This window comes from Mytilus galloprovincialis, chromosome 11 (genome assembly GCF_965363235.1).
Source record: "Mytilus galloprovincialis chromosome 11, xbMytGall1.hap1.1, whole genome shotgun sequence".
NCBI classification, from domain to species: Eukaryota; Metazoa; Mollusca; class Bivalvia; order Mytilida; family Mytilidae; genus Mytilus; species Mytilus galloprovincialis.
In genome coordinates, this window is record NC_134848.1 from 47,551,440 (window position 1) to 47,623,528 (window position 72,089).

General features: G+C 32.1%; 2 protein-coding genes across 2 annotated transcripts in view; both read right to left on the reverse strand.

Annotated features, from left to right (window-relative positions):
• Positions 1-3,333: 3,333 nt before the first annotated feature.
• Positions 3,334-34,143, reverse strand: LOC143052283 (coadhesin-like). Its single transcript, XM_076225288.1, has 14 exons — positions 33,930-34,143; positions 32,390-32,528; positions 30,515-30,690; positions 28,869-29,039; positions 28,331-28,501; positions 27,735-27,905; positions 27,010-27,180; positions 26,305-26,475; positions 25,390-25,560; positions 23,403-23,573; positions 22,870-23,040; positions 9,757-9,858; positions 7,982-9,112; positions 3,334-3,558 (listed from the first exon to the last, which is right to left on the reverse strand). The coding sequence occupies exons 1-13, from the start codon at positions 34,063-34,065 to the stop codon at positions 8,982-8,984; spliced, it is 2,052 nt and encodes a 683-aa protein (XP_076081403.1). The 5' UTR covers positions 34,066-34,143; the 3' UTR covers positions 3,334-3,558; positions 7,982-8,981.
• A 29,838-nt stretch (positions 34,144-63,981) lies between these two features.
• LOC143052285 (coadhesin-like) overlaps positions 63,982-72,089 on the reverse strand; it is a 9,800-nt gene continuing 1,692 nt past the window's right edge. Inside the window, exons 3-9 of the mRNA XM_076225291.1 lie at positions 71,219-71,389; positions 70,072-70,242; positions 68,195-68,365; positions 67,552-67,722; positions 66,703-66,849; positions 65,099-65,120; positions 63,982-64,688 (exon numbers count right to left, since the gene is read on the reverse strand). Of these exons, the coding sequence (XP_076081406.1) occupies positions 64,319-64,688; positions 65,099-65,120; positions 66,703-66,849; positions 67,552-67,722; positions 68,195-68,365; positions 70,072-70,242; positions 71,219-71,363 (1,197 nt within the window). The 5' untranslated portion in view covers positions 71,364-71,389 and the 3' untranslated portion in view covers positions 63,982-64,318. The remainder of the gene's footprint in view (positions 64,689-65,098; positions 65,121-66,702; positions 66,850-67,551; positions 67,723-68,194; positions 68,366-70,071; positions 70,243-71,218; positions 71,390-72,089) is intronic.

A 72,089-nucleotide genomic window follows, 5' to 3' on the forward strand; every position in this document is an offset into this window, starting at 1 on the left:
GGGGGATCTGAGCACGGAAACACTTGAAATCAAGTGCGGATCGATTCATATATAAGTAATGCATAAAATTTTAAGCCAAATGTTTTGGAGAGTTGGTTAAACTGCTAGAAGTGGGGGGTTAGTAAAACTGCTAGAGACGTTTTACCAAATCTGGGTCAGAATATTTTTTTGTAAAAAAGCCGTTTCAGTTTTCACTCTGTATGCCACCAATTAAAAGAGGGACGAAAGATATCAAAGGGACAGTCATTTTGTGTAAATATAAATATATGAGTGGGCTGAAAGTTTTATAAATTAATATGAAAAGGGGGAGGGGCACTTTCAAGTGAGAGGTCACGCTAGATGTAAAGGTATTCATTTTTTTGATCAGTGCAATGCATCCACGGTATAACACTGACATATCCTACGATTAGAACACAAACGCCAATAGTTTCTGTCGGGAAGACCATTCATTTGGGTACAATATTGAGTGATTTTATTTCGTCTGTGATACGCTAAATAAATTAAGATCTTAATATTGCCTTAATTAAAACTATATATCTATATTATGAACCAAAGATTGTTTTGCGGGTAATTTTTAGTTCAAATATATTTAAAAAGATATTAAATATAATTATGTATTTTGTTGCAAAACATAAAAACTATTTGCACATGACTTCAAGCGATATTTTTTCCGTAGTGAGTTTCATAATTCTGTTCAGTCTTTTTTATTTCATGTTACTGTTTAGTCAATTTTCGGTGATTTCTGTTTGACATGGCTCTGTACTTGTACATTCCATCATTGTGTAATTGTGCTTTTGTTAGTTTTTGGATATAACACTACAATGTTGACTGTTGTATCCCTATTTTGACATTTGTATCCAACTTGCATGTATGTTTGTTTTGGTGGCACGTTGTTGTAAATATAATAAGATTGTATGCGACTATTATACAAGTGAGAGGTTAAACTAGCTGTAAAACCCGGTTAAATCAAACATTTTCTACATAAAAAAATCAGTTTTTTTTTCAATTCAGGGATTGGCAGATGCAATCCACTCGTTGGGTATGTTTGAGTTTTTTTTTCCCATTTGATGAGGGACTTTCCAATGAATTTTGCTTCGGAGTTCTGTATTATTTGTTTTTGTATTACTTCTTACACTGTGCATAGGGTGTTGTTATCATGTAATTTACATGTCCCTTCTTACTGAAGTTGTTTAAATCCAAATAATTGTCTTCTTAAATTTGCATAAATAAACAAAAAAAATCAAATGAACTGTTATCCCAAACATATATATTGGTATATATGCAAGCAATTGAAACGAATAATTATTTGTACAAGAAAAAAGAAAAAACATTATTTGTCTCCATCTTATTTGTATACTAGGTTGATGATCGTAGGATAAAATTGTACACATCAGACAATGGAAAACAAAACCACTAGTAAACGTGCAGACTAGCGGTCAACATAATAATGTGTCTTACACTTACAAATAACGATGTCGTTCTAACATTTAGAATTGTGTTATACTTGTCAAACTTCTAAATAAGGCTATACAAACATAACTTTTACATATTGCATGTCGCTCAGTAAATGCAAATATTGTTCTCAATTTTAAAGATATATAGTTAAATTACATGAAATACTTTGAGTCAATTGAAGTCATTTGTTGATAATTCTTTATAGACATTGTATATGCGTATAGAACATTTATTGTCTCAGTGTCCGAAATATGCATAACACTTGTAACTTTATTGACCAAAGGACAATCATTTAAACCGTATCAAGGTTTCTGCAGCATAATTAGTCACTTGAAACATGTCAAACTGCGCTTTTTGTACATATGTATACTTTACGTGTTATCACCGAACATTTCCCTTCTTGCAGTATCATAGGTGTATGCTACATCGTCTACAACAAAACAGAAAGGCCTGGGTGACATTGTTTCGTCAATTGGTATACATCATTTCTTCCTTGTATAGGTTTTATTTTCAATACGGAATTCATTCATCTGAGAAGTTTATCAATAAACTGTAATTGGAATAATCCATGAATGATTATACCTGAAGTGTAAACCTTTATTCTGAACAGGACTGATGTATAATTTTTTATAATAAAATTAATCATAATAATGGACATTAAAAGAGGGACGAAAGATACCAGAGGGACAGTCAAACTCATAAATCGAAAATAAACTGACAACGCCATGACTATAAATGACAAGGACAAATAGATAAACAATAGTTCACATGACACAACTTAGAAAACTAAAGAATAAACAACAAGTATACTTATCCAGATATAAAGAAAACATAAAGAAATAAAAAAGGGGAAAACGTTTTATTCTAACAAAAACATCTGTTATTAACAGAATTCCAATCTGAAGACAGAGTTATATATATGTGTATAACAAGTGTATGACAAGTGTTGTTTTTTTTTTGAAGAAATATAACTTTACAACCTCATCCTCTTTATTCTAATGGGGGAAAAAAATTTGAAGTAACTTTTCCAGGTATTATAAGAAAAATTGCACAATTCATGGTCAAAGCACTGATAAACTTAAAAGCCATAACACTTGCATGTCAGTATGGATCCCATTTGGATATCGTTTGTCAGACACAGCAAAATAAAAATAAAAAAGTATTTTGATAAAGTACATACTAATAATTATGATCACTTTACACATGAAATATAAAAATATTATATGGCAAGTTTCTCTAAAACTAGAGAAGGACACTAAGATTCAATTGTAAAATTTCTATTTCTATTTAGCTGGCCTACATGTGGTTATTTTGTCTCCCAGATTACACTCACCCTGCTTAATCATTGGTAGACTATCGTTTGGTCGATTTTTTCTTACCATGGTATTGCCAGTTTGTCTTTGACTTATGAGTGTGAACGTCGTTTTCTATTGTCCACCTCTCTTCTGACCCAGTTTGTGAAACACTTACTTTGTGTTAAATTAAATGGATGACGATGTTTTATTTACACGCCATCAACATGGTCCTGACTTCGAACAGGCACATTATAATGTAGCCGGTTCAATAAGTTCTTTCGCGCCATCCATACCATTACCTTGAACAGGTAAGTAACAATACAGCACGAGCAAAGCAGACATAACTACTCAATTTAAAAAACCTACCTTATTCAATCGATACAAAGCAGAAATACATCTTACAAAAGGACAGACCAGACAGGGTATTAATATATTCATCATAACACAAAACACACAAAGTAAACATTTGAGGATACTCGTAGCCACTTACAAGTTGTTAAGAGCCAATAACAACCGATGTATAAAAATCATTGATATTAAGAAATTTCAAAATGTCTAATGTGTTATTAGAATGTTATTATATTTTATCATAAACAAACTATAATTAAAGTAATAATGAAATAAAAAAAAAGAAATATCTAAATGTTCTCGTATAATTCCTCGTTATTGCAATTCATCTGTGTATTAGTATGACCACCAATCTCAATATTGTCATAAACACCACTCTGTGTTCCACTAGAATGTCTACTGCGTCCATACTCGTTTTGATTGGCTGGTAACTCGTAATTCACCAAGATATTGGTTGTTGCTGAAATATGATCAATGATAAACAACTGTTTTACTTTCTTTAAAAAGGGATACATTTTGTTTATGATTAATACCACTTCAAAAATATTGATCAATGTTAAACCTTCACATACTACATATGGTTTGAAAATATGGCTGTATAATGTGAAATGAAAATAACATTCTTTTAATTGTATGAGTCCGACGCTCTTTCCTGGATTTACAATCATCATCAGCATGAAAGCTAAAACCCAAAAATTTGAAAGCCAACAATTCAATAAACTAGTAGCATAATGTATATACAAATTATAAACGAAAAGGAAACATGTAACAAATCAACAAACGACTACCACTGAGGTACAGGCCATTTTGGACATGCACATGCAAAATGTAACGGGGTTAAACTAGTTTGAAGACGCCAACCCTTCCCAACCTGGGACTGTGCTGTAACAGTACGACATAAGAACAAACTATAAAATCCAGTTGAAAAATGCTTAACTCGTGGATATATAAAGAGATACATCTAACAAGACACAGATTGAACGTAGACGGGTACTCTTACATCCCAAAAGCAAAACAGATACTTAGTACAGATCTGAGATGACTTTTAGATGTTATTCTAGATAAGTTTATTTAAGCAGAATCTAAAAGTTTATTTTGATTTAGGGAAATACATATTAAGCATGTTGTGTCATTCTAAAGTGTATTATACATCACAATTTGATAAATCAAATATAAATATAAGTTCCAATTTTACTTGTCATTTCTAAGAAATCGTTCAGGAACATATTCGGACTTTTTGAACTGAAAGTTATTTGCCTCCTGCTTATACATTATATATTCTGTTATTCTAAAGTACGATTGCAAGAAGAAAGACTCTGTTATACATTTTTTTATAAAACATACTTCAAATGCTAATGGTGCCGAAGATGACAACAACAATCCGTGAAATTTGTATTTTATGTGATTGTACACTACACCAATGATTGAAATAAGCAACAGAACGGAGATAATTGAGTTGTATTTCAATCTTATTCAATGTGAAACTTGGCTTTTCAAAATTTCTGAGTTGAAAAATGTTTTTCAAAAGTTACTCAAACTATTGATGTGTATTCATTTTATTTACCGCACTCAACAATTCTTAATTGCAGTTTCAGATTGTTCCACTATGGAAGTATCAACATGTGTATTATCGGCCATTTTCTAAATTTGATACTCGACTTATAAGTGTCCTGTAAACTGCCATTGCTTTCTTACAATAAGAACACATGAATTTAATGTCTTGTTCTAGGGATTAATGTATGTGACGTTAGCAGACGGTTCGTTATTCAATATTCGATATTCAATATCCAAACGGCTGCTAGTAGTCAGTTGGATATTAAATATTAAGTTGAAAATCATAAAAACAACTTCATGACATTAAAAGCATGATTTTCATAGTTAAGATACGTATCAAATTGTTTCATGACCTCTTTAATATGTCGTAAATTCTCGTTGTTCTCGAATATAAACAATTTTCTAACTTGCAAATTTGTCTTTATGTAATATAGATTGTTGTTAATAAAAAAACTTCAAAGATGTACTGTTATACTTGATATTTCTTAAAACAAAAAGAAAGAACTCCAGAAAATATTTAGGAATATAAATGGAAATATTTATGGAAAGCCCCCCCCCAAAAAAAATATATAATGAAAACCTACCTGACAGCGCTTAAATAATGGTGGGACCCCCGAGTCGTTCAAAGTCCATTAAATTCAACTAAATCATAGACTGTATATATAGGCAGATTTAGAGATCAGGGGCTATCACCATTGCCTTGTGCCCTTTGACCTGAAATTTTGCTAATTTTTAGCTGAAAAGCCCTCCGTAGATATCGAGGATGACATTATTCTCGGAAATCCTTTTGATACAATCTATATATATATATATATATATATATATAGAGTCTATGAATTCATCCAGTTTTATGTACATTGAAAGATCGTCATTTAGGCGGTTTAGGTAGGTTTTTGCTATATATTTTAAATATCCAACTGGCACCTTTGGCCCTCCGTAAAGATAAAAGACAGGAAGTGTACCCAAATTCCTTTTAGTCTCGTTTGTATCCACCTATTAACCAACTGTCTGCTTAATATTAGGCATATTGAGAAATCAGGGGCCTATCACCATTGTCCTGTGTTCTTTGTCCTAAAATTTTGACAATTTCTTTTAGTCCCGTTTGTATCCACCTATTAACTAACTGTCTGCTTAATTTGGGGCAGATTCAGAGATAATGGGGGCTCTCACCATTGTCCTGTGCCCTTTGTCCTGACATTTTGAGAATTTTTACTGAAAAGTGACAATTTAAGCCCTCCATTTCGATATCCTTATTCTTGCAAATCATTTTTATACAATCTTTATAAATACAGAGTCTATGAAGTTAGCCAGTTTTGTGTTCATTGAAAAAACAGGGGGGTCTGACCGTAATTTCAGCGGTCTCAGGTAGCTTTTCGTTATACATTTTGAATATCCAACTGGCTATTTTAGCCCTCCGTAAACATAGAAGACAGGAAGTGTACCCAAATTCCTTTTAGTCTCGTTTGTATCCACCTATTAACCAACTGTCTGCTTAATATTAGGCATATTGAGAAATCAGGGGCCTATCACCATTGTCCTGTGTCCTTTGTCCTAAAATTTTGACAATTTAAACTGAAGAGTGACCATCTAAGCCCTCCATAGATATCGAAGATATCCTTATTCTCGAAAATCCTTTTGATTCAGTCTTTATTATATATACAAAGTCTATGGATTCGTTCAGTGTTATGTACATTAAAAGAACAGGGGGGTCTGACCGTCATTTACGCGGTCTCAGGTAGGTTTTCGCTATATATTCTGAATATCCAACTGGCACTTTTGGCCCTCCGTAAACATGAAAGATAAAAACTGTATCCAAATTACTTTCAGTCTCGTTTGTATCTTCCTATTAACTAAGTGTCTGCTTAATTGTAGGCAGATTGAGAGACGAGGGGGCTGTCGCCATAGCCCTGTGCCCTTTGTCTTGAAATTTTGATGATTTTAACTGAAGAGTGACAATCTAAGCCCTCCATAGATATCGAAGATATCATTATTCTCAAATATCATTTTGATACATTCTTTATATATACAGAGTCTATGAATTCATCCAGTTTTATGTGCATTGAAAGAACAGGGGGGTCTGACCGTCAGTTAAGTGGTCTCAGGTAGGTTTACACTTTAGATTTCGGTTTCGTGGGCTTTCCTTATTTATTTCTATTTATATTTCTTAATGTTTCAAGAGTCATCGGGTTTGTTTTTGTTTTAAGAAATATAAAATATAAAATAACATTGTTTGAAGTCGTTTTATTGATAAAAACCTATATATTAATAATAAAAGTGGACGTGGCCGGGTACTTATACATCCCGACAACAAAAAGACACTAGAAACAGATCTGAGAGTACTGGCAACATTTCTCCTTATGCTTACTTTATTCTAACAACGAAAATCAACATGATTTTGCAGGGGAATGTAATTAAGGGGGAAGGAAACTAATGTTTATATATTTGGATCGCTATTATCTTTTTAATGTTTACAACAACAAAAACAGCGCGGGAATACTCTTTTCCTGATACGGGAAGCGGGAATATTAAAAAATATAATCCGTCAGAAAAAAAAATTTCCGGGTGGCTCCGTCAAACTAGGAATTAAATTGCTGTGGTTTTAGACAAAAACAAATATCGAGAGTGCGTCCCAAGAAATTGGATATTTATCAAGTTAAATTACGTTTCGAATCTTTGCGTTAAATTGTCATTTGTATTTTTCCAAGCAGAGGTAAGCTTTGAAAATGAGTACCTTTCCAAGTCCTACGTAATAGTGTTGAATGTTTTACGTCCATGACACAATGACCCACACTACATTAAATGGGAATAATTTTGTTTTTTTCCATTTTAAAAATGTTTTTTCGAGCGAGTACCCGAGAATCGCTCGTTAAATCCAACCTGTACTCGGTTAGTAATTCTTTACCGAGTTTACATCCCTAAATTAAAGTGAGATTTGTTGTTTGAAAGTTCTCTCATAAACTGAGACTAAACACCGGCATATATTAAGTAAGTACACCATTAAGCATTGACCTTATTGCCTTTTATGTTTATGGAAAATCACAAATTAAATTTCGCTACTAGCTTTTTGTTTTAAAAATCATGATATAAATGTTTTATTGGCTTCCATAAAAATAAATTATACCTATAATAGTGTTACAAAGAAGGCCAAAATACCATTTTGTACGGCTAACTTTCAGACAAAGAGGTCTATTGAACATTGTTTCTGACATTAAGATGGTTATTTTTTCTTGGAAATGGTACAACTTCTCAAAAGTTGATTTATAAGGTTTCCTGTAAAGCAATTATCTCACTTTTCAGAATAGACAACTATTTATTTTTGAAATAATTACCTTTATTTAAGTTATCCGATCACCATTGTCCATGCATATCGTGATTCAGTTGAACTAATAATTTCTATACCATTTTCTCAAATTGTAGATACGTGATTTGAAAAGAGAATAAATAATACATGGTATTTACATGTACTTACGAAATAAAATATAAAAACAAATGTTTTGAAAACAAAATAGAAATAAACGAATATGTGTTGAAAACAGTTAAATATTTTTCTATGACGAAAAGTTTATCTGTTCAATTATAAACATTATTGATAAAAATTTATCCAGAAAATCTGTCTAATATCACGAAACTGAAAATGAAATAACAAATAAATGAATGAATGTATGCACTAAATTACAAACGAAAAGAATTTTTTTTTATTACCTGCTTCTAATATTTCATTTTTTATAAACAGTAAATAATTGTTACACACTCATTTCACCTTTTAAAAAATGTATGTAATCAGATTTTTACTTATGTTGTGATAATTGTACATAGCGACGAGAGTATAAACATAATATTCCTACAGACATGCAATTTGATAATGAAATAACAAAAAACCTGTTAATGTTAGTATGTATCAGGTAAATAAGAATATTGCATTACATATTGTATCATAACATATAAACGTTTAATGATTAATGTAAGCACATATATTAGTTCAAATGAAAATTGAGAATAACACCCTATTATCTTGTACATATGACATTATAACATTCATTATTTCTAAATGAAACAGTATTCAAACTATTATTAAAATGGGTTACGTAAATTATCAGAACACATTTAAATGTAAATATAACTTGGAACTATTGTGAGCCTAGTTTCTCATATGCCGTTTTTTTTCCATATTTAGTTTAATGTTCTACATAAAACAGAACAATAAAAGACCGCTCCTCAAGTTAAATATGTTTATATATATTTCTATTATTCATAAATTGTGCATCTTTGACGGATAAATGAAAAAAGTGTTTTAAAAACTTTCCAGTTCATAATGTATTGTTATATTTGTCATTTAAATCTAATCCGCTTACCAGTACAATAGGTTGGTTGTTTGTTGCCACAAACACACTGAGCTGTTCCATTCATTGGTTCAACTAAGCAGTTTCCAAATCCACAGTCGTATGTCATACACTGGCTTTCTGTTGAAGGACATATTAAAAGTAATGCCAATTTGACAACATTGTCTGTGCCAATGAGATTTGCTACTTGCTCATGATGTGAAATATATAAAATCAAAAGAATGCTACGCATGAAGTTCAATAACAGTAATTAACATCAGTTCTTTAGTGATTCGAGAAGCACTGATTTTGATGTTTTACTAGTATTATTGAATTTCGATTTGAAATTTAAAAATTTGCAACGTAGAATGAAGAATGAAAAAAAGTATATTGTTTATATTTGGCATTTTCCAACTGGTGTACTCACAAAAATAGTTTTCCACAAATCATTTACTAAAACAAGATTATGAATTTGAAAACATAATTCACCAATAGAGTCCATGATGCTAATTTGAATTCCCAATTATAACATACATTGTTATTACGAACATAACTTGCTAAAATAATACATCATTACTCTGTTCCATTTCAACTGCGAATTTTTTTTAATGTTTAATAAGATTTACAGTGTATTGTTATTATTATTGTGACAAGTTATCAAAAGTACTTATTTCTTGCCATAGTTTAAAAAAAAATTCTTGATTTATCGTGATCAGGAATGTTTTGATTAAAATATTGCTTATTTCGAAGTAGATATATATCAGTATAAAAATAATTTTGTTCACCTAGACAAAATTCGCCTGTCCATTGTCCGATGCAATCACAAACAACTTTTCCATCATTGCTAGTTACACATTTTCCACCATTGAAGCATAGGCAATTATCAGCTTAAATGAAATCATATCAACATTACCAAAATGAATAATTATGAAAATTGTATTTAATATCATAAAATTGATAAATAAATTAAATGCCGCGAGAATAATTTTGCATTCTAGAACTATTTTTTTAGGAACAGCATTTTCGTTCCTATCGTTTTTATAACCTTTCAAAAAACCTTGTCTTGAAATGAAAAATGATAATTGCACACCATTATTACTTTGATAGAGGTCTGTTTTAGAAAGTACTTTTCTTCGTGGGGTACCAATGTTCGTGGTTTTCGTGGATAACTTTATCCACACATTTTAGTGTCCAACGAAATAAAAAAATATTTAGATTCTAAATCAACTTCTGAGGAAATTTAAGTGTTTAAGAATTACAATACATGTTATTTTTATTGTTTACAGTCCTTAGCAACCAAAATTAGACATTTTGACACAAGTCTTATATTTGTACTCTATCGGCTAACTCTTGCTTCTCATTGATTGGGGTGCATGTAGTAGCCTAAGTATTGAACGCGTTGGTTTTTTTCTTGCGAATATATCAAATTATTGTTTTAATCAAGATTTCATGTTACATTTTGGCATATTTTAAATGTATAGTTAAATCAGAAGTAAGAAATTGATTCCCTATCACCAAGTTTTTTAATCAAGTCTTTGGTATGCAATAAGCATAAAGATTAACATTTTTATGCTTGAAATTGCTTAATTTTGTACTATTTTGCATCATCAGAGATCTTATTAAGATTTTCAACATTAAAAAACTGACAAAAGAGGTATAGTTTTTAAGATTTTGCTAAAAATTGAGGTAGAGACAAGATTTTACACTTTGACTTGGCAATTTCTTTAAAATCAGTTTTTGTCGCGTTTCAGTGTCAACTGCTAACCTTCATAAAATGTTCATTACTCAACCAATTTTCAAAAATAAAAGGCCATTTTGCTCGATTTAGCTAGCAGAACACAGAAAAAAGTTAAAAGGGAGAATTTGAAAAAAATATTTACTATTAAGGTAGCAATACACAGTTAGGAGTTTAGTTTCGCATTTTGGCCCCTGTGGATTTTTCAAATAGGAAAGTTATTGTGTAATAAAATTCATTTTTAGACAGCTGAGTGCTAATTTAGCCTTCAAAGATGGTTTATAAGAGCATCAAGATTATTTTTTACATGTTTTATGGGCTGTTTTCTGTTTGACAATCCGTATTTTCATAGCTAGACCGGCCATCGGTCCAGAAATTAATGTAATGTTTACAAACACTTTTTTTCTACACGAAGTTTTTGACGCAATTTTACAAAAAAATGAGATGAAAGACATATGATTTTCATTGGATTTGCTGAATGATATATGTACACAGTTTCAGAAAAGGTATTACTTCAAGCGATTGAAATTCTACTTTTAGCCAAATTTTGGGGAAATATGTGACATCTTTCCCCCCTTTTTGCAATATTTTATAACAAATAAATGCAGATTGTTGCCATGGATACACCCAAAATAAATTATATTTTACCATTTTATATACTGGATATAAAATCTATGGAAGATTCTGATTACATACATATGCCCATACATGACACAAACAGTAAGCTTGATATTGCAAGAAAGCAATGAAAAGGGGATGGTAAAATTTATAAGGGCAAATTTTAATATTTTTTCCTAACTGTTTATTGCTACCTTATGTGATTACAAATCCGGTAAATAGTCTAATTCGGTAGGTCACATTCATGAAAGGGAAGGGGATTGTAGTTACGACGTAAGGAACATATCCGATATCATTTGTGAAACGGTTATTCCATAACGGTCAACCAACTCGTGATGGCGTCCGTAAAATTTACGAAGGGATGATTTCAACTTCACCATTTGGAACTCTTGGTTTAATAGCTTCCTTGTGAGCAGTAACCCTCTATCAAGAAAATCATGATAGGAAATGCAAGCACGGGAGTATCGTTTTAATTGGGAGATATATTCCCCGTATGCAAATGCTGCTGGAATATTGCTACTTAGAAATGGAAAGTTCACAATTGGTAAGCTGAAATCATCTCTTTTGTCGTAAAGTTTTGTTTTCAACCGACCCTCATTGTCAATTTCTAGATGTAAGTCAAGATATGAAACCGACTTAACTGTATCTGTAGTATCCTTTATCTCCAATTCGATGGGATAAATGCGTTCCACACAGTACGTCCTTCAAAACTTTAAGCGTTGTTTATTTCAAGGTTATACCATAAAAATTAAAAAAATAAATTAAAGAAAACACAATCACAAACAAAAGATGCGAAACTTGCACAAACTTTAATCAGCGCGTGATGCTAAAATTAGTCAACTGAACTAATTGATTTAAATTGGTTACTGATTGTTACTACATAGACTTAGTGACGAAAACAGTGTAATTTTATAGAAAAGGATCGCTCACCTGGACAATGACTCTCTGCGCATATTAATATTTGGTCGGCCATCCCTGAACATGCAGATCCGCCAGCTGATGGATATGGGTTGTTGCAAATACGTGTACGTTTCTGTACACCACCATCACAAGTTGCATTACAATCTGACCACCTACTCCACTCTCCCCAACTTCCATCAACTTAAAAGATGAAACAAAAAAGTGAGATAGCTGTGGCAGTGGCGTAACTGTTTCCAGCACATGCAGTATAGTTAGTAAAACGCGCTTGAGTTGTTACATGTCATGTGATAATTAATAACAAATCTATAGCTATATAAATAGAAAGATGTGGTATGAGTCTCCATCCAAGTCAAAATTAGTAAAAAAAGTTTACAACTGCAGGTCACTGTACGGCCGTCAATACGGAGCCTTTACTTACACCAAGCAGATAAATATTTTAGGTAGAGTAGCCAACAGTGTAATTTATATATATATAAAAAAACTTGAAATACCAATTAACCACGACAACAAACAAAATCTCTGAACAACTGGCTCTTAACTTAGAACAGGTGCATACTCGTGCAGCGGGTTTAATCTAGTTTGATTGCGTTAAACCATCCCACTAAAATTGGATAGTGGTACAATGGCACAAATAATCAATAAACAACAACCACTCAATTACATAATCCTGACTTAAGACAGGCACATAAAGAGTACATCACGATTGATCCTTTTTAATCAAAATGTCCCATTCCTTCTGAAGTACATGTACTAACAATATGGAGTCAATACTAGACAGTTCAAATTATTATTTTTTTATCTAACTTTAATTTTCTTCTTTTTAAATTTTTGCTATGTTTGGATTAAGTTGTTACTTAATATCATTACTAAATACAAGAAAAAAGCAAAGCAGGTTATTTATTTTTAAAAGTTTTTTTTAATTGAGACGGTAGCTTCATGTAGTACAGATGCTATTGATGTAGCCTAGCGAACGGTGTCACCAGGCACGATCTGACCTCTTTCAGTATGAACCATTGTTTTGAACGGTTAAAGTGAATTTAATCACTATTAAACAATATTTTCATTTGATCATAAGTAACAATATGATAGAATTTATAAAGATTTCTTGGACGTGAATTACTATAGGTGTAATTTTTCAATTCATCTAAGCCTATCACTGTTACCTCTTAACAGTAGAAGTCAGCATCGTCAATTTTAAACTTGATCCCGATGTCATCATTAGTTACAGCAAATTAAAATTTTGAAAATGCGAATTATTTAGCAGTTTGAGGAAAATGTTTAGTGAACATCAGATGTTTACTGCAGTAGTTCTCGGAATTAAAATTGTATGGTAAATTTTGTATAAAAATATTTGATCTTTTAATACCTTTGTTGAAATTTGCTTATTGGGGAGGGATTTTGTTTGCTGTATTGAAGACCTAATGGTGGCCTTCTGGTATTTCCTGCTCTTTTGAAGGGTTGTTCTTTGAAACCATTATCCGTTACAGTTCTCCTTTTTTTGTTTAACTTTTATGCTATGATACAATGTACTATTAAAAATTTATCATCTTTAGTCTCTTTTTTGAATAAATAAGTGTCTTGAAGAAAATTCCTAAATACATTTTATGAAACTAAACAGTCCCATCTATGTTTCATACTTGCATTTTATCAGATACATTTGTCGGCGAGAGGATACATGTAACAAACACCACATCAAAACAAATTAAAAAAAATCACAGTAGCTAGTATTGCGTCTTATATGTTTAATTATTTCACCTTTCATAACAATTTGAATAATTTGAGAAATTAATATAATTAGGTGATCGTCAGCATTATCTTATGGCAATTTACACACACAAATGACACTGGCTGATTACAGAGGCGGAATCTCGTATGATGGCCTAAATCACAACTGGAAATATATACTGTCCAGTCTGACCATGACCCCAGTTTCCATTCGCGTACATTAAAGAAAAAACAATTATAAATTGCATTCTGAATTTTGAAAAGATATATTAGTTAAATGAACGTTTATTAATTGAATGTAATACATTGTAAAAAAAATATTGTTATTGTATATAAATGAATTGATATTTTAGTTGTACCTTTTAGGACTTGGAACCGCGATGGTACTCCAAACCGAAATGGTCATGCTGAAGTGCGATGGTCAACGCTGAAGTGCGTTGGTTAACACGCTGAAGTGCGATGGTGTCATTGTGACGCTAACTTGTAAGATACACTGAAATGCGTTGAAGGGTACGCTTAAATGCGATGGTCTAACTGTGACGTTGTCGTTACCGGTTTAATTTTTGGGAGATCAGATTTACTCCTGGTCAGGTTAAACTGAAGACTTAAATCCTAATTTGTTAACTATTAGCTTAGCACACAACGATATGGAGTCAGCAAATAGACATGATGGAGTAGATTAATACAATGGACTCGAGATGGAAGACATGTTTTAATATTTTGTGTTAAAGTGCGATAAAGTACGGGTTCAGCGCTGCCGTCTATACTTACTACGCAGAATACATCTAATTTTGTCAAACATACAAGTAACTTGTATCCAACATTTTCTACATCTGAAAATGGTTGTACCAAGTCTGGAATATGACAGTTCTTGTCCATTCGTTTTTTATGCGTTTTGTTATTTGATTTTGCCATGTGATTATGGACTTTCCGAATTGAGTTTTCTTTTGAGTTCAGTATTTTTGTGATTTTACTTTTTGTTCTTGTCATGTCATAGCTCAGAAATTGCTCATAACACTCATTTATCTATCCATCCGATAACATAACAGATTTTAATAATAAAAAAGGCACAAAGTGAGGCCTACATTTATCAAGATTGACTCATAGTGAGAGTGGCGTTTTTTTCTTCCAAAAAGCTTGATAATTAGCTGTTTCTCTGCTGTGCATTTATTCAGAAGGACACAAAGCTAGGACGATTAAGTTTTATTTTGGCGCAACCCATTGCAGATGATGAATTCTGGTAACACAATTAAATTATTAACGTTGCGGGGTTTTTTTTAACACCACAGATTTCATGTAGAATAAAACAAAATAATATCTACTTGATATCACGAAAACATAGCTAACAATATTATAGTTGTCTACACAAAAGTTTGTGAAATATACTTGGAGGGAAGTCAAAAATTAAATATTAAGATCAATACATCTATTTGGCTTACGAAACGTTTGCGGCATGCATTATACATGCTTTCGAACACTGGTTAGCCCATATGCAGGCCTAAATAATCTTTTAGCCACCTTGTTTCCCATGGTTTGATGTCTGACTTAGTTTTACCTATTTCTGTAACCTCCACCTATAATGCTCAAAATTGTTCGGGAATATTTAGTTTCATTCTGTTATCTTTCCTTTGTACGATCGAAAGCTTCATCTACAAATTATTCTCCTGCTTATAAATCATCTAGATTATAAATAACGTTGTATTTGAAAACGTCACAATGTCTCAACGTCACGAAAAACCTTCGCACTTCAGCGAAGGGACCATCGTACTTCCGCGTTCCTATCGCATCATCGAGTCATACATATTGACAGCAAAAGGATACATTAGGGTTCGTCAGAATAAAATCTTAAAGGCACAAAAGACACACATACCTGTACACCTTGCAATGCTGCAGTTTAGTACTTCAAATGACTTTCCATAACAGTATGCGCCGTTTAATGATGGCACCGGATTATTACAGCTGCGGGATCTTGTTTGATGGCCAGAATCACAACTAGAACTACAGATTGTCCAGTCTGACCATGATCCCCAGTTTCCATTAACTTACATAAAAACATGTTTCTTTATAAATTGCATTCTGAATTTCGATAACTGATTAGTTAAACCGGACATTCATTCTTGAAAAAAGGTGTTTTAGGCCGTGTTCTTATTGACCTAATGTCGGTGTTGTGTTCGTGTAATTCAAACGTAAACTTAACACAATTACATTCCAATTGATAAAGCTGTATGTTTACATGTAGTTTAACTCATGTTTTGTCTACATGCAGTCGATTGTCAATGTAGACTAAACATGGAACCCCCTTTTTCGGACGATCAATGTTTGAAACCCCGTGCATTTTAAAAAATGCCTTTATCCGCCTCTTGTAATCGAGACATCTTTAAAATTGTTGCGAATCATCAAAACGGCTTTCATCACTGCTATTAAAGTTGTCCATGAAATCTTATTCGATTCTATGTCATGAACATTTAAATGACATATAGTTTCTAGGTGTGAACAAAACTTATGCACAGGTAATTAAATCAGGTGTATGGATGTGAACAAATTTAATGTGAAACCAGGGTACAATACATTAAACTAATTTTAAAACATGTTTACTGTACACGGCGTTTGATGTGAACACGGCCTTAGTTAAATGAACGTTAATTAATTGAATGTAATACATTGTAATATCAATTGATCATTTATTTGCCCAGGTAAGGTGACATGTCAATAACATACATAACGTCTTACTGCTTTCTTCATAAACTATAATTGTAATTTGCAATGTTTTAATAATATATAAGAGAGATTGGCGACCTCGATAATAAGTTAAACAAAAGTAAAATACAACAACAAACAACAAAGAACCCCCCTCCCTTTTCCCAAAGAAAATAACGGAAAGCAGCACTTTTTTATAAAAAAATATCCATGTATTGAGATTTTATTAGGAACTTGGAATTATTGACAATGATTATTAAGAATAAATTAGTGCACCTTACAAAAATCTTATACAAACAAGAAACCGACATACCTGTACACATAGCAGTGCTGCAGTTAAGTACTTCCAACGACTTCCCATTACAGTAAGCGCCATTTGACGATGGCATCGGACTATTACATAGGCGGGATCTCGTTTGATAGCCAGAATCGCAACTAGAACTACATACTGTCCAGTCCAACCAAGAACCCCAGTTTCCATTAACTAAAAATAATGTAAAATATGAAACGCAGTAAAATATTATTACAAAATTTAGTACTATTAAACCGACCCTTAAAGGTGACATAACATGAAATTTGAAGTGTATTTGATATTAAATGTTGTAATAACATGTTGTCTTTATCACATAAACATGTACTAAATTCGAGTACTATTATTTCGTTCGTGGCTTCGTGCAAAACTATTTAAACATGCTCCTTACTAACTGCTGGTTCTCCTCTAGTGTGGAGTCTCTGCAACAAGGAATAAGCTTATATGTATTTGTTAAAATGTGGTTATTTTCTGCTGCATAGTTGAAATAAAACATAAAATAAAGACCCCAAGACAAAAACAATACATTAAGATATATTCCTTACTGTAAACTATAACCCTGGTCGCTAGTATTTTAAAATTAGATTTTAGTGTTAATCTTTAAAAAATATTTTCAAAAAGACAGGCTAATGTAATCGTCTTAAAACCAGATATTAATCTGATTAAATTCTTGTCATTCACTAATTCGCAATATTCATCAATGTTACGAACGCCATCACGATTAGGTTGACCGTTATGTAATATCCTTTTCACAGCTGATAGCGGATGTGTTCATAATGTCTCCGTTCCTTTTTTACTAATGTGACCTTCTAAATTATTCTTATTACCGTTCTTGTACTAACAGGAGCAACACGACGGGTTCCGCATATGGAACAGGATCTGCTTACCCTTCCGACGTATGTAAGATCACACCCAATTATTGGTGGGGTTCGTGTTGTTCATTGCTTATTTTTCTAAATTGAGTTTTGTCTACCATTGTTTGTCTGTTTGTCTTCTTCTCTTCTAGCCACGGCGTTTTCAGTTTATTTTCGATTTATGAGTTTGAATGTGTCTGTGGTAGCTTTTACAAAAATGCATCAATGAAATTATTTAGAAATAAATAGTATATATTAAGTCAATATTAAACCATCATACATGTCTGATATATTTTCATCGAAGACATAATTCTAGGTTTATCAAGAATATATCTTGACAAAAAGTACCAGCACGATTTCCTTGAGCTACCAGTACACGACGATCCACCAAATGATGGGTAAGGATTGTCACATAGTCGTGTTAGTCGCAATATCGTCCATGTCGACGATGCATACAAGAGTACGAAACAATATCGACAGTGTTGTACAATATCGTCTCAACATTGTCTACCTTGCGATATCATCAATGTCAACGATATAGACATGAGTATGAAACGATATCGACAACATTGTACAACATCGTGTCGACAATTGTCTACTTCGCGATATCGTCAATTTCAACGATGTAGACAAGAGAATGAAACGATATCGACAACGTTGTACAATATTGTCGACATTGTCTACTTCGCGATACCGACAATACCGGTACTACTTTGTACACTGGACATGAATGTGAATTGTTTAGGGAAAAAATATATAGTTTTATTGAAAAAAATATATAGTTTTATAGAAAAAAAAATATAGAATTATTGACAATGATTATTAAGAATAAATTAGTGCACCTTACAAAAATCTTATACAAACAAGAAACCGACATACCTGTACACATAGCAGTGCTGCAGTTAAGTACTTCCAACGACTTCCCATTACAGTAAGCGCCATTTGACGATGGCATCGGACTATTACATAGGCGGGATCTCGTTTGATAGCCAGAATCGCAACTAGAACTACATACTGTCCAGTCCAACCAAGAACCCCAGTTTCCATTAACTAAAAATAATGTAAAATATGAAACGCAGTAAAATATTATTACAAAATTTAGTACTATTAAACCGACCCTTAAAGGTGACATAACATGAAATTTGAAGTGTATTTGATATTAAATGTTGTAATAACATGTTGTCTTTATCACATAAACATGTACTAAATTCGAGTACTATTATTTCGTTCGTGGCTTCGTGCAAAACTATTTAAACATGCTCCTTACTAACTGCTGGTTCTCCTCTAGTGTGGAGTCTCTGCAACAAGGAATAAGCTTATATGTATTTGTTAAAATGTGGTTATTTTCTGCTGCATAGTTGAAATAAAACATAAAATAAAGACCCCAAGACAAAAACAATACATTAAGATATATTCCTTACTGTAAACTATAACCCTGGTCGCTAGTATTTTAAAATTAGATTTTAGTGTTAATCTTTAAAAAATATTTTCAAAAAGACAGGCTAATGTAATCGTCTTAAAACCAGATATTAATCTGATTAAATTCTTGTCATTCACTAATTCGCAATATTCATCAATGTTACGAACGCCATCACGATTAGGTTGACCGTTATGTAATATCCTTTTCACAGCTGATAGCGGATGTGTTCATAATGTCTCCGTTCCTTTTTTACTAATGTGACCTTCTAAATTATTCTTATTACCGTTCTTGTACTAACAGGAGCAACACGACGGGTTCCGCATATGGAACAGGATCTGCTTACCCTTCCGACGTATGTAAGATCACACCCAATTATTGGTGGGGTTCGTGTTGTTCATTGCTTATTTTTCTAAATTGAGTTTTGTCTACCATTGTTTGTCTGTTTGTCTTCTTCTCTTCTAGCCACGGCGTTTTCAGTTTATTTTCGATTTATGAGTTTGAATGTGTCTGTGGTAGCTTTTACAAAAATGCATCAATGAAATTATTTAGAAATAAATAGTATATATTAAGTCAATATTAAACCATCATACATGTCTGATATATTTTCATCGAAGACATAATTCTAGGTTTATCAAGAATATATCTTGACAAAAAGTACCAGCACGATTTCCTTGAGCTACCAGTACACGACGATCCACCAAATGATGGGTAAGGATTGTCACATAGTCGTGTTAGTCGCAATATCGTCCATGTCGACGATGCATACAAGAGTACGAAACAATATCGACAGTGTTGTACAATATCGTCTCAACATTGTCTACCTTGCGATATCATCAATGTCAACGATATAGACATGAGTATGAAACGATATCGACAACATTGTACAACATCGTGTCGACAATTGTCTACTTCGCGATATCGTCAATTTCAACGATGTAGACAAGAGAATGAAACGATATCGACAACGTTGTACAATATTGTCGACATTGTCTACTTCGCGATACCGACAATACCGGTACTACTTTGTACACTGGACATGAATGTGAATTGTTTAGGGAAAAAATATATAGTTTTATTGAAAAAAATATATAGTTTTATAGAAAAAAAAATATAGAATTATTGACAATGATTATTAAGAATAAATTAGTGCACCTTACAAAAATCTTATACAAACAAGAAACCGACATACCTGTACACATAGCAGTGCTGCAGTTAAGTACTTCCAACGACTTCCCATTACAGTAAGCGCCATTTGACGATGGCATCGGACTATTACATAGGCGGGATCTCGTTTGATAGCCAGAATCGCAACTAGAACTACATACTGTCCAGTCCAACCAAGAACCCCAGTTTCCATTAACTAAAAATAATGTAAAATATGAAACGCAGTAAAATATTATTACAAAATTTAGTACTATTAAACCGACCCTTAAAGGTGACATAACATGAAATTTGAAGTGTATTTGATATTAAATGTTGTAATAACATGTTGTCTTTATCACATAAACATGTACTAAATTCGAGTACTATTATTTCGTTCGTGGCTTCGTGCAAAACTATTTAAACATGCTCCTTACTAACTGCTGGTTCTCCTCTAGTGTGGAGTCTCTGCAACAAGGAATAAGCTTATATGTATTTGTTAAAATGTGGTTATTTTCTGCTGCATAGTTGAAATAAAACATAAAATAAAGACCCTAAGACAAAAACAATACATTAAGATATATTCCTTACTGTAAACTATAACCCTGGTCGCTAGTATTTTAAAATTAGATTTTAGTGTTAATCTTTAAAAAATATTTTCAAAAAAACAGGCTAATGTAATCGTCTTAAAACCAGATATTAATCTGATTAAATTCTTGTCATTCACTAATTCGCAATATTCATCAATGTTACGAACGCCATCACGATTAGGTTGACCGTTATGTAATATCCTTTTCACAGCTGATAGCGGATGTGTTCATAATGTCCCCGTTCCCTTTTTACTAATGTGACCTTCTAAATTATTCTTATTACCGTTCTTGTACTAACAGGAGCAACACGACGGGTTCCGCATATGGAACAGGATCTGCTTACCCTTCCGACGTATGTAAGATCACACCCAATTATTGGTGGGGTTCGTGTTGTTCATTGCTTATTTTTCTAAATTGAGTTTTGTCTACCATTGTTTGTCTGTTTGTCTTCTTCTCTTCTAGCCACGGCGTTTTCAGTTTATTTTCGATTTATGAGTTTGAATGTGTCTGTGGTAGCTTTTACAAAAATGCATCAATGAAATTATTTAGAAATAAATAGTATATATTAAGTCAATATTAAACCATCATACATGTCTGATATATTTTCATCGAAGACATAATTCTAGGTTTATCAAGAATATATCTTGACAAAAAGTACCAGCACGATTTCCTTGAGCTACCAGTACACGACGATCCACCAAATGATGGGTAAGGATTGTCACATAGTCGTGTTAGTCGCAATATCGTCCATGTCGACGATGCATACAAGAGTACGAAACAATATCGACAGTGTTGTACAATATCGTCTCAACATTGTCTACCTTGCGATATCATCAATGTCAACGATATAGACATGAGTATGAAACGATATCGACAACATTGTACAACATCGTGTCGACAATTGTCTACTTCGCGATATCGTCAATTTCAACGATGTAGACAAGAGAATGAAACGATATCGACAACGTTGTACAATATTGTCGACATTGTCTACTTCGCGATACCGACAATACCGGTACTACTTTGTACACTGGACATGAATGTGAATTGTTTAGGGAAAAAATATATAGTGTACTGTTTCTTATGATTTCCTTATTAATCAAAATGCCGATTCTTTGAATAAAGTTAAACATGTCTTATTGTAACGACGGAATGAGTAAATTAAATAATTGTATTTTCTAATACTGTTAATTGATAAATATCTTTACTGAATTTAGCAATGTTCTATACAAATGACGCCGTACAAATGTAGTTAAGCATAATATTGATATCAAACGTAATGCTGACTTGTTTTTTGTGGTTAATTTCATGCTGCATTTGTTATTTCTTTATCAGATGATAGCTTAAACAATAATTTTGAAACTAAGGTTGTAAATATTGTATGTTTACCTGAATGAATATTTTGGTCATGAAGATCTTAACATTCTTAAATGTTTATAAATCCCTTGTTATTTAACGTTTTGTTTATTTTTTATCTTTCCTTATGAGGTGAATCCATATAAGCGGTTCGGACGCACACTCTTTATAAAGCATTGTTTGCCTTAAACAGAGAAATAAAAATGTCTCACCATTATTACTTTGCTAGAAGCCTGCCTTAAACATAGCCGTCAAAAGCGTTGTTTCAAGTAGAAATAACACATGAATATTGAAAATAGATTGTTCATTAACATCACACGTTTGTAAATTCAATATTTTGAAGATGTCAATTTCGGAGAACTGTTAGCTTGAAGATTAAGTTGCTTTTTAATTCTTTCTGTCAGGCCTTTGGACAGTTTCAATTTTTAGGTTGAAATCATATAGATTTTTTCTCCTTTTAACATGTTTATTTGAATAATTATATGTATGATAACTTAAATAACAAATAGCATAAGTTTTTCGATATACATACTAGGACATTCATGGGTATTACAAGTATCCGTATCTAACGTTTTGCCATTACAATATTCTCCGCCATGAGAAGGAGGAGGATTATCACACAGTCTATTCCTTGTCCTATTTCCTGAACCACATGAGGTCGAACATAAGCTCCAAACTCCCCATTCTGACCAGGCGCCAAGGACTAAAAGATAGTTGAATTCAAATACAACTAGTTTTATAAACTATACTTAATGCGCAATCATAACAGTTTAGACTAATGAAATAAAAAATACGGATCATGCGGTATGGGTTTTACTTTATTGAAGACAGTATGGTAACTACCAATTTCTGCGTAGTTTGATCTATTGTGAAAAGTTTTCTGATTTTCAATCATTGGCATAAATAACCGTAAACATATCATTAACCCTAATGTTTTATTTATTTAAATTAAAATCGTCATGCTTATACATTCTAATGAGTTGATTGATTTTAATTGATTACTGATTGTAACTTCATATAATCAGCGTCGGATACAATGACACTATACAGAAAGGAATCACTTACCTGGACAATCACTTTCGGCGCATATTAATATTTGGTCGGCCATCCCTGAACATGCAGATCCGCCAGCTGATGGATATGGGTTGTTGCAAGTACGCGTACGTTTCTGTACACCACCATCACAAGTTGCATTACAATCTGACCACTTACTCCACCCTCCCCAACTTCCATCAACTTAAAAGATGAAATAAAAAAAAGTGAGATAGTTGTGGCAATGGAGTAACTGTTTCCAGCATATGCAGTTTAGTTAGTAAAACGCGCTTGAATTGTGATACATACCATGTGAAAAATACTTAACAAATCTATGCCTATATAAAAAAAAAGATGTGGTATGAATCTTTATTCAAATCACAATGGATAATTATTTTACAAGTGTAGGTCACCGTACGGCCTTCAATACGAAGCCCTGACTTAAACCAAGCAGCCAGCAATAAAAAGCACCAACATAATTAGTGTTTGAAAATTAAAATAGAAAAACCAACAGTTAAATTTATATTAAAAATAAATTAGAAACATCTATTAATCAAGCAACGAACAAAAACCTCTGAACAACAGACTCCTGACTTCGGGCATGTGCATACTCATGCAAAGGGTATAATCTAGTTTGATTGCGTTAAATCTTCCCATTAACTTAGGGACAGCAGTGGTACAAAGGCACAAATTAGCAATAAACATTAACCACTCAATTACAGACTTCATACAGGCACACATAGAGTATATCATGATTTATCCTTTTGAATTAAAAATTAACCCCCCCCCCCACCATATTTCTAGAGTACTAAAATTATGGAGTCAATAATACACTGTTAATATTATTTTTTTATCTTTTTTTTATTTCTTCTTTCTAAATTTTTGATATCTTTGGATTAGGTTGATATTTGATATCATTAGTAAGTATATGAAAAACGTAGAAGAGGTTATTTGTATTTAAAGGTTACCATTTTTGAACTTGAAACAGTACCTATATACAGTACGGATGCAATTGTGGAAGTCTAACGAACGGTGTCACCAGCTGGCATATAAAATATTTTAAGATTTGATTAAGGGAAATATCTGTAGGTGTTATGTTTTAATATATCAAAGACTATTACCGTCACCAACGGAAACGTATAGGAATCTTTGTTTGTGTTGTTGTTTCTATTGACTTGTTGTGTTATATCATTTAATGTCTAATTTTGTGGCGATACCGCAATAAGTTATGACAAATATTGCAAAATAGATTTTTCTGGTATATCGATTTATCGTTATATGAGAAACATTCAACGATATGTTTTCTCGAAATATTGTGATAACTATTTTAACAAAATTGATTGTCACTTTAAATCAATATAATTAAATTCGGTTATAGCTTGTATCGACATCTACTTAATGTCTATATGTTTTGTATATGGAATTGTTTTGATATTTTGCAAATGCGATTTAGTTGGCAGATTAATGATTTTTACAGAACATTATATTTTTACTACAGTAGTTCTCGGAATTAAAATTGTAAGGGATATTTTGTATAAAATTGTTTTTTCTTTTAATACTGTTGTTTAAATGTGCAAACTTGGGCGGGATTTTTTTGTTCCTGTATTGAACAACCATTTTCTGCTCTTTAGAGGGGTGGTTGTTCTTTGAAACAATTCTCCGTGGCAGTTCTCATTTGTATCTGTCTTTAAAAACTATGATACAATGTACTATGAAAAATCATCATTTTAGTCTCTTATTTGAATACATTTATTTTGAAGAAAATTCCGACATACATTTTATGAAGTCAGATACTTAACAGTTCCATCTATTTTCATAGTAGCAGTTTATCAACTATATATGTCGGCGGAATGATACATGTAACCAAAACCACAGCAAAACAAATAAAAAAAAAACAACACGTAATATTTCAAATCTAATAATAACTTAAAAACACTGGCAACACATTTAAGTTATAAATATAATCAAGTGATCGTCAGCATTTTTTATGGCAATTAACACACACAACACATAAACGTACCTGCACACCTAGCAATGCTACAGTTTAATACTCCAAAAGACTTCCCATTACAGTAAAAACCACTAGACGATGGCACCGGATTATTACAGAGGCGGGATCTTGTTTGATGGCCAGAATCACAACTGGAACTACATACTGTCCAGTCTGACCATGATCCCCAGTTTCCATTAACTTACATAAAAAAAATCAATTATAATAACATTAACGGTACCAAATTTTCTGCACCAGATGCGCATTTCGACAATACATGTCTCTTCAGTATAAACTGCATTCTGAATTTAATAACCGGCCAGTTAAACCGGCCATTTAATCTTTAAAAAGATGTGCTAATTAAATGAACATTTATTAATTGAATCTGTTACATTGTTAAAGCATTTTATCTTTTATTTACCCAGGTAAGGTTACATCTTAAAACATACATTACATGAACGACTTTTCACATACTTGTAGTTTGCTTCCTCGATAATAAGTTAAAATAAATAATAAAAAATAAATGAAATAAAAACAACAACCGTGAAACAACAAGCATCTTAATCGGTACTGACATCATTTATAAATTTTCTAAAATTGACCGTTTATGAGTTTTGAAATTATTAGGAAACTAATTTTTCAACCCCCTCAGGCGAAGTTGACTTTAGATCATTTTGGCTATTTATTTTCGGTAATTTTGTCATATAGCTCTTCGACGGTTTCGGCACTTATACATCCTCTGATTTCAAATGTTTGTCTTTGAGCGTTCCTGATGCAGGTCAATCCAGAAAAGCGCATCGGACGCATGCAATTATTATACGTGTTGTTTTTAACTTTGTTTCATGTTATTGTATATAAATGTAACAATATTACGTCTATTTTGAATATATTGACAATTCAGTGTTCGTAAGAATAAAATCTTAAGCAAACAAAAGACAAACATACCTGTACACATTGCAATGCTGCAGTTTAGTACTTCGAACGACTTTCCATTACAGTATGCGCCATTTGGTGATGGTACCGGATTATTACAGATGCGGGATCTTGTTTGATGGCCAGCATCACAACTCGAACTACAGATTGTCCAGTGTGACCACGATCCCCAGTTTCCATTAACTTACATAAAAACATGATCATTTATAAAGTGCATTTTGAATTCGATAACTGACCAAATAAACAGGCCATTGATTCTTGAAAAGTTCTAGTTAAATGAACGTTAATTAATTGAATGTAATACATTGTAATTTCACGTGATCACTTATTTACACAGGTTTGGTGACATGTCAATAACATGCATACCGTCTGATTACTTTCGTCAGAAACTATAATTGTAGTTTGCAATTTTATGATAATATGTATAAAAGATAATGGCGATCTCAATGATAAGCATGATATGTTATAGTAAAGTAAAAAAAAATATTTTTAAATCGAAAAAAAAACTGAGAAACAACAAGCATCTTTAAAAGGTTTATGATGTCATTGTATATAAATGTTTAGATATGTTACTTGTACCTAGCATATATTGACAGCAAATATTAAGGATAAATAAACAAAACGCGCGTCTGGTTTAAATAAAAAATTTAATCCTGGTATATATGATAAGTTTATTTACAACCACTGGGTCGATGCCACTGCTAGAGACAAACATACCTGTACACGTTGTAATGCTGCAGTTCAGTACTTCGAACGACTTTCCATTACAGTATGCTCCATTGGAAGATGGCAGCGGATTATTACAGAGGCGGGACCTCGTTTGATGGCCAGAATCACAACTAGAACTACAAATTGTCCACACTGACCATGATCCCCAGATTCCATTTACTTTCAGAAAAAAATGTAGAATATGAATTGCAATCAGAACAAAATATCGATGATAAGACCAGGAGAAATAACTTTAAATAAGTCAATTAGTAAATTGGACATAATTTAAATAATGTAATTACATTTTATCATTTATTTACCTGTCGTTTCATGTGTTTGACTTTTTGATTTTGCCATTTGATAAGGGACTTTCCGTTTTAAATGTTTAGTGTTCGGTATTTTTGTGATGTTACTTTTACCAAGGTAAGATTATATTTTAAAACACGTACATAACAGCTTATCGCTGTTGTCACAAACTTGTGGGGTGCCATACTTATATCCTATACTATGTAAAGGAATGGCTACACAGATGGTAAGAAATACAAAGATAAAACAAAAAACACAAAAAGAAACAGATAAAAAAAACCAAAAACAGCAAACATCGTTTCTTTATCATGTTAATTTATATAAATATATCGAGATTTTATTCCTACTTGAATCTACTGACAACAAAACATTAAGAATATATTAGTGCTCGTAACAATAAAATTTTATTCACACAAGAGACAAAATACCTGTACAACTTGCAATGCTGCAGTTAAGTACTTCGAACGACTTTCCATAACAGTATGCACCATTTGATGATGGTGCCGGATTATTACAGAGACGGGATCTCGTTTGATGACCAGAATCACAACTAGAACTGCATGCTGTCCATACTGACCATGATCCCCAGTTTCCATTAACTTAATGAAAACAAGAGTAAACAACTTTCTGAACCTTTTCTCGATAAAATAAATAGTTAAACTTTCCAAAAACTCTGAAATAACTGCTAATATGAATAACATGTCTATAGATTATCTGATGTTATAGCATGCCGTCATTTATTTATCAAGTTAAGGTGAATCGTCAAAAATGTACAAAACTACATAAATTGGCATGAACTAGGTAACAAATGTATTGCCTGTATTCATGATAAGTTCACAAAAAGTAACACAAACAACAACAAAATAAATGAAAGAAAATCAAAACCGACAACCAGCAAGCACCCTATCTATGTTTTGATCAATATATTGAGATTTTCTTTCATCTTGAATATGTTGACAGCAAATGTTAAGAATAAATGAATTAAGTGTAGTTCAAAAGATTCTTATACAACAGACAGACTTACCTCTACACCTTGCAATGTTGCAATTAAATACGTCGAACGAATTTCCATTACAGTATGCACCATTTGATGATGGTACCGGATTATTACAGAGGCGGGATCTTGTTTGATGGCCAGAATCACAACTAGAACTGCATACTGTCCATACTGACCATGATCCCCAGTTTCCGTTAACTTTCAGCAAAATAATATAAAATAAAGTTAGAACACATTATCGAGAACGAGAACTTACCAATACAAATTGCAATAAATGTTATGTATTTAAGTGTACTCGACATTAACTCATATTTAATAATTCATAAATTTATTCATGCACTCGTAATAATGGCTTTTTATTTCATTCGTCTGAATGCAGTATTAACCAAATGTTTGACACCATTTATGTCATATAAAGTTTTGAGTTTTTGCATTTAAGTTGATATTTGCTGCTTCATAATTGAGTTATCTTCAATACTAAGATGAAAATGATTATAATATTTCGAAAACGTCTAATTTATTTTCCTCAAAGAAACAAATAGTAATAGGGTTATGAATAGTATACCTAGACAAAAACTGCCAGTGCATGGTTGCGATTCGTTTGAGTCACCAGTACACGGTAATCCATTAAATGCTGGGGAAGGAGAGTCACATAATCTTGTTCTTTGTATTGTACCAGACCCACAAGATGAATTGCAAAATGACCACGTGGACCAACATCCCCAATTACCATTTACTGTAAGATTTTATATATCATACAGTTGTAAAATGAATATTTAGACCTCTTGTGACAATACACAATGTTTAAATACAAATTTCCCAAATATTTTCGAATATAAACTTAAGTCGATGTCAAAATGTTAATGGTAATGTCTGTATCGTAAGTAAAAAATCTGAAAACACTTACCGACCTGCATGTACAAAATCAGACTACAATACACATGTTAGACTACAATTATCTTCCAAATCAAAATGTGCTTGTATGAGTATTCCTATAGAATAATGAATAGAAACCAGATCATTTCTTTTTTCCATTCAATCTAATAGAAGAAAATCACCGACAAGCATCTTCTGGTTAACGTGTATCAACCCACTCTTTACGGAAACGCAATGTTGACACATTTTCAAATATGAATCATACACATTTTCAAATATGAATCAGACACATTTTCAAATATGAATCAGACACATTTTCAAATATGAATCATAACAAAAAATAGCAGAAATTAATAAGTAGGCCAATGAAATGCAGTACATTGTCGATATTTGTAAATAGTAGCTGAAAAGTATCCTTTCTAAAGTTTTCAGATTAAAAATATGCAATTAATTTGAAATATTAAGAATTGCAATAACGTCAACCGTTTTAAATTTAACGTATTGATTCTTTTGTATTACCAATATTATTTCAACTGATCAGGCGGAGCTTACGTTTAAAATAACCTACGAACAGTCTTTTTGAATTTGTGTGTGATAAGGATGATTGCTGTTGTAATAATTATTGGTTTCTAATCACCTATCAGTGTCACCAAACAGATATACAAAATAATTGAGCGTACGATATTGGACAAATAACTGGACACATTATTTATAATTGTATCCCAAAACACCTGTCTATAGATGGACTAGTCTTTAATAAGCGAACCTGGTCAATCCCCACCCAGTCAAACGAAATAAATCAGGTAATTTTAATATGACATACATACATGCATTGATTTAGAACTAAATATATATTTGAAGTATCAAAGAAATAAATTGTATATAATATTGCTAGTAAGAAAAAACAATTTTAAAAAGAGCTTTACTAAATAATCACAAACAACAAACACAAGGACTTAACACATATTGACCAAGATAAGATTTTAAAATGCAAATTACAAAGTACTTGGGCAATAACACATTGAATAATGAGAAAACGTATTCCTGAACATTTTCAAAACGTTTCTTACCTAAGACTAGATATGTAAGCATGTAGTTTATGATAGAAACTTCTGGAAACAGTGCTTGGTTACAAATGTTTAACACTGATAGAGGTTATAACCGACAGAGTGAAGGTATGATATGTTAAAAAATGTTAGGGTACAAAGCTTCTGTCAAAATCTGTTCTAAAAGTGTAGTGAAAATTGATGTAGAACATTTATTATTTTAGTATTTTAGGAGATTTCACAACTGATCAAAGTTATAATATTCAGTAATAGTATATATTCTATTTACCACCATATTCTCCTGTACATCTTACGCCAACATCTTCACCATGGTTACAATTATGGATGTTCCATCCTGGATGCCTGCAATTAGCAATTCTCAATTCTGTACCATCGCAACCCATATCGTCTAACCATATTGGGTCTGATCCACCACCTATTGTGTAAACTATTGGCATGGACGTCCTGTTTACAAATAATTAATTTACTTAATTGAATTATTTGTTCAAATACCTGAGTGCAAATGCACATTTTATAAGCTTCTGTGTATTTGGAGAACATTCCTGACAGTAACTCTGAACAGTATTGCCATGCATTAGCGGAATGCATATTACTAAATTGACACATGTACATATTTGTAAATGGCATAAAAGGGTAACGGTATGCAAATGCTGAGAAATTTTAAAAGTTTAAATGATCTAATAGAAACGTATGTTCGATACATATCTAAATAATGGTTTTCATGCAATATAATATGTAATGATATATTAATCTAATGATAAAGAATATATCCACAATGACATGACAAGTGTTGACATAGTTATACACCTTTTTTTCTTACAAATGTATGCTACAGTCGAACGATTAAACATATCTACATGTAGAATATACAAGTAAGAAAGCTTTTGTCCACTATTGATACACAACAGTATTCAAAACAAAAAACATTTGTGTGTGATTGATGGGAAAACACGTCAAACAGTACACAAAGTATTCGGTCACAATGGTGTTGTGTTTACGTTTGAAAAAGAAAAATGCAAAGTTCATGCTTGCGCTAAAAATAAATCAACCAATAAAATACAACAAATATAAAACCTTACCTTTAATACTTTGTTAGTTGTACTTTGAGCTTTTTTGACTTTTATATTGGAATCGTTCAGTACATAAACTGAATATAGACAGGCCTAGATACGGTACATTTCTTGGAACAAATCATTTTAGGATACCATCATCTCAGCACGTGTTTAAAGTTTTTTTTTAACAAAAAAAAACAAGTTCTATCACATTCAAGTCGGACGACTATGCAGTAAAGCAAATATCGTTAATTCTGTTCCGAGCTTCAAAATCTTGATTTCATCGTGCACGATTGACAGGGGGCGTTGTCAACCTGCCCACCGATGTTCATTAAGTATTTCTTGGTATTTAACAAGATTGATATAGCCTTCTACAGAAGAAAATATGTCGACGCAATTCAAGCAAATAAAATCAAAATCGTGACTGTATAATTTTTTTGTGATGTCCGCGGTTGAAAAAAGGTCAAGTCGTCACCCTCATCTCTTTTTCAGCATAAATAAACCTGTTCATATGTGTTCTTGATCAATTCTACAATCATGTCTTTGACATCCATTGACAGTTCCTAACGTTTTTCTACATATTTTGTTATTTACCTTTTACAACGATTCTTAAAATGCAAACGACAACAAACGTCACATGACGGTAGCCCATATCATGTACAATGACTAAGATAAATACAGTAATCATCAGTGACGTGAATGACGTGGGGAAATACCATTTAATGCTTAGTCATCTGTAAGAACGTAAACACAACGCCATTGTGACCGAATAGTTTTTTGCACGTCTCGGTATATAACAGATTCTAAAAGCATTGATGTGTCGGTTTTGAAAGAAATGAGAGGAGTGTTACACATAACCATAACAACTGTATGTGTTTATATACGTAAAGGAAAGTTAATCTGATATCTATCACACAAAATGATATGGTCGCATGCCGCTTAATGTCAAATGGGAAGAAATCTTGCTTTTAAGTTTCCGATACACATGCAGATATAATTTACTGCGAAGAACTGACTGATAAAAACACAAAAGGATGGACCACAATATCATATTTCCCTCTATCCGAGCGGGGTATACTTTGATTACTTACCTGTAACCAAGTTGTCTACAAGCTACAACAGCATCTGAAGTACCGAAATTATCACCACATATTGTTCCCCACTGAGAGTTGTGATAAATCAACAGGCGTCCTTCTTCTGGATTATTTCCCCCAGATAGTTTTATTTTACCTGTATAACAAAATCCGGAGACTTACATATTCTGTAAACTAGGTTGAAATTGTATTTTGGTATACATTGTTAATGTAAGTACTAAGGCTTTGCTACTTTATAATCTCAATAAAACATAAACATCATTTCATTATTAATCTACAATGAAAATCCTATTTTAAAACAATTATATAATCATACTATATCAGAAAGTTTTCAATTTTCAAGATGAAATTCATCTCTTTTTAGATTGTTGTAATAACAGAAATAGGAGAAAAGTTTATTTTGATTTTTTGATAAAAAAAATATATGCACTTTGAACATTTAAACGAAATATATAAAATTACATATATACTCAACCAAAGATCACACAACTAGTTATATAATCTAAAATCCTTTTAAAAACACTTTATAGAAGTGAGATGAGGACAGGGGACTTTCGAAATATTTAATTTTATTATTTATATTAATGATGGAAGTTAGTTCTAATCGAATAAAAACTTAAAAGAATCCATTTGTTGCTATTGTTTATTTCTATTTTGTTATGTTGTGTCACATGCTATGAATATGTAGTGTTAAGGCAATAAAGATTTGCATTGAATTGCATTGAATTGTAAATTCTCTTTTCCGTCAATTATCGTTGCAAGACGTTAAATAGATTCTTATAAGTAGTTATTCGCTTAGAAGTAATTTCCAGTTACTACGAGAACTCAGATCTGTATTTTCTGTGTTTTTGTTATAAGTTTTGTTGTACATTTCTGATGATATGTGCGTTTTTCAACTGATTTTTATAGTGTGTTCTTGTGTTGTACTGTTACGCCACTGTTCAAGGTAGGCCGTTAGTTTTCTTGATTGAATTGTTTTACACTTGTCATTTCGGGACCAATAATAGCTTGTGATATTGTGTGGGTGTACTCATTGATTAATGCATTTCCGGGACCTGAAATTGATAATCTTGTACATAATTTAGACTCTTGTGGTCAGTCATCCAATTGAGAGTAAACCACATCTTCTAACTTTAATATCATTTGTTAAAACTGAAAATATGTACAAACTATGAAATATTTCATGTCTTCTTTCTTAAGAACGGGAACAAACAACCAGTTTTAAATCACTTATTGTCGACAAAACTTTTATTACCATACGGACTATTATAGGAAACAGAAAAACTTAACAATACAAAATAAATGTTTAGACCTTCTTACATTCCCCAAAAACCTGTACTGTTAAGTTTTCTCGATGAATAAATTATAGAGTATAAACATAAGACGAAAACCTAACTTTTTCAAATAAACTCATCATAGATACCAGGACTAAATTTTGTATATACGCCAAAACACCCTTAGAAATTCACTATGTATATCATGTAAATTATTCTGGAAATATATAAAATACAATAAACGCTTAAACATTACTACTGACCATCATTATCAACAGGCTCAGGTTGTGGTCCAATATCAATACGGTCAGGCAGTTCATTATCAACATGGTCAATCTGTCCATTAGCAACACGGGTACAGATAAACAGTGTTGTGGGTAAAAGGAAAAACTTCCACATATCAATATCCCAGTATGAGTAATTACATTAAAACAGTATAATATTTCCACCAGTAATATTCTGTTATTAAAAATAAACATTGTAATATTCCCTCTAAATACATCTATTTATTCTATATCTTGTATTTTTATTGAAACTGATATTTCCTTTCTTTTCTTTTTCATACTTTATTCGTAAAACAATGCACCACACAATTAAAAAAAACCTGGAACTTGGCAAAAATCAAAATATGTTTTGTTTGTAATGTCCTCTTCTGTTGTCTAACATCACTTTCGTTAGACGGGGTGGAAATGATGTATAAATACCAACATTAAAAACTTATATTTAAGAATGGACCAAACATACAAATGGATTATAATGTTAATCTTCTCGGTTTTTCGAGGATGTAACTATAGCATTCATTTTCCCCATGTTCAACGAGACATCTGTTTGAAAAATATTTGACCTATGGTATGACGTAGCTATACCTACCTGTAGCTTTAAATACTGTAGCTATTACCTGTGCATATCATAATGTTATTTTTTTCGAGCAGCGAGGTGTCTAACTCTCATTCTGGTACGACGTTCAGAATTGTAAGATTTTGTAAAATTAAAAACGTTCTTCCAGAACTTTTTTTTTATAAACATTAGATATCTTTAGAACTATTTTATCTTTGTCCTATTTTTAAACCTTGTTCTAAAAATGCACGTTCACAGTAGTGTTAAACACAAAGGTGCTTATCACGTAATCAATGGTGGACCGAACGGGTTCACTTTTTAATGATTTTGACATCTTCTCCTCTCAGAAAAATTGATGCATTATCGTAGTTATTTTAATACGAATGAATCTTTATTCAGATTTTATTTTAAAGAATATTTTTCTTGTTTTTCAAGGTAAGTAATAAATGTACGAAGATGTACTGTACATTCTTGCTATAATGTACCCACGTAGTGACATATCAGGTAATATAGCGAACACATTTGAGATTTTATTATCACATAATGTTGTGATTAAAATACATTTCTTATTCCAATATAAGAACCTGTAATGCAGTGCATTAGAATATGGTAGACTATTTGTCAAAATACATCTGTATGTATGTTACTATGAATAGACAAAGTTAATGATAATACGAAAGGAATTGTGTGCCACTTCTAATCTAAGGTATTTTCTGCCAGATCTACTTCTGCCAGATAATTGTCACAATCAACAAACTGATTAATACACTGTCATGGAAAATCTTTACTAAAAATATGTTGTATCAACCAATGCTCAAAAAGTTTATTTTTTAAAGCTTATTTGTCGAAAACAACCAATGAGCCTAGAGACTGTTTTAAGTCCTTGTTGTGTCATAAATGTGAAAACAGTTTCAAAGAAAGAACTTACAATATTGTTGAAACTATCAAGAATATGTACAGAATATGTATATGCATATCTGTAATATTCAAACCCATTTAAGGCTTCAAAATTAGCTCTTATTGAGATTATAAAACTGTTCTAAAATAGAAACATTTATAGAAATAATATAAGTTATGTAATTCATATTTAGTATGACAGGCCAGTAGAAATATATTACGGTAAACATGAACAGAAATAGATCGAAAGGAACATTAACATTTAAGGAATAGTTCCTTGCAAAGCATTTAACAAGCCACTAGCAAACAGTTGACTAGGTAGAAACAAACTGTAGATTCATTTTGTTACAATTTTGTGATCAATTTATTTAACAATCGTTAATGGCAGTCAGCAGGGTTTAAGAACATCAGTTGTTCGACCTGTTAGTCAAATGCGATTTGTAGAAATATACCTTTTCCCTACACTATATTCCACATTGCCTCATATTCTCATTAAGAAAAATTCACACACCTAGTTAAATGGGCATTTAAAAAGTCAGAATGTAAATATATATGTTCCAACTCTTTTAAGTCATTTTTAGTAGCAATAAACAAAACAACTATGTCAACTGGACATGCTTTGATACTATATCTGCCCTTGAACTTTTACTAGATAACATTTTTGTTAGCTTTGGAGATTCCATTTATCGTCAGGTTATCCGAATTCGAATGTGGACTTACTGTGCACCACCTATTGCGGACCTGTTTTTTAATTGCTATGAGTTACAATTAAGGACGAAAATCAGCAAAGACCAATCGAAACAACATCTGATACACACATTTAATAATACTTTTAGATATTTGGATGATAGTTTGGCTCTCAATAATGATGACTTCAGTATGTATACTAAAGAAATTTATCCTGTTGAACTTACTTTAAATAAAGCTAATACTAACAATGAACACTGACCTTTCCTCGATCTTGATATATATATCTATCAGACTCATATAATTTTTCCTGTTTGTGTAGTATTGTCAATTTTGATGATCCAATACCTATTAAGTTTTACTGGTTGGTAGATTCTTATAGACTCTCTCTCTCTATATATATATATACCAGCGAAAGCTCTTTTTTTTTTGAGAGCCCTGGTGGTCGTGTGGTCTAGCGGGACGGCTGCAGTGCAGGCGATTTGGTGTCACGATATCACAGTAGCATGGGTTCGAATCCCGGCTAAGGAAGAACCAAAAAAATATCAACCCAACAATGTTAGATCTGCAAATTTTTGATTCTTCCCTCGCCGGGATTCGAACCCATGCTACTGTGATATCGTGACACCAAATCGTCTGCACTGCAACCGTCCCGCTAGACCACACGACCACCTGGGCTCTCAAAAAAAGAGCTTTCGCTGGCCGTGTGTTACCTTTCCTAGTCAGTTTTAATCTAGCGACGTACTACAGTACATGATATAGAAGCCATGAAGATGTTATTGTTACAGATCAGCTAAATTATATATAGTAAAGGATCCTACAAATTAATGTAATATACATATATATATCACTAACGGATAGCTTAATACTAAAATTTATGATAAAAGAGATGACGTCTCATTTCCTATAGTTAATTATCCATTTTTAGATGGTGACGTTCCCTTGACACCAGCTTACGGTGTTTATATATCTCATCTTGTACGATTCGCTCGTGTATGTAACAATGTTTTAGATTTTAACGAGAGAAATGTATTATAACTGAAAAACGATTACACCAGGGTTTCCGATATCACAAACTAGTCAAAACATTTACTAAATTTTATCATCTGTATAAGGACATCATTCGTAAATAAAGCTCCACATGCAGACTTCAGGTATTTCACATCCAATATTTTATGGAAATATACTTTATAAAGCACAAACATATCAGTATTCACCTCAGAAGCTAACAAAACCTTTAAATAGATTTATTAAGAAGGGATATAGTTACGATACTGTTGTCAGGTCATTAAAGATTGCATATTTTGGCTTTAGTATTGATTCCATTATAGGGTCTTTGCATCGGAACTTAACACATTGATTACTTATAAACCAGTTGTTGGCATGACACGGGTTATGTTCTTCTCATATATGTTATGATAGTATGATACTAAACACCTCCGGGGAGGATTGCATTGAATACCTGTTGGTGACGTTCTGCTGTTGTCTGCTCTATGGTCGGGTTGTTGTCTTTTTGGCACTTTCCCCATTTCAATTCTCAATTTTATTTTGTTTTTAAATTATTAAAGACAGACTGAATTGCAACTGTCATGCAAAGGGATAATAAAAGCAGTGTCAGTATTTAGCTAGTGATTACATTAGATATTTGGATTAATATTATTTAACTCATTTCTCTGACGTAAGTCTATTGTTCTGGCGATGGATTATTTCACGGACAACCATGTTAACTTAAGATAACTTATATCATAACTTTTAACCTACGATATTTTATCCTCCCAAAAACGAGTGAATAATATAGGGTTCGAACTCGCGCGTATTTTCGACAATTAAGTCTGTAGTCTATGCATGATACCACTACGCCACGAGTACTGATATAAAATTGTTATTTAAATATCACTCTTAAAGTGAATATCTGTCAATGCACGCCAATAAACTGTATTTCTATCTTTTTGTTATCTAATGAAATATAGAAACACTATAAAATCAAGGAATTGTAGATATTACTTACTAGTACAATTCCTTGATAAAGTAAACATGTACACATTAAACTTATTACTTTTAAGGTACAAGGCCTTTCCCTTTTCATCATCTTTTGGTTTTATGATTATAATGATAGCATACTATGATCACCTAGTTAATCTTTGTTTGATTATAAATGGTCCAAATATACATCAACATTTAACTGACTCTTATGTGAATAAAGTGTGATTAACTACGACTGTAAAACTATTTCTTTGACGGTTAAACCAGAAACAAAATCGTCAACTTTAGAGTAAAAATGAACATAGATACCTCCAAGATTAAAAAATAATTTTGGTGGAGAAAAACATTACAAAAAAAAATCATTCCGGGTACTAGGCTTGAACTTGGCACTGTTAAAATATCTTTAGGTGCCAACGACTAGACGATCACCGCTATGAAAGCTTACATGACACATTGCACAATTGACATAATTATATATTGTACAATTGAAGCAAAAGCAATTCTGCTTTGGTTTTATGTTGCGTACCACAAATAATACTAGTTCATTAACTAATTGACGATGGATGACAAATGCAATACAGTTAGAAAAATCAAAACAAAATGAAAGGGAACCAGTTTAAACAATATATATAAATATAATATTTCAATTATGACCAATCATAGTATCTATTTTATCAACAACTGGTGTCTAGTAAAGTGGTGTTATTGTGAATTTTACACTTCATTTAGTTTTAAAATGTTTATAGTAATTTTGAATGAGTGTTTTTTTTTTTTTATCTTTATTCTTTAATGAGTGTTGTAAATTTAATCAAACGGGCCATTGGTTGATCATTAGGTTGCTAAACACTATATATGTAAATATTAAAAGTTTCTAAATGTTGGTAATTAAAAAAAAATATTTTTCCAAAAAAGATTTAAAAAAATCCATATATTAGTTATATGTCTTTTTGAATGAACTATAAATACTTGAATCTAATCAATATTTATTATTTGTAATGATTCAACATTGAATGAAATAATCTTTTACAAATAGAAAATCTGGTAATAAAACAGGGAGATTACTACACATTTAAGTTCAATTGAACTTATATTAAGTTAGATATAAATGTGAACCGTGTGGATCTAGTCAGTTCCAGCTATTAGACAATAAAAAAGACAAAATACGAAATTATTTTCATGAAATTCAGTTGAATCATTGTCAGATCATGAAACAGATAGTCATTTTACTAGAAATCGGTTAAGCTAGAGAATTGATAAGAAGTAGTGGATTCGAAAACGATAATCACCTCGCGACTAAAAATTCTTTACTACATATTTCATGTATACATACTATTGAAAGCTTCAGAAGGTTAATGAAAATCTGTATCTGACTGGGTTTACATCGTTTTATAAACTACTGTTTTTTACATTTGTCTTCAAATTCTTGTTTTTTTTCAAACACATCTGAACTTCAGTGAATGACATAATAAAAGAGTACCGAAAGGAGTGCTAAAGAATTAAACACTAACTTTCAAATATTTAAGAAAAGTGTTGCGGAATAATATGTCAATAGATATTTAGATATACAATTTATGCAAGTATCGGGCAAATGATATTTAGAAAATTCAAAACTTTTTATGCTCTTTTTATAGTTAGGAGAATTTGTCTTGAATGTATATAATAATTATTTTTAAAAATTGTAAAATTCAGACTACAAAATATATTGAGACAAATAGATATTTTTTTTTTTTTTTTTTAAATTACTTTAAATGTTTTTGAAACTATTTATTTTTATACCTGGGCTAACAATATTGGTACTTTACCTTTACATTTATATTACATTTATCATTCAGTCAGAAAGATTAGTTAGATTTATTTGCTATTTTGATTTCCTGTATTTTCTGGACTGATTCAGCAAATTTCGATTTGCTCTCTGTTAGTTTAGGGAACTTCTTGTTTATGCCAACACTTTGAATATGATATAGTTACTTTCTCGAACAGGCGACGAACGTGATGAGTAAAATTAACTTTCATTGAAGAATAACTTGGAATATGACGAATGAGATTCATTCTAGTAATGGAGCCTGAGGCTCAAGAGGATGTAAAAATTTACCTATCCTGTTTGGGGGATGGGGGTACTGTACCAAGTCAGAACAATGGCCATTGATATAATATAGTTGGTTATTGTGTGCGTTTCATTTTAATGTTGTGTTTCTGTTGTGTCGTTGTTCTCTACTTATATTTGATGCGTTTCCTTCAGTTTTAGCTTGTTACCCGGATTTGTTAAAGTGTCTGCAGGATTTCCGACTCAAAACAAAATGATAAGAGGTCGGCAAGAAGAAACACCTATTCGGTTTATTCCCATAGGAATGACGATAATTTATATAATATGTATGCCTCTAAATTCAACAAATATGTTGGTAATGACAGAGCCAATACATGTCTTTTTTATATTGTTTACTATTCAAATTGAAATTGAATTTCTATGTTGCATTTCGCTGTTGTTTGTTTTCTTCTTCGACGAGTGTCTAACACAAATTAAAACGGGAGGTGTACTATCTTTTGTAATTCTATTAGATACTGTACCAATGCAAACAGTTGGTGATTTTGAATTCTCTTTATAAAGAAACAACGAAATCCAAACAATATATACATTTATAAATAAAAGCATATTTGCACAATTACAAATGATACTAGTGTGCTTAAGTTGTATGCTAACAAAGCCTACTCTGGAAAGGATAATCCCACCAGAAATTATATTGATCTAGAAATTGTACTTATAATTCCCCCAATAGATTTGTTATTCCTTACATTAAATAGACCAAAAAACTGGGCTTTGGAAATTTTTCGAACATAAGACATGTAAGAAAAAAGTGGTACAAGATTTATATTGAATAAGGGAAAAAAGAAAAAAATTATGCATGAATCGCTAGTTGTTCTGTATTAACCAATATTCAATTCCAACAATAACTATAATCTAGGGACACATTTTTTGGTGTTTTGTTTTGTGGAACAAAAATATTTATGAAATGACAATTTTTTGTGTTATTTCTGAACGAGTAACAATATAAAATTGTAAAAAAGTGTACCTTTGTGGTGTATTTTCAATATTTAAAATTATTCAGGCTTTTTTTCCAGACATTTATTTTGAAAAATTATACAGTTAATTTGTTCCAAAAAGTAAATAAGATATCTCGATTGAACAAAGTTAGAAATATCATGTAATAAATTACAAATACAGATGCATGCAGGAATTCCGTCAATTCTTAACTTTTACAACACACCAGAGCCTTTTGTTTCCCACGTAATTAATATTGCCAATAATTGATAAGTTCCGGGTAGAATCCGATACCGATACCAATAGTACACTACCTGGTACTTATTAACTATTACCCTATCTGTACGTTCTGGATCGGACAGGCGCACCACCAAACGGTGTATTTTGGATTTTGCTATATACATGGGTTATAATCACAGGGTTGATACTACTAAATTTAATCATTGTCAAACTTTTCCCGATTGTAGTATTTTAATCAGTAAGACTTTCTAAGATAACAATACGAATACTAAAAATCTTGACTTAAAATAAGGCGTAAAGGTAGTTTTCAATTTGTCAACGGGCATGACGTTAAACAAGCTACAGTAAAACAATTCAAATTTATTTATAACTAAGATAGGACAATGCTGTTGGTTAAACACTACTCCATTCGAGGACATTTTGTAATCCAAATAATTAATGTTACCAATAATTGATAAGTTCCAGGTCGACGGGTTCAAACAAAAGATTTTTAAAGCAGAGAAAACTGTATCTTATAATCGGCATGACTTTTGCAGATGACAATACCAATACTAAAATAAGGCTTACGCATAGTTATATACTATTATCCTGCAATTGAGTGTTTAGTTCTACTATACAGATACAGCCCTACAGATATCGCTATGCTGTAACTGTATACTATACAGATATCGCTTTAAAGCTCCGCCAACTGCCGGACTAAGTATTGTATGAACCTGCGTGACCTCATAATGTGTATTGCAGTCGCATGTCAAAGACGTGTCAATTGCAAATTAACGATTAATTGTATATATTATACGTTCTGTTTGTTTTCAAACATTTCGTTAGAGCAAAAAGAATCACACCAATTTTCTTATAACAAACACACATGAACAGCAGTCTTTTCTATGATGACAAATATCGATTTCAGAACTTAAATGTGTGTGATTGTGTAGAAAAAACAACCATGTCAATTTCAGCATGCATGTTTAGTGAATGTCAAGTCTGAAGCGTAGGACAACTCTTACACTCCGGTTTCAAATTGGACAATGTTTTGTTATTTGTTTTTACTGTTGAAATTAATTGTTATGTTAAAAAGACAATTATTCACCTTGAGCGATGAACTATTTGTATTACTTCACGGGTCTCAAGGGATTTCAAATCAAAAATGAATGCAAAACATGTGTTTTTGTGTCTTTCAAAACACAAATAATATACAGAATTAATTGCAGGATAAAGACAATAACTGTTTAGTGTCTTTAAATATCAGTTGTATTTGTAATCGGCTCGAAACAGGTAGTAGATCGCTAAAAGCTCGCATACACCTTGTTTCCTAGCCTCGTACAAATACAGCCCATATTTAAAGACACGAACCAGTTATTGTCTATATATTTACTCACGGACCCGCAATATCACGGGTGTGTTCTAGTATATTTTAAATTATTTAGAAGTAGGAAAACAGTATGATACAGTTTTTTTGCATTTACGTCATTAGTTCTATTGGTAAATAGTTGACTTATAAGTAATCCAACGACATTTTAGAAAAAAACATAAATATGTTTCCATGAAGCTCTTGTTTCCAATATATGCCTTAATCTTAGATGCATCATTTATTTTATCATTTACTATTTGCTTTGAAATAGCTGTCAGTAGCTGCGAGTACTCTCGTGTATGTACTTAGTGTCATTTTGCTTTGAAAATGTACTAGTATCCTTCCCCGTCCCCTCGGTGTTTTTGTGGTGTGCTGTTACACTTTTCTCTCAGCTCAGGGGAAGGTTAGTGCGCCTTCAGGTATTTTAATCCCGCTAAATTCTAAACGTGCATGTCACAAGTCAGTTATTCGGTTGTTTTTGTTTATTGGTGTATATCATATTCGATTTTCATTATTTTGAACATAAATCGATCCTCGATGCTCTTCAACTTTTTCTTTGTTTAGGTAAATAAATATTTTGATATGAGCGTCACTGTTGAGTTTTATGTAGACGTACCTTTGATAACTAATTAGACCGTTAGTTTTCTCGTTCGAACTTTTTTGCATTTGTTATTTCGAGTCATTTCGTAGACAACCCGGTATTGGCTATACTCATTGTTGGGAGCCGCACGATTGTCTATAGTTTTAATGTCTGTGTTATTTAGTCTATTGTGGATAGTTGTCTCGTAGTAAATAATAATACATCTTCTTTTTTTTTAATGGGTAAATGCCATAAAAATTGCGACCTAGCAGGCAAAGTTTTATACAGCAAAGGTAATCTGTTCCTGAGGTAGAAAAGCATTTGTATTTCAAAAATTCAAAAGTTTTGCCAACAGTTAATTTATAAATATGACCATATCAATGATGATTCATGTCAGCACAAACGTGCTGACTACTAGGCTGGTGATACCCTCGGGGAATTATAATTTCACCGGCTGTGGTACTGGCTCAGATACTTTCGCAGATACATGAAATAATATCGTATTTTAAGTTTTTTCTTGAGTGATCATTAAAGGAAACTTATAATAAATAATATAGACTCAACGTAAAGGATACTGAAATTTTAAATCACACGCATACTAATGTTTTTATAAGTTATTCATTATTAAAAAACAATTGAAAGAATTAAACAAAAATATTTAAATGAAACTCTATCAAGGAAGATATGTATTTAAATATTTATATGGCATTATTTATAAGTGTTAACTGTATTTGTGCATAATTAATGTGTACTTACAAATTTATTACTGTAGCTTTTCAATTCGGTTAATATTTGAATTATAATTTATTGCAATTTATGTTAAAGAATAGAGACGAAAGAAACCAGAGGGAAATACACTAACAACTATTTACAAAACATGACAAACAGACAAACAAAAGGATACAAAACAACACAAAGAAAACTAAAGACTCATCAACACGAACCTCCTTCGGAAAGGTGAGCATGTAATATACTTCATGCGGCACCCATTGTGTTGACGTCAGTCCTTTTGATTCGTTCGTGCATGAGTTAAATATAAAAATAATTAAAATGTCCGGATTGTTTGACCTAATATGGGTAATTTCAAATAATAAAAGTTATGTATGTTGTTCGATATTCAATGTTGAGATGCCAAAACCTTTGTAAAAAATTAGCCTTTTTATTATAGCTAACACATTAGCTTTAAAACAATAAAACGAAATGGACATAGAACAATACCATTATCAAACTGAATATCAAATTCCAGTATATGTTTATTTTAATCATAATCGTACTTCATACACTCAAATTATATATAAATGTTTAATAGAAAGGAACGATTGCATATATATATTACAAATGAAGCTTCGCAAAGAATGTATGTAGCAAAATATATTTCATAATGAAACAGGTTTTTCTGGTGAACGAATGTTTTAATTGTTACATTAATTTTCAACGACTTTCATAGGTTCATTTATAAACACAAAAACATGATAAATATGAATTAATAATCTGACACAACCTTAACACATAAAATCATATTCTTTTACGCATTTGCAAATGATAACAAAGGAACCATACTCGATTACAAGGGTGACAAGATGTTAGCAAAAATTAATATGAGCTCGAATATTTTCTAATCTTTATAAAATTGTTGATCTCTCGATAATTCTGTATTCATGTGTTACATATGGTGAAAAAAAAATTACAGAAGTTGTCGTTGAAAGCAAAACTCACAAAGTCAATTGGTAACTACATAATAACATAACTTTGTTTTTGCCATAATCATTTTTTTATATTTGTCAAAATGAACACTAGTGTTAGAAGAGTAATTGCTAATATTGTTTAATTTATATCTTTTATTTTAATTGAAGTTACATTGAATACAATGAGAGCAAAAGTTTGTACCACTCAAAGGAGTAAGATAAAATGTAGAAAATAAAAAAAAAGTTCGAAAATAATAAACGTAAAATACTATTATGAAAATTATATGAGAGATAATAGTATTGATTCAAAGTTTTATGCATATCAAACACTGTAAAATTTAAAATTTACTTACGTGTTTATAGAACCATCGACCATAACTATTAAATACGTATTATACGTACAGAAAAACTTCCTTGTTAACGAAAGAAAAACGGGGATTCACAAGGACCAGATATGGAACGTGATTTGATAATTTTTTAGATGTGTCTATTAAAACATGTTAGTGTAAACTGTCTTTATAGACTTGCTTCATATATATTCGACTTACGTATTGCGAAATATAGTGATAACAGTTAGTGAATATAAAAATATACATATTTCCGAATGAATTTCTGACGAAAAACAGGAAAATTTGGGCTGCCAAATCTTGATTTCAGAATCTGTTAAATGATTTTTATCATATCAATTTTGTTTGAATGTTCTTATATGCTCTGGTTTACCTCAATATCACAATTCTGTGTAATTCAAACCAGTTTATGTACAGCAAAACAAAACTCTTTGAGACCCAAAACATTCTGTTCCTTTAATAAAAGAAATTTTAAACACAAATGTTAAATAATAAGTTGAGGTTGTAAGATTAATTGAAAGTATCCTACATTTGAAGTTAACATAATTAAAAAAAAATTGAATAACGTACTTGAGAGTTGGGTCTGCTTTGCGATGTTTGAACTTTTTTTTTCTTGTCTTGACGTTTCACAAGCTTAAGGTTTAGTAATTGATATATATTATACAAGTTTTAAAAAAATCAACAAATGCAAGTTTACACTGCTTTCTGTTTTAGTATTGTCACCGATATCATGAATAATCTCCTGCATAAATAGTTATGTATATCAGTGCATCTTTTATAAATGCACATCTTTTAGTGGACGGCCGAAAGTTTTACCACGTTTTCATAAGTAGGAATAATGATTATTTCCGCAGCATCCTGTTAATCTCTCCGCATTCTATATTTGCCAGTCCCAAATTAGAATCCTGTAGTATAGTGGGTTGTCGTTTTTTTAGCGGTTTCTCGTATTCGTTTTCGTTTGATGTCACGAATAAATTGTTTTTATGTAGTCCAATTACACCCTAATTCGAAGTCAAGCAGAACAAATTAGTTTAAAACCGCTGCATTGTTATGAATCTATCCTTTGCCAGGAGTCTGTTTGTTGTTTGGTGGTTTGTCGTTTGTTTGGTGTAGTTCATTAGTGTTTCTCTTTTATTTATATAGAATAGCCCGCTAGTTTTCCTGCTTCACTAAATTAACAAGTCATTTTGAAGCCCTTTCAAGCTTGCTGATGGGTGTGAGCTTATGCTCCATGTTGAAAGCCGTACTTTGACCTATGCTTATTAAATTGTGATACATTGTGATTTGGATGGATATTTGTCTCAATTAAACTTATACTACATCTTCTTAATTATAATCAAACCAAAAGTCACCTGAACATGGTATAAGTGTTTGGACAATGTGGTGGGATATAAGTACAGACCTTTAAGTTACATACATGACATTTTAGTCTTTATATGTATGTTTTCCTATTTAACGATCATACAACATGTCCTAATGTTAGAATGAAGATATATATTCACAAGGAAGCTGATGAACACGAATCGAACCAACTAAGTTTATTTATGTAAATGCATATCGTGTACAGTATAATAACGTATTACAAAAGTATATTTTTCGATAAAATTTCTTTTATAGTAATGATAAAAAAAAATCTCCAACACGCACTCAAAATACATACGTTTCTTCTAAATAAATGGAACAACCATATATTTTTCTCACTCGTAATATCGGTCACTTAACCAAAATGAATAGAAAGATTTACATAACAAAGCCAACTTCCTCGTCGAAAATAATTGTTTTGTATTCAAATATTTTTTGATATATAAAACATGTCTTTTGATTGAGTAACACCATTTAAATTGACATTTACTGGTGTGTCTTTCTATGTTGTAATCTTACATTATTGTTTCAAGTACGGGTGAAGGTTAGTACTTATCAAAACGTTTAAACCCGCTGTAATTGTTTACGCACGTCCTACGTCAGACATCTGGTGTTCAGTATTTGTCGTTTGTTAATGAGGTTCATAAGTGCTTTTCGTTTGTTTTTTTTTTAATTATAGATAAGACCGTTGACTTTTTCCTTTTAAATGATTTAACACTGTTCATGTGTGTGGCCCTTTATAGCTTGCTGTTCTGTGTGAACCAAGGCTTCGTGTTGAAAACCGTACTTTGACCTATGGTGGTTTACTTTTACAAATTGTGACTTTGATGGAGAGTTGTCACAGTGGCACCCATACCACATCTTCTTATATACATATACATCAGACAAATAGAAAGAGAAGAACATATACAAACATACGACTACATAAATATATATCATGGTCAACACATCTGAGGTGTATTTTATATACACATACAAATGTTGTTCTAACATTTAGAATGGTTTGTAAATTTCTAAAATTAGCTATGCAAACATAATTATTACCATTTTGTATGAATGCATCATCCAGCATGCAAATTCACACTCAGTCAAGATTTCGCATTCAGTGAAGTTATCGGTCAGACGACACTTCTTGTAAACTAATATCCTACGCGCGGAAATTAATATAAAACGCGCGTCTGGCGTACGTAGTTGTAATCCTGGTACCTTGATAACTATTTACACGAAGACATTTATTTCAGATGACACTGAATACTCAATGAACTTATAACTTGTTGCTGGATATGCAATTTTAAACAGATGTCTTAATACAAACTAAACAGTTACGACTTTCCATATCCTAGAGCATTGTCTCTGTGCCTAACTTGCACCCGAAATCAATGCTATACAAAAGAAAAATTAGTAATCATTACATCATGAAATGACTATGAAATCTACTAAACTATAAAAATAAAAAAGGGTCACCACCTGACAGCGTTAAACCAAACACAATGTCACTGACTTACCAGAGGTGCGGATAAATTAGGTACACATTGTATGTTAGTAACCTTACACGGATGTCGTACATTCTTAAATGAAGGAAACAACAACACGTAAGGCATTGCTTGAAATTTCTTTTTTATTTTTTCATTATGGATTTCAGTTAATATGGAAAATCACTGGAAGGGAATCACGTACGAAAACTGTGAACCATAACTTCACTATTAAATACATTTTATGTTTGACCTGTGATCTATCACATTGATAGCTTTGATAAATTACTTTTCCCTGATGCTTGCACGTTTCAGGATATAACGAAGTGTTTAAATTAAGCGCATATAACTCAACGGAGATTATAAACCAACAAAAGAGCAACGCATATACAAGAAAAGATGATTATAAGTCAGAAGGGGACGTTAGATGCTGACACGTGTCAAGAGAAAGCAATATCTCAGACACATAAATCAACAGTCTTATGCCACTAAAAGGCAACACTCGTACAAAAAAAAACGAACTGGATGAAGTTGTTATAACTTTTGTTTCCAAAACACTGTAAATAGATATGCTGAAATTATAAAAAAAATAATTCAAAGCTATCATGTCACCAAACAGGAGGATTTAATTAACGACATATCAAGATTATTTTTAATATGTAATTCCACATTCATACATGTACAATATACTATTTTTACTGAATATCAGAGAAGAGGTTGGAGGTAGACCGTACACAATGTGTGTCCGTCTCAAATTTTGAAATACAGTACTTCCTCTGGAACAAAGTTAGAAAAATAATGCACAGTATATTGAACCGAATGACTCTTATGTTTTACAATTACATGAATTAGACGGTCAATGAACGATGATTTAATTCAAATTTAAAATCCTTGAAATCATATGAATTTTATGATAACAGTCAATGTTGTTTTCTAAACGCAACATTACAAAGTTGCAGGCCGTAGAGCGACCTATAGTTAGTAATTTCTGTGTCGACTGGTTTCTTGTGGAGAGTTGTCTCATCCGCAATGATACCACATCTTTTTTTTTTTATAAATATGTCAATATAATGAAGTCTAGAAAATATTTAAAAACATGAGTATGTTAGTTCTAGTAAGTGAAAATTCCAGAATTGACGAAAAAAAAGAGTTATGATACCTAAAAGTATACTAATACTTTATTTCTCAAAAGCAAAAAGGCGTATAAACATATAATTAAATATACATCTAAGTCCAATGAACACATACATATATAAACAGTATAAATAAAGGCAACAGTAGTATACCGCTGTTCAAAACTCATAAATCCATGGACAAAAAACAAAATCGGGGTAACAAACTAAAACCGAGGGAAACGCATTAAACATAAGAGAACAACGACACAACACTAAAATGTAACACACAGAAACGGACTAAGCATCAGACAAAATCCCACTAGAATAACAAATATAACATCAAAACCAAATACATGAATTTGGGATAGACAAGTACCGTGACACGTCTTATCGCAATGTGAAATTACACTCAAAAATAAGAGAAAACAAACGACGCAACGTTAAAATGTAACACACACAGAAAAGAACAATAATATTGATATAACACAATGCATATTGCAATACTTATAAATAGCAATTAACTATAATATATATATATGTCCAGTTTGTTATGAATCCAATTTCAAACGTAAATTATCGTACAGATTACGTTGACCAAAATTAAATCTAATAAATGACGGCAGTGATTAATTTTTCTTTCCATAACACATAAATATAAAAGAAAAGACGTCAACACATTTGACAAAATCCGATGAGAATTACAAATATTACATTAAACATTTAAACTAAATACATTAATTTGGGATAGACAAGTACCGTAACACGCCTTATAGTAATGCGAATTCACACTCAGCAAACCAGTCACAATCGGGAATAAGACACGTTTGATAATTAAAAGATTAGACGACATAATGACAAACCACAATCTACCATGTGGTAAAAATGTCCTTAGCTAGTTTGGTTAAAGACACATCGTATGGATCCACCAATTTGTGATGGTGTCCATAAAATTTCCGGAGTGTCAATTTTAATCGGTTCTCCTCATAACTTTGTTGGAGTAGTTTCTGCGTAAGGAGTACACTAAGGAGATAACTGTATTGTATTTTAAGCTCCGACGGCATCAATTGGGGATTTGATGGTCGCAAATTAAGTTTACTGGCGACGCGTTAGCGGAGACAGTAAACGGGTATTTGCGACCATCAAATCCCAAATTGATGCCGTCGGAGCTTAAAATACAATATTGTTATCTCCATTCTAATGAAACTGACAGAAAACAACGTTAAAACATGTATTTAAAATCTGTCATATTCCGTCTGCGCTTGCGCGTACGTCCAACAACATCAAATTGTCAATTGAAGCCATGTAAGAAAGTGATGTTATCCAATCAAAATGAACGTTACAAACGTTGTTGCATTAGAATCCTGTATATGAAGTCCGTATAGTGTGAACAAGCACGTGAATAACGTATCAATTGTGATATGTAAACACCATACGAAGGGGCAGATGGTATGTTACTGCTGAGAAATGGGAAATTGATAATTGGGAAGTTGAAATCGTCCCGTTTGTCATAAATTTTCGTGTGAAGTCGTCCATCTACGTCAATATTAACGAAAAGATCAAGGTATGAAGCAGTCCTTCTAGTATCAGTAGTATCCTTAATTTCAAGTTCACTGGGATATATGAGATGTAAGTATTGGCTGAAGTATGGGTTATTCAATGATAGAACATCAACAATATATATCGGAAAGTAAAATTAAAGAATTTCGCAAGGTGCTTTTTCTGTTTGTCTTTTAGAAGGTTCTGAATGAATTCTGCTTCATACGAGTACAAAAACAATTAGTACCCATTGGAATATCGATTGTCTGTTGAAATATAAATCCTCCAAACTCAACAAATATATTGTTGATCCAGCATTTTGATAATATCATCTTCAGTATATTTTCTGGAAGATTCAGTGTGATTTTTCACAAAATATGAGTTATTGTAACCCAAAACAAGAAATTTGTATCAACGATTCCCATTTTTATAGAAAAAGCTCTGTTTTATGAGATGGTGAAGTCGGTCTTTCAACTGAGCATGGGAAATAGTAGTATATAGTGTAGAAAAATCAAAAGTTTTTATGGTGCTGCAAAATTGCAAAGATAGTGATCGAAGGTTAAGCAGTAGATCTTTGGAATTTTTGAGAATCCACATCTGGTTAACACAACAATATATCTCCTCACAATATTTTTGAAGCCCATCTTTAACTGTAGAAAGAATAGTAGTCAGTACTTTAGAAAGATGTTTAGTCGAACATTTTGAAGAACCAGCTATGTATCGTTCTTTATATGGAGTTTTGTGTAATTTTATAGGTATCCAGTATAATGAGGGCAAGTTTTCTTCGTTTTCTTTGATGTTGATACCAAAAGAAAGAAGGACAGATTTATGATTTTGTAAAATCTCGTCCTTGGTAAATGATGTTAAAGAGTATGTAGGATTACCAGTAGTTTTATCAATTCCAATCTCTGTAGTGAGACATTGCAAATAATGTTTTTTACGCATGAAACAATATTATTGGAGGCTTTATCTGCTGGAACAACGACATATTTGTCATGCAAAGAGGATAAAGCATCCACAACCTCCGGATTCTTGAAAGGGTTAGAAACTCTAGTACTCATATTACATCGTAGTTTATGTATGCGCCTCTGAATGCATGATCGAATAGCTTTGATCCATTCAGACAAAGTGTCCAATTCAGGTTCGTCTGGTTCGCGCTTTACCCATTTTCTTGCATAGTCCTCAACTGCATCCATCAGTAACTTGAAATTTTTTTCCAGTTGATGGGCTGGGTGATTCTATATTTTGGTCCCTTGGCTAACAACTCTCTTAGTTGTTCATTGGTAACGATGCCAAGGTCACCAGTAATAATATGACCAGTTGGACTGTAATTGTATTGTGACGATGTACATGAGTAATCCAGAGGCTTGGATTTTGTATCTTTGAGGTTAAAAGCCTTTAAAACTCTCTTGTGGTTGAAAATCTTGGATGCAATAGACTTGCAATAAAATACCAAATAATATCGATATGGAATTGTTAAAAACAATAGCGTAGCATAACATCCAACATTTATGAATAACAAAGTTTTTTGGCAGCAAACAAAAGCAAACAAATATGGCCCTAAATTATTCAGTTCATCTACATTTTTTTATAGTAACTGCATAAGTTTTAACGTTGATTGGTTTCTTCGATTTACGTTTTGTATATCTTTAATGTATATGTCGTGTACAAGTTGCGATTTTTGTACAGGTTATAGCATGTACAAAAATAGTGTACATGTCATAACTTGTATAATGCAAAAATACAAGTCATAACATGTGCAAACGTACCTCATACATGTCATAACTTGTACAAAATATTGCTTTAAAATGGTTTTAACTTGTACAAAATCGAAAAATCAGGATATGTTCCTATTATCACAACAGATGATATTGACCACAATAACATTTTCATAACTTTTTGTTATTATTCCTTCATGTTAGTTTGTCCTTTTTGATACAGTTAATGTCCAAGGGGTCGGTAATATGAAGCATTCCTAAGACCTGTCATAAGATATATCTTAGGATATGTCTTATGATCCTCTTATGACTATCAATGGACATATATTTATTTGATGAATTATAATTGTGTCCACTTTGAAGGCAATAGTAAAATACTTTTATTGTTGTTGACACTAAAAGACATAAGAGGATAGCCAGGATAAAGGTGTCTACTAATAAAATTGGGAATTGAAAGGGGGTATGTTTCTAAAAGACAACAACCCGCCCATTGAGCAGACAAAATCCAAAGGCCACAAATACATGCTTTCAAAGTAGAGGATATATATTTAAAACATCAAAATGACATTCGCCTCATGCAATGATCTATAAAAAAAAATTGAGTTATAAATTTACATAAGTCATGCTGAAGGCCAAAAATGTTGAAGAGTAGATCCAAAAATATTGATAATGAAGCGTGGTCCAATGATTACTATTTAGCTCTCTCGTGCTTTTAAAGAGTAAGCATATAAGACATTGTTTTAGTCTTTGTATGCTATAAAACGAGAGGGAGGAGTATTACCCAACATTATCAGGCATCGTTCTTAACTTTTCTGGAAGAATTTAGTTACTAGTATCTTATGTAAATGTCATTGAGGAAATGCAAGCTTTAAGTAAATAATTTCACACTTATTTAAGCAATGATGGACTGTATAAAACACACAATTACGTGAAAACCCATTTTGCCAACATAAGTCATGAACATATATTTCTGACACTTTGTGATCATGAACCTCAACAGAAAAAGACACGTTCTGGCCTATTTATTGTTGTTCTTTATGCATTGATGAATTTTTCACATCTTAAAACAAAAGGACACTCATCTCCAATTGATCTATTACTTTATTAGTATATACAATATCTTTAATTTCTGTTCACATTATGAAAGTGACCTGTTTAAATTTGAAAATAAAATAAATGTGCATGTATTCTATATATACAACATTTGTACAAAGTATTTGTTTGAAAAATTAATTGACGGTTCTTCATAAATATAAAACTGTAAACCGTGTAGTTCGTCTTATATATTTGTAAAAAAAACTTATAGATGATTCTTTAAAAAAGACGACCATGCTTTAATACAAAGTGATCAATAAGTCGTTTTTTTACTCTATGAAAAATATATCTACATATATATATATTGATCAACATATAATCAAAATCATGTTTATATAACAGATCATAACACATTTAGTATTGTACATGTACAAGCCCTATTCATTCTATTGTGTATAATTTTACAAGTAGACTCTAACATGGGATCACAACGTGTTTTAGTATTTATCTGTACTTAATATTGTAAACCATTTTTTCTTTATGCTACAATATCTGTTGATATGCATAGGACATATTCATATATCAAAGTAAAGCATACCATTTACTGTAGACTTACTAACTTACGAGGCTCTTTCAATAAAGTACCATTTCAAAAGAATATAGCAAACAAAACAAATATTTTTTGTACAAAGCAGTGACTTAGTGGTCGTCGTATATCTAAAACAATCTTTTAAGAGCTTAAAATAATATCATGAATATTGATAAAAGAGGGAGGAAAGATACCAAAGGGACAATCAAACTCATAAATCTAAAACAAACTGACAACGCCATGGCTATAAATGAAAAAGACAAACAGACAAACAATAGTACACATGACAAAACATAGAAAACTAAAGAATAATTAACACGAACCCCACCAAACACTAAGGGTGGTCTCAGGTGCTCCGGAAGGGTAGGCAGATCCTGCTCCACATGTTGCACCCGTCTTGTTGCTTATGTGATAAGAAATCCGTTAAATAGTCTAATTCGGTAGGTCACATTCATGAAATGGAAGGGGATTGTAGTTACGACGTAAGTAACATATCCGTTATCATTTGTGAAACGGTTATTCCATAACGGTCAACTAACTCGTGATGACGTCCGTAAAATTTATGATGGGATGATTTCAACTTCACAATTTGGAACTCTTGGTTTAATAGCTTCCTTGTAAGCAGCAACCCTCTATCAAGAAAATCATAATAGGAAATGCAAGCACGGGAAAATCGTATCAATTGGGAGATATATACCCCGTATGCAGGTGCTGCTGGAATGTTGCTGCTTAGAAATGGAAAGTTCACAATTGGAAAGCTGAAATCATCTCTTTTGTCGTAAAGTTTTGTTTTCAACCTACCCTCATTGTCAATTTCTAGATATAAGTCAATATATGAGGCCGACTTAACTGTATCTGTAGTATCCTTTATCTCTAGTTCGATGGGATAGATGCGTTCCACATAGTGACCAAATTATGAACTATTTATTAAAAGAACATCATCTAGCGCCTGAGATCACCCCTAGTTTTTGGTGGGGTTCTTGTTGTTTATTCTTTAGTTTTCTATGTTGTGTCATGTGTACTATAGTTTTTCTGTTTGTTTTTTTTCATTTTTAGCCATGGCGTTGTCAGTTTGTTTTAGATTTCTGAGTTTGACTGTCCCTTTGGTATCTTTCGTCCCTCTTCTATATAGCGGAAAGTAGAGTTAAAGGATGTTGCCAACTTCTTATCTTTCTTCGTTAGAAGTTCCTGCATGAAGTCCGCCTCATAATCTAGTCAGTATATATATATATATTAAAATATTGAAAGGCAAAATGTTTATGGAAACTTCAATAGACATTGATGCATGCATACAATGCTCAACATATTTCCACGTATGATACTGTTGCGTAATTTTTTCAACAAAGTTAAAATAAAATGGTGATGTATACCACATATCAAAGGCTTCAATCACGTTTTAGGTTAAATGATATAAACAGAAATAATAAAATACAATCAAATTAACATAGCCTGAAATTTGAACCAGATCATATAAAATTAAGGTGAAAGCGAATATTTGATACATACGTCACATCTTATACTGAAATATCGTGCGTTTTTTAACAAGCTGATTTTGCGCAAATGGCCAACGGTATTAAAAAAAATACAAACTTATACTTATTATCATACGTCTTAGAAAAACATGCAACTAAATAGACGAAAAGCTGCATAAACTTGTTCAGTAAGAGCAGGTACACCCTGCTATAATGACGCCAAACTGTCCCTGGTTTTGCTCAAAGCTGGTAATCTATATAGTTAAAGTTACTTACGGTTATGTGACAATTTAGTAAAAAGAAAAGGAAAAAATTGACTAAGAAATTCTGTATTTTTTTAAATTTGTTACTTGATAATGTTTGTCTCTATTTTTTATCATGAAAGTTTCTTTTAATGAACCTGAACAAAACACTTACCACAGTAGAAAGTTAAACATCAATAGATTTAGATAAAGTTTAAATGATCAACCATTCACCCTGTGTAAATGTAATATTATGATTATTACTTGAGTATAACACGTAACATAAAAGAACAGATAGAACTCTACAAAGATACCAGCCTTTTTATGAAGAGTTTATTTTTACACTAGACGCTCGTTTCGTCTGAAGAGAGAATCACGAGTGATGTGAGAATCCGATAAGTTTAAAGGCCAAAGTAAAACGAGGTTTAATATAACTGATATAGTATCCTGAATGAAATAATCTTGATGGCTTGTCTTATCGATCAATTAGTAAGCCCCTTCTTCTAATCGTCCAATGACGAAGTTGATAACATACATACTGTTGAATTGAATATGAATGATATTAGTTGTATCAAAAGTTATGTTTGAAGTCTAAATGATGTACTTAGGTAAAAATTTAAAAAAAAAACTAGAATTTAGAATTCATACTCTACAGTCTATGGAAGAAACGAATCGATAACAACTTTTCTTATATCAACGAGCGATATTGTCTTATATCAACGAGTTGCATTGTTGGAAATTTCAGACGAATGTTAGCATTTGTACAAAGAAAGGCAGATTTCTCGGTATCAAGTAAAGACTCTTTTCTTAAAACGGGGTGACATTTACCACTACATACGTCTGCTGTATTATTTCCATAAATTATTTTATGTAATAACAAGCAAGGTGTATTTAAACGAGAAAATTGAATTGTTGAATAAATGAAACATAAAAGCACGATTTATCATTTGTAGATGTACACATTTAATAAGTATTATGTAGCAAATTCAGTGGAATGCAATTGAGATGAAATCCATTGTTTGCTAAGCCATATCGTCAGACTGACTCATGTAACAAAATTATTTGTCTGCATCAATAAAAAACTGACCATATTTGACAGCATCAACCAAAACTGACCATATTTGCTCTTTTTATGCCCCACCTACGATAGTAGAGGGGCATTATGTTTTCTCGTCTGTGCCTCCGTTCGTCCGTCCGCTTCAGGTTAAAGTTTTTGGTCAAGGTAGTTTTTGAAGGAGGTTTTAGTTACATCAACTTGAAACTTAGTACACATGATCCCTATGATATGATCTTTCTAATTTTAATTCCAAATTAAAGTTTTGACCCCAATTTCACGGTCCACTGAACATAGAAAATGATAATGCGAGTGGGGCATTCGTGTACTATGGACACATTATTGTTTATGTTATAGTCGCATAGTAAATCTGTAATATTTTTATGTAAGGATGGAGTGTATAATCATGACAATACAAATGGTCTTTATTATAGGGTTATTGCATGAATATTGGGGAATATTGTTCCGAGTAGAATGTTATATTGCACGAGCTTATATTTTTATAGCAGGATGGATTGTTTAATATAAATGAAAGCAATATTGGAAAACAAAATTATGCTCGCATCAGTTTATAGTGCCAGCATGTCCTCTTTTTTATCAAAATTTTGAATCGTAAACTAATTTCAGTAGTTTTGATATCTCAGACTGACTCATGGATATAACAAAATTATTTGTCCGCATCACCCAAAACCATGAAAACTGACCATATTTATAGCTTACTATGCGGTATGGGCTTTGCTCATTGTTGAAGGCCGTACGGTGACCTATAGTTGTTAATGTCTGTGTCATTTTGGTCTTTTGTGAATAGGTGTCATTTTGGTCTTTTGTGGATAGTTGTCTCATTGGCAATCATACCACATCTTCTTTTTTATATTTGACAGCATCAACCAAAACTGACCATATGTGTCAGCATCAACCAAAACTGACCATATGTGTCAGCATCAACCAAAACTGACCATATTTACACTTTATAATGTAAATCTTATAACTCGTCTAAACATCAGCCCAACAATGTTAGATCTGTAAATTTGCTTTCGCAAATTTTTGGTTCTTCCCTCGCCGGGATTCGAACCCATGCTACTGTGATATCGTGACACCAAATCGCCTGCACTGCAGCCGTCCCGCTAGACCACACGACCACCTGGGCTCTTAAAAATAGAGCTTTCGCTGGCCGTGTGTTACCTTTCCACGTCAGTTTTAATCTAGCGGCGTACTGCAGTACATGATATATAAGGCATGAAGATGTTATTGTTACAGATCAGCTAAATTATCTATAGTAAAGGATCTTACAAATTAATGTAAGATACAGTCACAGAAAATAATTATATTCATAAGTATGTCTGAGTCAGTGACAACCCTACAACAGATGTATATATCGGATCCCCATCAATAATGGTGATACATGGCTGTGTACATAATGTATATACAACTCGTCTAAACATCAGCCCAACAATGTTAGATCTGTAAATTTGCTTTCGCAAATTTTTGGTTCTTCCCTCGCCGGGATTCGAACCCATGCTACTGTGATATCGTGACACCAAATCGCCTGCACTGCAGCCGTCCCGCTAGACCACACGACCACCTGGGCTCTTAAAAATAGAGCTTTCGATGGCCGTGTGTTATATATAGCCGCATAGTAAATCACTTATAGTTACATATCACAATGGATCGTATAATTCAAATGACAGTGATCAATATTGTAACACGTTGGCTACAAATTTGCACATCAATTTAGAGTACCAGCAATTTTCTGCAAGTCCTCTTTTTATTCAAAATAATGAATTGTAAACAAATTTCAGTAGTTTCGATATACATGTATCAGACCGAGTCGTTATAACAAAATTATTTGACCACATCAACCAAAACTGAACTTATTTACACTTATATCATGTAAATATATATGGCCTCAGTCATTGTAAACCAATAATATTTCTATGTCAGGACGCATCGTATGATAAAAATGACACTAACTTTGGAACACAATACACCTTATTGCTAATCCTGGCTGACCCGGCTTCTTTAACTTTTGAAGCATACAACAATCACTTTTCCATTGTGGCGTCAGATATTTTGTTTTATGACGTCAAATTTTTACGGGAACCTGTGTGATATCCAGTATTGTGCGGTTATGCAGTTGTAAACTTGAATTCTACTGGCTGCCTTGCCATCTGCTAAATAACCATGTTCGCCGTACACAACCCAATCAAATTGTCCTAATAGAAGACACCTTCTTACAAAACATATGCCTGTAGCCAATCAGAAATCTTGTTGTAATATGTTGACCTTTAAACTATAACTTGAAATCATGTGTGCTATAAAAAGAACAAAGTAAAGTACACGCTGTCTTGTGATAACCTTTGTGTATTTGTGTGACATTTCCACTAGTTGACATCTATACATGCATGACGCAATCAATGGCTTTATCAATGTAGAGAAATTCAAATAACATATATTTATTACACATCTCTGTATTGTATAATACAAACTTAACAGTAATAACAGATTTTAAAAAAATGTTTTTCGTCCAGAAAACCGTTAAAAATATAAATAAGAAAAAAAAATATAAGATGGAATGAAACAAAGTTAAATGCTCCCGATCACATTAAACCAAACGGTAAATAAAAATATGTTCAAAAACTATCAGAACTGTTCTTCTTCTAAAAATGAAGTCATTCTTTTTTATAAACAATAGTTACGGAACAATTGTTGAAAACTTGTGGACAAAGTGTAGTACGATTTATGTTTACGGCAGTTTCAGTAAAATCGTTAAACAGCTCATTTAGATGAACACCTTGCAGTGATTCATTAAATGACTGTGTGCTGTTTCCTTCTTGTGTTGTACTTAAATAGTTTGGCTTAAACGTATTGCATGGCTAAGGTCCACTAAATGGCAACGGCGGCGCTTTGTGTTCCTTAGCAGATGTATACATAGTCTTTTGTCCAACGTTATAAGTAACGGAACTACGTTCTGTGCTCATAAGTGTGGTGCTGGCTGTTGTAATCTAGAACAGTAGCCCCGGTAGCACGTATTGAATGGTTAGTGTAAATTTCAGACAAGTTGCACTTCTTGCGCAGGTATGACATGAAATTGCCAAGCGTTTTTTCGCCCACAGGAATGTTATAATGCCATGAAGGGTCCTCTTCCCAAAACTGATCTTTTGGTCTCTGCCATAGTTTGTCACACTCTGGATTTAATTCATTAACATACTTTTCAAAGGAGGACACGGGGCACTACTCAGAACCGGAATTTTCTGACATTATTCCTGAAGTTTTTTCTTTGTCACTGCTGCGATGGTTTTTTGTCAACTCATCTAAAGTTTAACAACATATTTAAGCCCCGTTTTCGGATCTTTTTTTTTTACAGAAAACGTGGATTTTATCATTTGTGGCATATTTTCAATTCCCCTTCGAAAAAAAATGCAGGCAAGTATCAAACTGAACTTTATTTTGAAGTCCAAATGGAGTATTTGGTGATAAATATATTGAGGTATATATTTTTCTTCTGTCAGCGTAGTCAATACACGGATAATGCTCGACGTCTCCTAATCCCATGCGTTTAAGTTCTGCCATTGCCGCTTTGAAATTTTCTCTGGAAGCGCTAAAACTTTCATCATTCACAATGTCATTTTTTTTATTGTACGGTGGAGCCTTTAAATATCTATTCAATGAGTATCTCAAGCATTGCAGTGAATTTGTTTTATAACGATTTCCATCAGCTTTACGGACATCCATATAAAAATGACCCAACACTTCATCTAGTTTTAAAGTGTCATACTGCTCAAATCCAGGATCCATTTACTTTTAAATACTCCCTGAAAATAGTGGATGCGGCTATATTCTGCTTTATTGTTTTGTCAGCACTCATTTCCAAACGTTTTTGTTCAATTTCTTCATCACTAGTATCAACAAATCGTCTTTTACCAGAATCCATCTTTAGTTGGCATAAAAACACATGAACTATGCACTACATGGAAAATCAATAGATCATCAGGTTACACAATACGCATTAAGATTGAGGTCAGTGGGCGGAGTTAACATGTTACTATTGCGTAGTGAAATCTAGGACACTTGTGTATTAAACGTTTCATTAATTATATACCTAATACGGTTAGCATAACCGCACAAAAATGTTATCATGCTTTGACCCAACTAGCATGATTATTTAGACGGAGTCGAACATTGTTGAACGGTTCGGGTTTTCGCCCTCACTGTTCAACAATTTTCGACAACGTCTAAATAACCATGTTAGTTGGGTCAAAGCATGATAACTTATAATGGCAGACAAATAGTGATAAGGTGCATTTATACCATATCTAAAAATTTAGCGCCGTTATTTCCTCCATGTATCCATAATAATGAACCGTCACTAAAGTGACTTTTTAAGTCCGTTAGTTTGTGCTGAGACTACTATATAGTAGTATACGTATAGTAGTCTCAGGTTTGTAATGGTTTTTTTTTTAAACAAAACTATTTTACAGCATGATCCAACACTCACATGACTGATTCATATACTAGTACTTTATTTTAAAATAAAAAGTACATGTATGGGAATCTCTTCTTGGAATAGTATACTGTTAATATAATAATTTGAAGAAGGCAAAGAAAAATGCATGATGCAGGGGCGAATGTTTCATTCATGTTCAGATGAGTATATTTTTCTGAGTTCCAGACTCCCTGATATCATTTATAACCGTTATGGATAAGTCTGGCTAAATTGACGAGATGGTGCAAATGTATATATAGTTTTTTACGTTATAATACAACACTTTTTTCATTAATATCCCATAATTCATCTAATGTACAATTTTCGTTTGAACATTTGTCAAAACAGAATTTAAATGAATGTAAATCCAAGGCAAACAAGGTAAATTACGATTAAAATTCCATGAATTAAATGCAGAGTTACATTTATGAAGCGACTGTTAAAAACGGGGAACGAAGAAACGTAAACAATGATGTTTCGTATGCAATCTTATAAAAATATTTCTCCGATGAGTTGGATAACCTTCTATTCACTTCGATATTTGTACATGTAACATTTGATCAGTAAAAAATATAGAAAATCTGCTATAGCAAAGTAATTGGAAGTGATTTATTTCTTCTAAATTATAAAGTGCTCTTACTGCAGTGACGTCATTTAGAACTGTTCTACAGTCCTGACTGATTTAGTCAGTTCTGCTGACAGTTCTACGGTTAGAACTGATTTGGACAGTTCTAACTAGAACTGATTTAGACAGTTCTACACTAGAACTGATCCTGACAGTTCTACTTAGAACTGATTTAGTCAGTTCTACCTAGAACTGATTTAGTCAGTTCTACCTAGAACTGATTCTGACAGTTCTACTTAGAACAGTTCTAGGGTAGAACTGTTCTAGGTAGAACTGTTCTAGGACAGGTTAGAACAGTTCTATGACAGATATTCTGACAGTTCTAATGATAGATAAGAAGAGTTCTCAACTGTATGCATCCCAATAGACGAAAAGAAAAAGATGTATAAATACACGACATACAACCAAACACACAGGAAGCCAAAGACTGAAGAATATGATTCGATTACATGTGTTCCTGAAGAGTAGGTGAATCCTACTTTACCGGTTATTTCCCTCGTTATGTTCATTGCAGGTCAAGACAACAGTGTCCATTCCTGTTGCTAAGTTTTAAAAAAATTCATGTTTCATTTTGCAATTTTTTTTATGCCACACATACGATAGTAGAGGGGCATTATTTTTTCTGGTCTGGGCGTCTATTCGTTCTTCTGTTCGTTCGTCTGTTCGTTTGTTCGTTCGTCCGTCCGTCTGTCCCGCTTCAGGTTAAAGTTTTTGGTCAAGGTAGTTTTTGAGGAAGCTGAAGTCCAATCAACTTGAAACTTAGTACACATGTTCCTTATGCTATGATCTTTCTAATTTTACAGCAAAATTAGACTTTTGACCCAAATTTCACGGCTCACTGAACATAGAAAATGAAAGTGCGAGTTTCAGGTTAAAGATTTGATCGAGGTAGTTTTTGATGAAGTTGAAGTCTAATCAACTTGAAACTTAGTACACATGTTCTCTATGGTATGATCTTTCTGATTTTAATGCCAAATTATATTTTTTACACAATTTCCCGTTCCATTGAACATGGAAAATGAAAGTGCGAATGAGGCTTCTGTGTACTTTGGACACATTTTTGTTATCGGTCTGTTTTTCGTTTTGGCACTGTGAGTTTCTTATCGACTTTTGAGTTTGGATAATCCCTTTGAACCTTTCGTCGTTCACCTAAGCACTGCATTGTACGAAAAAGCTACAAGAATGTTTTCAAGAACCAATAATAGACATTGTTTTACCTAATTATCATCGGTGTTTTTTCGTATTTTGCCGGAATTAATGAATTAGTAATTTGCTTGCTGCATACTCCCTTTTTTCTCTTATGAACAGCTTCATATTGCTGAAATATTGCCTTTTTTCTCCAGAATGCAATGGGTGACTATTGGGAAGTCAAAATATAAGATATAAACAAGTATTTATGCTAATCTGATTGTTGTTCAGATGAAGATTTTTTTCTCTTCTACAATTTAAAAACAAACCCTATCTTACTGTTACAAGGTATATATGTTTCTGCATTTCGAATATCTGAATTTTCATCCTCGTATTGGTTATATTGTAAAAACAACTCTAATCACACATAGAAGTGTATAAAAGATATGCAATATATTTTACTTTTATTACGGATCTTCATGACAATGTTATATATATAAAAGTATTGTAACTGTTTGTATGAATAACACAATTAAGAGATGTGGTATAATTTTAAACGAGACAACTCCCCTCAAGAGACAAAATGACAAATAAATAAACAAATATAGGTCACCGTTCGGCTTTAAACAATGAGCAAATACAAACACATAATCAGCTTTAAGAGGTCCCGAAATAACAAAATGTAAATGCAAACAAGACAACTAACGGCCTCGTTTTAGTACAAAAAGATAAACGATAATGAGTGAAAAAACAAATATGATATACAGCAACAAACGATAACACTGTATTACAAGCTTCTGACTTCTGGACATACATTAGGAGAATGTGGCAGGGTTAAATTAATTTGAAGGCCTCCACCTCCGAACCCACAGTACAGTGATGTAACAGTACATCATACAACCAAAAAATAAAAATCAGTTGAACTTATCAGATCGATATACAGCAGAAATATATATCTTACAAAAGAACTTAGCAGACTTAGCAGAGTACTTGAACATCCCCACAACAAAAAGACACTAAGAACATATCTGAGAGTACTTGCTGTTATAGACATCTTCTGAGACTAAGATATCAATTAATACACATCCAACATCCCATTGATGACCATATGAATGTAAATATGACTATATAAATGTAAATGACAATACACTTTAAAATTATTTTGTTGAATCAAACAGCTTCATCTTATTTTCAGATTTTCGTATATTTCCTCATCTTTGTCAGCATTGCATGGAACGTTCGCATTAGTACATGATTCGACTTTGTCAGAATTAGATGGAATGTTCGCATGAGCACGTGATTCGACATTGTTAGCATTGCATGGAATGTTCGCATGAGCACGTGTTTTGACATTGTCAGCATTGCATGATGCGTTTGCACGAGCACCTGTTTCGATATTGTCAGCAGTGAATTGTGTATTAGCATAGACATTACTATTAGTATTTCTGCAGGTATCATAAACGCCACTCTGTATACCACTAGCCCGTCCGATGCAATCGTAATCATTTTGTTGGCTAGTTACTCTTAATTCAGCAAGACTTTCGGTGTTGCTGAAACATAAATAAAAAATGTCGAGTCAATCAATGAAAAACTTATGGTACACTTTGAAATTATGCACGAGCGATTAGTAACATTACCTTAATAGACTTCGCTTTAGTGTTGTCGTGTAACTATGAATTCTGGACTCTAGATCAAATATTCAAGCTTGTAAATAAATAAATAAAAGAAGACAACAATGCATGTAAACTTTTATTTCGTTTTTAAACATGAGATTAAGAAATGTACATGAATAGAGATAGTGCAAAGTTTAAAGTTTCAGTACAACCCAAACAATATATTTTACTAAATTGCATGAAGCATATATACTAAATTCACGATGCAATAAAAAAAGGAAGAATCAGTTCGAATATATTTTTGCAAAAACAAATTGAAATATTAATAAAAAAAAATGAAAACTTACCATCCACTTTTCTTTCTTTTTGCTAAAAAATAAATCACCATACATTAATATAAGAGATAAAGCCATTCTGTGATCATATATTCAACATGTTCAACATAGCTAGTTATAGTATATATTAACACAAATATTTGCTATATTCGTTAACAAATATATATAATGTATTTCGTTTTGTGACTAGGGTACCTTCAGAAACTCTAACCTAGTAAATGAATTGGAATGAGGTACAAATATCAAATGTAGCCGGACATTTACATAATTCCCCGAATATGCATTTCATTAATCATACACTGTTGAATATATATACTTGAAAAATTCCCCATTTCCATTCTTATTTTATTTAATAAGTGTTTGGACGACGATGTAAAAGAATATGTTTGGAATTCGTATTCCTCTTTGAAGATGTTGAAATATGTCTTCGTCTTTTGGAATAACTTTGAACATATGATGAACATGTGATATCAATCAAAATTGGATCGTAGACATATTGAATTTTGTATAAGCCAGGCATATAATGACTACTACAAACCAACAAATGTTCGCGAACGATGTATTTTGTTGCGACTTTCGCGAGTACAAAAAAATCGAGAATATAAATCGTCGAGAATATGTTAAACTTGGTTTTTTCCTTACTTAACTACATGAAGTAAATTTTAAAATCGCAAAATGGACTAGTAAGGACTGAACGCGAAATAAAGTATCCGCGAAAATTAGTTGGTTTACAGTATATGTATAATACGTTTTATTTTGGATTTTAGGAAGGTTTTATTCAGCAATAAATAACTTTTTTTTACCTCAGTATTCAGCAGTATGTAGGATGACTTAATTTCATTATGTTAGATGATAAGATATATTATGAAACTCAATTGATAAATTACACATTTTTCTTGATTCCGTTGATAGTAATGGAATATTGGAATGGCCACGGATTTAGTTCAGTTGTTAAAGTCACAATCCCGCCGTTCTTCTTGCGATTGGGATATTTCTCAAATGTTTCTTGTCATGAACATCACAGCAATTTTTTCCATCTTTCAAAATGATACAAAAAAGAAGATGTGGTATGATTGCCAATGAGACAACTATCCACAAAAGACCAAAATGACACAGACATTACCAACTATAGGTCACCGTACGGCCTACATTCTGAATTATATGTCTCGGCCATTCATGCGAAATCTGCAGATAATGGTTCGTCTTACTTTCCGTTTGTATGTTTCTTATATGTCACCCTATGTTTGGTTCTCTCTTCGAATGCAACACGAGTGTACTTGTTTCATTTATGGACTACTAATAAATAGTATTTCCTTAGCAAAAAGTAATTTACAAACACTTCTAAACTTTATTATTAAAGATTATCGTTGGTCGTCTCAATCGAATCATCGAGATTACCAATGATAATCTGTTGATCGCTATTTTACCTCCGAAGACGTTGTTAATTTCATTGACAACGGGCATGTGCGCCCTTACTTTTTTATCGATAAATTTATCTACCACTCTGGTGTGGTGGAAAGGGAAATTCTCGGTCTGTAAGATCAGGAGGAAATTTCGCAAAATAGCGATAAATATATTTATTTGTTGATATCAATTGATAATACACATACACTTACCAACTTTATTGGGTCTAAATCTGCGAAATACAAATAAAGCTATACACGTTATGACAACCGCTACAACAACGCACGCAACTGCAACACCTCCAAGCAGTGCAGATGATACCGAATTTGATGTTTCTTTTTTGACCTGTAGATGTGCATCTGCAAAATACGAAATGAAGAGCATGGATTTTTTGGCACTGCATCAGTTTTACTTATAAATTAAACATTAATGGAATATGCGTATAGGATATCTCTCAAACTAATTAAATGATGATTTATTATATTCATGTTGGTGGTATTTGCACAACTTTCAGCATTTGTTGCTGGCGATTTAACTAGCCGGAATTCCCAGGGAAAGCTATATGTTTGGTAGGATAACTGCCAAGACTTGCAACAGAGGCTGCAACGTTTAGAGAAAAAAAAAAGCGAAAAACGTTGTGAGTGTTAACATGAATTAATCATAAAATTACTTGAACGCTTGAAATCAAGGCAATTTCAAATCATTTCCATAAAAGATGCATAAAAGAAACAAAAAGCCAACCAACCTAAACAGAGCAATCAATAACAAAAACAAAGGTTAGACTTAGCCAGAGAGAAGTATCAAACAATTCATTTATATAGCAGCAAATTACTAAGCTTCATCTTTCATTCCCATACGATAATAGCTAAAATGAAATACAAGCACAAACAAGAAACATATGACTGTAGTCAATTAAATTACTGAAAGTAAATATATAGAGTGAAGCAAATCATTAAACGAATTAATCTTTTGTCAGAGAAAGAAAAGCAAAATAATTCATAGCTATGACACCTGAATATGAAAATAAAAGGATGGAATGGTAGACTAACAACTCAGCTTACCTGGACATATGTCTTGAAAGCATGCATGGATGTCGAAATCAAGTCCCATACATTCAGAACCCCCGAAGTACGGCGAAGGACTGTCACATTCCCGGAATCGGTGTTTGGATCCATTCCCACACGTTGTATTGCATGGTTGCCATTCTTGCCATGTACCCCATTGTCCATCAACTGCAAAGCGTAATCTAATTTTATTACCAAATGTAATATAGTGAAATACAAAAACTACAATGTCTATAAATTCATTAGTCAGACATTGGAAATATGTCGGAATTACAATCAACATTAACTTAGAAAGAGCCAATATAAATACGAAAATATATACCAAAAGGTGAAATATAACGTAATTGCATTAACAATACGAAGTTTTAGTCTTTTTACGCTGTTGTCTCATTGCAAAATTTAAGTTCCCAGAATCAATCCAGATTATTCGTATTTTAAACAATGAAAACCTCATTTATCATTTACATAAAATACAAGAAGGATAATATATTATCAATGTTACGTCACCAAATACGCATTTCGGCAAATGATCAGATGTTAATGGTACCTAGTGTATGATACCTTAACATTACAAAAACACTTCCTTTGGACATATTTATGTAGTGGGACAACCGATTTGTAAAATAGATCATGCAATTACTTTCACAGTTCTGGTTGTTGCAAGAACGACTTTCTATCGTTGTACCATTGCAGTAACGTCCCCCGTTAGATGGCGGAGGAGCATCACATTTCCTATTTCTATCCCGTATTCCTCCATTACATGTTGCACTACATGTATCCCAGGATGACCATTCACTCCAGTCACCATCATCTAAAATAAAAGAAATAGGATAGCTATATATTTTATAACAACAACTTTAGCCGATCATAGATTTAACAGATTTATTTGAATCGTGTCATAAATGCAGGTAGTAAAGTAAAACATTGTACTACTCAACAAACATTGTGTAATATCAGCGTTCTTTGTTTACTTTGTATCACATAAGATACCCCTGATAACATCAACATCAATCTATCTAGACTGCAGCTATGATGTGTATGTTTATTCCACTTGCAATTGCTTGTTTGAAAGCTAAACACAGAAGCTGTCTTACTGAACTAACCTAAACATGAACTCAACAAGACAAAGAGTACATGTAAATGATCAAACTACAAACAATTCAAAGAAACAGAAAAAGACCAATCCACAACCTTAATTATATTTTGAACTTGAAACTATTGAATGTGTCTATTGTCGCTTATGTTGTTATATATACTCACATTTGGACTATCATGTCTATGGTCCGAATTGTTATGGGGACATGCATGTATATATTTGATGCTTTGTTTCTTATGATTTTCGTACATAATGAAATTCAGACCTTTTACAGAACGTTAAACTTGATAATTTACTGGGACAACGAAAATCTAAATCATTTGATATTAGTATGTTGTTTATTTATCACATATACACTTAACTCATTTTCGTTTATACAAATGAAGCAGTACAAATGTAGTTATGCAACATCTTAGATCTAACACTTCAATAATACTTATATTGATTTAATGCCGACGTAGTTTTTCAACTTCATGTTGCATTTGTTTTTTCTTTTTTCCGTTGATACAAATGTAGCTTACAAAATTGTGAAGAAGTTAAGGGTTAACATATTTATTGTTAGTCTTAAAATATATATACATTCAACCTAAAGCTCTTTATGTTCTGTTTATTCACCAATTGCTTCTACACGCTAAATTTTTTAACTTTCAAAAGGAGTTGATTCCAGAATACAGGACCCTGAACGAACACTATTTATAATCATTTTACTTTATTAAAAAGAAATGATAATTTCACAACTTTATCACTTATTCTGAAAAGCATTTGTAAGAGATCTGTCTTAAACATAGAAGGAATATATATATAATATATAAATATATAGGAACAAAGCCTGCAAAATACTCGTGTAGGAATTGCAATTGAATGTTTAAAAAATAGTTTGTTCATTAACAACACACACCGTTTTCAAATTATATATTTTAATTGCGTCAGTTTTAGAGAACTATTAGCTGTTACCAACATGCTTTTTCAAAAAGTTTATCCCTGTTCAATAAACATAGTTTATATATATATATACACGATTTAATAACATTCCATTCTCAATTTTATTTACGATTTAATAACAACATCTTCGTATGATACCATCTTAGATTAGTACCGTTATGCAAATTTTAAGACTATATCTATTGAATGTATATATATACTGGAAATGTATCCTTCTGTTGCATATTATAAAACAAGAATATTAATTTACTTTGTAAATCTTTGATATGCCCCTGAACAATTTTAAATTTTGAAATAAAATTACATGTTTCTTTTCTTTCAAGGAATCTAAGCGAGTTCGAGTCATTTATAGATTCTCACTCATAAAATATGTTTGAAAGTTGGAGCAAATAATGTGTATTTGATCCGTTTAATTTGTATGGAAGAACAAGTAAAATAGCTAAAACGAAATTGCCTAACATAATATACGTTATACATACTAGGACATGCATGGGTATTACAAGTATCCGAATCAACATTATTGCCATTACAATACTCTCCGCCATAAGAAGGAGGAGGATTGTCACACAGTCTACTCCTTGTCCTATTTCCCATACCACACGAAGCCGAACACAAGCTCCAAACTCCCCATTCTGACCAGGCACCAATGACTAAAAAATGGTTGAATTCAAATACAACTATTTCTATAAACTATTCTTAATGCCTTATCATAACAGTTTAAAATAATGAAATACAAAATCCTGACTATGCGATATGGTTTTATGCAATGTTGAAAGACGAATGGTGACATTTAGTTATAAATGTATGTGTCATTTGGTCTCTTGTGGAAAGTTGTGTACTTGGCAATCACACCATATTTTCTTAATTTGTTTTGCCCCACCTACAATAGTAGAGGTGTATAATGTTTTCTGGTCTCTTCGTCCCTTTGTCCATTCGTTCGTCTATTCGTTCGTCTGTCCCTCCTCACGATAAAGTGTTTGGTCAAGGTAGGTTTTAATTGAGTTGATGTCCAATCAACCTGACGCTTAGTGAACATGTTCCCTATGGTATGATCTGTTAAATATAAATAAAAAGTTAGATTTTAGGCACCAACTTTATGGTTCACTGATCAGAGACACTGATGTGTTTCAGGTTAAAGGTTTTGGTGAAAGTGTTAAGTCATGGTAGTTTATGATTAATATGAAATCCAATTAAATTAAAACTTGATTTTGTTTTTCCCTTGAGTTCAATATTTTTGTAATTTTACTTTTCACTATGATACCATCTTTCGACTTTAAATGCCAAACTAGATTTTTGATTTATAGTGCGCTTTTGCATCCGTGTATTATAGACACATTCTTGATGCTTAGATTTTATTTTAATATTCATGAAGATTGTTTTTGCATTTTGTATTTTTTATATACATGCGAAAAAATCAGATAATAAAACTGTCAGCTTTTTTTTTTCAAAGTTAAAAAAATTAAATGTCAAAAAGAAGATAAAACAAAATTACATACACATTTGTTTTGTACAAACAGTAATAAGCACGTACTGCTAAAACTATGAATGTTAAAAATTTGAAACTGTTTGTTACAACATAGACCCAGTGACGGATACAGTGAAATTTTGTAGAAAATAATCACCCACCTGGACAATTAATATCTGCGCATGTTAGTATTTGGTCGGCCATCCCTGAACATGCAGATCCACCAGCTGATGGATAAGGGTTATTGCAATAACGAGTACGTTTTTGTACACCACCATCACAAGTTGCATTGCATTCTGACCACATACTCCACCCTCCCCAACTTCCATCAACTGAAAAGATGAAATTAAAGAAAATGAGATAGCTGTGTCAGTTGAGTAATTGTTAACAGCATATGCAATATTGTTATTGATAACGATATGTATAAGATGTGACGGGCTTTTGACTAAGGACAGGTGCAGTAGAATGCAGAGGGTTCTAACTAGGTTGGTAGCGCTAATCCATCCCAAACCTACAACAGTGTTGTAATACAAAAAAAATCAATGAAATCATGTTTGAGCAACAACAATAATCGACAACTACTCAAGATACATGACCAAGACTTCGGACAGGCACATATATATTTATTTTTAATTCATAAATTCCCAATATTTTAGATAATTTTATATATGATATCAATAGTAGACTGTTCATTTTGAAAATTTGCTCTGGCTTTAATGTTCTTCTTTTTTTAAGCCTTTATTACAAGATGCCACTACTAAGTAAACGAAGTAAGTTGTTAAATTTAGAGCATAGCAGGTGGCTTTGGTATTTTTAAAATTATCATTTGTTAAATTAAGATTGTAGCTACTTGAAGCACGAATAAAATTGATGTAGTCTACAAAATGGTTTCGCCATGATTTTTGACTAATCAAGATCTGTATCACGTTCGTTTCTTCTTTTAAAACTATATGTTTTCGCTTTTTATACTCTAATACTATAACTATTAAACATCTTCATATGTAGTCTCTGTTTTGTTTTATTTGAATCACT

Excerpts from the sequence above, each read along its gene's own strand:
- LOC143052283 (XM_076225288.1), bottom strand. The coding sequence starts at position 34,065 with ATGTGGAAGTTTTTCCTTTTACCCACAACACTGTTTATCTGTACCCGT. Across the intron at positions 27,181-27,734 it reads CAGCATTGCAAGTTGTACAG|TAAATGGAATCTGGGGATCA; the intron begins GTATTTTGTCTC and ends TTTTTCTGAAAG. Across the intron at positions 25,561-26,304 it reads CAGCATTGCAATGTGTACAG|TTAATGGAAACTGGGGATCA; the intron begins GTATGTTTGTCT and ends TTTTTATGTAAG.